A 72,089-nucleotide genomic window follows, 5' to 3' on the forward strand; every position below is an offset into this window, starting at 1 on the left:
TTTTTTGGAAAGTAAAATGTCTTTTATAGTCTGCTTTTGATATTTTCTCTTTTTCTTTCTTTTCTGTAGTTCTACCATGCTATATCCAGGTATGCATTTCTTGTACTTTTTCTGCTTGGGTTTTCAAAGTTTCTTAAATCTGTGCTTGATCTCTTTCAACACTTTGAGTAAATCCTAGGGTGTTATCTCTTCCATGATAATTTGATTCCATTAACATGTATTGTTCAGTTACTGTTTTGCCCCCTCACCCATGTGTTTTCTTTACATATATGAAGAAGGTCAACATATGCCTCAGTCTTTCTTTATCTTCTCTTTCTTTTAGCAGCTTTTCTGATTTTCCCTTATTCTTTTTTTGTCCTCATTATGCCCCCAAATTCTCTATTCTTTTATTCCGGATTCTGTCACCCAGCCTATCTTTAGCCCAGTCTAACTAGCTATTAGGCTAATCAATTAAGTGTGTAATTTCAGTTATTTTATTATTATTTAGCTATAGGATTTTTACTTGATTTTCGTCTTAGCCAGGGTTCCCTAGTGATTGGATTCCATTGAATTTTGTGCTCTACAAAAAGATATGGCAAAGCCCCAACCCCCAGTGCCTCAGAATGTGACCTTATTTGAAAATTGGGTCTTTACAGGGGTATTCCGTCAATATGAAGTTATTAAGATGGACCATAATTCCATATGACTGGGGTCCTTCCTTATAGAAAGGGGAAATGTGGACATAGATGGACAGACATACAGGGAAGACGACAGGAAAACATGCAGGTGAGAACGCCGCGTGAAGATGGAGGCAGAGATGGGAGGGATGCGGCCAGAGGCTGAGGAATGTTGGGGGCCGCCAGAAGCTGAAGAATGTTGGGAGCCACCAGAAGCTGGAAGAGGCAGGAAGAATTCTCCTTAGAGGCTGCAGAGGGAGCACAGCCTGGCTGATTGCTTGATTTTGCACTTCGGCTTCCAGAACCGTGGGACAATGAATTCCTGCTGTGTGAAGCCCTCCAGCTGTGGTGCATCCTCATGGCCTCCCTAGGTAACAGATCCCCCTGGAAGGCAGAGTGCCAGGCAAGGACAACGCTCCTGTTTTATTAGAGAGTGAAATCCAGGGGGCGCAGTGAGGAAGAAGGGAAGGGACACAGATATGGCAGAGACAGGGCTGCAGACAAGTGCGACTGATGACCGCTTCTCAGAGACATACCTTCTAAGAGTCTGCAAAACGGCCGGGTGTGGTGGCTTAGGCCTGTAATCCCAGCACTTTGAGAGGCCAAGGCGGGCGGATCACCTGAGGTCAGGAGTTCGAGACCAGCTTGACCAATATGGTGAAACCCCATCTCTACTGAAGAAAATACAAAAGTCAGCTGGACGTAGTGGCGGGTGCCTGTAATCCCAGCTACTCAGGAGGCTGAGGCAGAAGAATCCCTCGAACCCGGGAGTTCGAGGTTGCATTGACCCGAGATCGCGCCATTGCACTCCAGCCTGGGCGAGAGGGAGACCCTGTCGGAAAAAAAAAAAAAAAGGCCGTAAAATGACAGACTCTCAGCACATTCTGTTCAGGAGGAGGAATGGGGAATAATTTATTTACCAGCCAGTGCCAAATCCCATTTATCAGGGGTTCACCCCGTGGAGCATGAATACCTCACGTTACTGGGTGGCACAGGCGTGGGTGCTGAGTGAGTCCTGGGGCGTTTCTTGCCTTGTTGGCAACAGGGAAGGACCGAGGTAGGAGACAAGGGGCATTCACCACAGGCTTGGGGTGAAATGTGCTGCCCACTCCCTGTGGAGTCAGGCATTGCCCACACAGAACGGGTGACCACCGGGGTGGTGGAAGCCAAACAGATGGCTGCTATGGACCGAATGTTTGTGTTCCTCCGACATTCACGTGTTGAAGCCCTAACCCTCAATGGGAGAAAATTAGGCTGAGATGAGGTCATGAGAGTGGAGCCGCCATAATAGGAAGGATTAGACCCCTTCTAAGACCAGAGCCCTGGCTCTCCACCATGTGCGGACACAGCAAGAAGCTGGCCATCTGCAAACCCCCAAGAAGGCCCTCACCAGGAAATAAATCTGCCGACACTTTTGACTTTGGGCTTGTCAGCCTCCAGAACTGTGCAAAATAAATCTGTTATATAAGCCACCCAGCCTGTGGAATTTTGCTATGGAGCCCTGAGGCGGCCAACACACAGCCAACGGCTCCAGAACAAGGAGACCGAGAGAGTCTGCCCAGGTCTTAAGAGGCACTGGATGTAACTTTCGTTTTTCTTTCTTCTTCTTCTTCTTTTTTTCTTTTTAACAGTTTTCAGATCTCTGCCAAAATTCTCAAATTTTGTCTTTTTCCTCCATAAACAAAGAATGCATATTTATTTTGAGATCTGTGTATCATAATTTCGTTATCTGGGTGACTGTGGACCATTCTGTTTTGTTTGCCCAAACAGTCCGTCTTGTCTCCTTGTGTGCCGATTGTGTGATAGGGCATCCATTGGCGTATTGTAGAAATACATCAAGATGTAGGAGGCCTCCCTCCAGGTGTGAGATAAATTGGCTCTGTCAGGCACCAGGGGGCACCAGAACTCTATGGTTGCCTTAATCCAGTTTTAGGAAGTGTGATGATTCAAAGGCGCACTTTACTTCCCCAACTCAGCAAGGCTGGAATGCCTCTAGGTTGCCCTTACACCAAGGCCACGAGTCCCCACCCCAAGCAAGAGAGGTCCCAGAGCCTACCTTTGGTGGGTCCTGCACTCCTACCCCTTTCCCTTATGCTTGTAGCTGATTTTCAACAGAAATAAAGGAAGTCAGCAGCATTAGAACCACGTTTTTAGAGTGCTGCAAGAAAAATAGCTGCTAAACTGGGATTTTCTATGAAAAGAAAATATCCTTCAAAACTAAAGATAAAGATATCTTCAGATAGATGTTTGGCATGAGAAGAACTACGCTAAAGAGAATACTTCCAGAACCAATACAATTGGGTTTTGCAAAAAAGAAAATACTAAAAGGTATCTTCAGGTCAAAGGATGAACCCAGGCGAAAGGTTAGAGATGCAGGAAGGCATGAAGTGCAATTAAAAGAGTCAATAGATTGGGAAATCTAAATGAATATTCAACCGGGTGTGGTGGCTCACTCCTGTAATCCCAGCAATTTGGGAGGCTGAGGCAGGAGAATTACCTGAGGTCAGGAGTTCGAGATCAGCCTGACCAACATGGTGAAATCCAATCTCTACCAAAAATACAAAACTAGCGAGGCTTGGTGGCACATGACTGTAATCCCAGCTACTTGGGAGGCTGAGGCAGGAGAATCACTTGAACCCAGGTGGTGGAGGTTGCAGTGAGCCGAGATCGCACCATTGCATTCCAGTCTGGGTAACAAGAGTGAGACTCTGTCTCAAAAATAAATAAAAAAAAATGAATATTCATAGCATAGGACAATGACATCTTGTTGGGTTAAAAATATGAATAGAATGAAAATGTGTGGCAACTTGGCCTATAATTTGTGAGAGAATAGATGGAGTAAAAATGTTGTAAGATTTTTGCATTCTCATAAAAGTACCATTTATTATTAGACTTAGTAAGTCCAGAAGCATGTTATAATTAATCTCTAAGGCAACTATTAAAAGAATAATACAAGATTGCATAACTTTCAAGCTCACAGGATAAAAAAATGGAAAAATAATGCCAGGTGCATTGGCTCACACCTATAACTCCAGCACCTTGGGAGGCCAAGACAGGAGGACTGCTTGACGCCAGGAGTTCCAGGAGACCAGCTTGGGCAACATAGTAAGATCCTGTCTCTACAAAAAATTAAAAAAAAAATTAGCTTGGTGTAGTGGTTCATGCCTGTAGTTCTAGCTACTTAGGAGGCTGAATAGGAGGATCGCTGGAGTCCAGGAGTTCGAGGATACAGTGACCCATCTTCATGCCACTGCATTCCTGCTTGGGTAACAGAGTGAAATCCCATCTCAAAACAGACAAGCAAAAATGGAATAAAAATAATTCATTCAAAGTAGATAGCCAAAGAGAAAAAGGAATATAGATCAAGTGAAAGATTGTAAAGAATTATTAAGCCCAAATAGGTCAGTAATTACTAATATATTTTAAACCAAATATATCAGTAATCACATTAAATAAGAATAGCCAGGGACTACTAATGAACATCAAAAAACAGGGATCAGATATATCCTACCACCTGAATCATTCAAAGAATGGACAAAATATATGACATGATGAGAGAATCAGGCACCAAAGGATAGTGATTCTTGAGACATGAGAAATAAACGGGGCAAACCCTATTATTACCCCAGCTTGCTGCCTTGAGAGTTTCTTAGATGGAGCTTGGTGGACTCTCTGAGTTGAGGAGATGGAGCTGAGAGTCCGAGGAAGGCGAGGTGCTTCCTAGTGTTAGCAGGACAGGGGACCTGAGAGGAGAGAGCTGCGCAGAGACAGAACTCCAGAGATCTGGGCAGGGTCTCCTTTGAGTATTTAGCTGGGTGTTGATCAGTGCATGCATGTGAGAAGACTACCAGAGGCTGGGGAAAGAACCACCCAAAGGATTAGAGATAATAGTACTTAGTGCTCACATTGGGCTGGGAATAGTGCCATTTCCAAATAGCTATACTGGACAGTCTTAAATATTCATTGGGCATTGATAGAGCACGCAGGAAGATTTTGCCTCAGGAGTGGGAAGTAATTAGTCCCAGACTGTGTGATGCTCTAGTCTATCTAACAAGTCCTAAAAGGAAGACCCAAAAGGATCACAATATTTCTGAGGACCTCAACAGCATCCTGAAACAAAGTTGAAGGCTCTTTATGGGGTTGAGAAAATATCCAGCACCTAACCAGATAAAATTCACAATGTTAGTTATCTAAGCAAAAATTAACAGGCATGCAAAAGAGCAGAAAAATACAATCTACAATGAGGAGAGAAATTAATTAAATGTAAGCCAGAACTGACTATGAATTCAGCAGCATATTAAACAGATTATAAACCATGACCAAGTGGGATTTATTCCTAGAATGCAAAGGTGCTTTAACGTATGAAAATTGATCAATATAATACACAACATTAACAGAATGAAGGGAAAAACCCAACATGGTCATCTCAATTGGTCCAGAAAAAGCACCAGACAAAATTCAACACACTTTCATGATAAAAACATAAAAAACTAGGGATAGAAGGAAATTACCTCAACATAATAAAATCCGTATGTAAAAAACTCACAGTGAATGTCATACTCAATAGTGAAAGACTAAAAGCTTTTTATCTAAGATCTGGAATAAAGTGAAGATGCTCCTTTTGTCATTTCTGTTCAACATAGTTACTGGAAATCCTAGCCAGAGAAATTAAGCAAGAAAAACAAATAAGGCAATTTAAATTAGAAAAGAAGTAAAACGATCTGCTTCTATATGATATGGTCTTATATGTAAAAAATCATAAAGATTTCACCAAAAAACCTTTTAGAACTAATAAATCCAGCAAAGAATGGGATACAAAGTCAATGACCAAAAATCAGTTGCATTTCTATACACTAACATTGAATAATCCAAAAAGAAAATTAAGAAAATAATTCCATTTGTAATAGTATTGAAAAAAAAATACTTAAGAATTAACCAAAGAAGTGAAAGACTTGTACAATGAAAACTACAAAATATTGCTGAAAGAAATTAAAGACATAAATAAATAAAAGTACATCCTGTGTTCATGACTGGAAGAATTAATATTGTTAAGATGTCAATACTACTCAAAATAATCTACAGATTAAATGCAATCTTGATTAAAATCCCAATTATGTTTTTGCAGAAGTAGGAAAAACCCATCCTAAAATTTGTATGGAATCTCAACGGACCCCAACAGCTAAAACAATACTGAAAACAAAAAGAACAAAGCTGGAGCACTCCTGATTTCACTTCCTGTTTTCAAAACTTATTAAAAAGCTACAGTAATCAAAACAGTTTAGTCTGGCATAAAGACAAACATATAGACCAATGAAATAGAATACAGAGTCTAGAAACAGACCCTTGCATATATGGTCAAATTAGATTCAGCAAGGGTGTCAGATCACTCAGTAGAGAAAAGGCTATCTTTTCAACAAATGGTGCTGGGAAAACTGGATAGTCACATACAGTAGAATAAAGTTGGACTTTGTATTAGTCTGTTTTGCATTGCTATAAAGGAATATCTGAGGCTGGGTAATTTATAAAAAAAGAGGTTTGACTTATGGCTCTGCAGGTCATACAGAAGCATGGCACCAGCTTCTGCTTCTGGTGAGACCTAAGAAGTTTTTACTCATGGCAGAAGGCAAACAGGAGCTAGTGTGTCAAATGACAAGAGAGGGAGCAAGAGAGAGAAGAGGAAGTGCCAGGCTCTTTTTAACAATCAGATCTCATGGTAACTAATAGAGCAAGGGCTCACTCATTACCATGAGGAGGGCACAAAAACATTCCTGAGGGATCTGCCCTCATGACTCAAACATCTCCCGCTAGGTCTCACCTCCAACATCGAGGATCACATTTTAGTATGAGATTTAGAGGGGACAAATATCCAAACTATGTCAGATCCTTATCTAAACCTATTATACAAAAATTAACTCAAAATGGATTACCTATTTGTGAGGCCTGCAATTACAAGACTCTTAAAAGAGACAGGGCAAAATCTTCATGACATTGAATTTAGCAGTGATTTATTGGACATGACACAAAAAGCACAGGCAACAAAAGAAAACATAGACTTATTAGACTTTATAATAATTGAAAGATTGTGTGCATCAACAATCAACAGCTATTTTGCAAATCATGTATTTGATAAGATATTAATGTTCAGAACATATACAGAACTCCTCAAACTGAAGACAAACAAAACCAAACAACCTGCTTCAAAAAAAGGGCAAAGGACTCGAATAGATATTACTTTAAAGAAGATATACAGATGGCCAGTAAGCACACGAAAAGATGCTCAACATAACTAATCATTGGGGAAATGCAAATCAAAATTACGATGAAATACTATCTCACACCCATTACATGGCTATTTAAAAAAACACAAAATGACAAGTGTTGGCAAGAATGTGGAGAAATTAGAGCCCTTGTACCATCTCAGTGGGTATGTAAAATGGTACAGCCACTGTGGAAAACAGCATGGCAATTTGTCAAAACACTAAAAATAGAATTACCATTTGATCCAGCAATTCCACTTCTGGGTATATATCTAAAATAACTGAAAGTAGATTCACAAAGAAATGTTTATATAACCTTGTTAATAGCAGCAATATTCACAATAGCTGAAATGTGGAAGCAAGCCAAGTGCCCACTGATGGATGAATGAAGAAATAAATTGTCTAAGGTTGTCCCTTGGTATACTTGGGGGATTGGTTCCAGGACCTCCTGTGGATAACAAAATCCACAGATGTTCAAGTCCCTGATGTAAAATAGTGCAGTATTTGCATATAACTCATACACATCTTCCCATGTACTTTAAATCATCTCTAGATTACTTATAATACCTAACATAATGTAAATGTTATATAAATAGTTATACTCTATTGTTTAGGGAATAATGACAAGGAAAAAGTCTGTGCATGTTAAGTACATATGCAATTTTTTTCAAATATTTTTATCTGTGGTTGGTTGAATTCATGCATGCAGAACCCATGGATATGGATGAACAACTGTATACATATAATGGATTATTATTTGGCTTTAAAAAGGAAGGGAATTCTGATATATGCTACAAAATGGATGAACTTTGAGAACATTATGTTCAGCAAAATAAGCCCATCACACAAAGACAAATACTATATGATTCCACTTATATGAAGTACTTAGAGTAGTCAAAATCACAGAGACAGAAAATAGGATGGTGGTTGCCAGGGGCTAGAGGAAGGTGGAAATGGGGAGTTACCATTTAATGGATATAGAGTTTTAGTTGTACACAATGAAAAGAGTTCTGGAGATGGATGGTTGCACAACATTGAAAATGTATTTAATACCACTGAACTGTATACTCGAAAATTGTTGAGATGGTGAATTTTGTATCTGTATTTTACCACAAGGAAAAAATGGGAAAAACAGTTAATACTGAGAAGCACTTTTAGCAGAAGCTGGAGGCAAGCTCTGACAGAGAATCTGATAGGGTATTTTCTTTTTCTAGCAGGAACAAAGATAGCAACCTTTCATTTTATGGAACATTGTGCACCAATAAAACATTTCACTTACAAGAAACCCAAATAAAAGAAAAGAGCATCAGTGAGCTGTAGGACAAATTCAAAGTGGTCTAATATATGAGTAATATGGATAATTGGAGTTCTCAACAGAAAAAATATTTGAAGCAATAACAGCTAAATGCTTTTCTAAATTTGATAAAAACTGTAAACTCACCTAAGAAACTTAACGAAGTCCGAGCACAAGAAACCTAAGGAAAACTATTCCAAAGTACATCATAATCAAATTACTCAAAATCGATGATAAGAGAAACATCTTAAAAGCAGCCAGAAGAGAGCCAGTCCTGGTAGTGCGCATCTGTAATCCCAGCTACTTGGGAGGTTGAGGTGGGAGGATTGCTGGAGCCCAGGAGTTCAAGACCAGCCTCAGCAACATAGTGAAACTCCATTCCCCCAAAAATAAGAAGAAGAAAAAAAAAAAAAAAAAAAAAAGCAGCCAGAGTTGGGGCTGGGAAATTTTGTACACAGGAAAAAAGAGAAAAATAATAGCACATTTCTTATTGGAAACAGTGAGGAAAAAGCAGAGACAGTGGAGCAACATCTTTGAAGTACTAAAATAAAAAACCTGCAACCTAGAATTCTATCTTAGTGAAAATATCTTTTAAAATGAGGGTAAAATAGGCCGGGCTCAGTGGCTCACATCTGTAATCCCAGCACTTTGGGAGGCCAAGGCAGGCGGATCACGAGGTCAGGAGATGGAGACCATCCTCGCTAACACGGTGAAACCCCGTCTCTACGAAAAATACAAAAAAGTAGCTGGGCGTGTTAGCGTGCGCCTGTAGTCCCAGCTACTCGGGAGGCTGAGGCAGGAGAATGGCGTGAACCTGGGAGGCGGAGCTTGCGGTGAGCCGAGATCGCACCACTGCACTCCAGCCTGGGCGACAGAGCGAGACTCCTTTAAAAAAAAAGAAAAAAGAGGGTAAAATAAAAAGTTTTTTTAGAAATACAAAAGCTGAAGGAGTTCATGACCAACAGACCTGCACTACAGGAAATGTTAAAGAAAATGTCAAATAGAAGGAAAATAGTACCATGTAAAAATATGGATATACATCAAGGAATGAAGAGTATCTTAAATGGTAACTACATGGTAAATATGTAAGATTTTAAAAATTGTTTACATATCTTAAAAACAAAAAGAATGATAACCTATTGTTGGTTTTATACATTTATAAAAGAAAAATGTATGACAACAATAGCACAAAGGTCATAAGGAGAAAATAGAAGCATACTAGTGCAAGTTTCTTATACTATACATGAAATGGTATAATAGCTATCATTAAAGGTAGATTGTGATAAATTAAAGATGTATACTGTAATTCTGAAAGCAATCAGAAAAATAATAGAACAATGAGACCTACCAAGCCAAAAAAGGAGATTAAAACGACATAATAAAAAATATTCAAGTAATCCAAAAGAAGGCTGAAAAGAGGGTAAAGATAACAGAGAACAGATGGAACTAATGGAAAACAAATAGCAGGATAAGCTTAAGTCTAATCAGAACTGTAAATACATTAAATGTAAATGATCTAAACTTTCAATTAAAAGTTAGAGACTGGATAAAAAAGTGAGCCAAGCATCTTCTGTCTATACAAAATGCACTTTATTTTATTTTTAATTAATTATTTTAAAATTTTAACTAATTAAATAAAAACAGGTTCTCACTATGTTGTCCAGGCTGGCCTTGAACTCCTGGACTCAAACAGTCCTCCCACTTCAGTCTCCTGAGTACTGGGACTACAAGTGTGCACTACCACACCTGGCTCAAAATGTACTTTAGATACAGAAATAGATTAAAAGTAAGAGAATGAAAAGCAATATGCCATGCTAACACTATTCAAAATAAGCCTGGAATAACTAGATTAATATTAAAAAAAGATTTAAGGCAGATTTTTACCATGGATAAGGACACTAATTTCTTTCTCTCTCTCGCTCTCTTTCTTTTTTTTTTTTTTTTGAGACAGGGTCTCGCTCTGTCACCCAGGCTGGAGTGCAGTGGTGTGATCTTGGCTCACTGCAACCTCCACTTCCCGGGTCAAGTGATCCTCCATGGTTTCTCCATGTTGTCCAGGCTGATCTCAAACTCCTGAGCTCAAAGTGCTCCACCCACTCTCGCCTCCCAAAGTGCTAGGATTACAGGTGTGGGCCACCACAACTGACCAGGAAACTAATTTCATAATGATAAAGATTTCAATTCACCATGAGAAAAAAAAAAAAAAAACCAATTCTAAATGTTAATGCACTAAACAAAAGAGCTCTAAAATGCATGAAGAAAATCTGATAGAACCACAAGGAGAAATAAACACAATGAAAACCAGATATTTCAATACCTCTTTTTCAATAATTTTTCAGAGCAATTAGTATGAATATGAAAACTTGAACAATGCTGTTGATAACTTGAACCAATTGACATTTATAGGACACTCTACTCAACAACAGGAGGACACACTTTTTTAAAATTCAGAAGGTTCACCATATTTGACTATATTGTGAGCTATAAAATGAATCTCAACATATTTAAAATGATTCAAGTCATACCAATACAGGCATACCTCAGAGGTATTGTGGGTTTGGTTCCAGATCACCACAATAAAGCAGATATTGCAATAAAGTGAGTCACATGACTTTTTTGGTTTCCCTGAACAAATAAAAGTATGTTTACACTATTCTGGAGCTTTCAAGTATGCAATAGTGAGAGGTGACAATGTGCTAGCAGCCCTCACTCTCAGCGCGTCCTTGGCCTCCGGCCTTAGCGTCCACTCTGGCGGTGTTTGTGGAGCCCTTCAGCCCACCAGGGCACTGTGGGAGCCCCTCTCTGGGCTGGCTGAGGCCGGAGCCTCCTCCCTCTGCTTGCGGGGAGGTGTGGAGGGAGAGGCGCAGGCGGGAACCCGTGCTGCGCTCACGGGCTGGTGTGAGTTCTGGCAGGTGCGGGCGCGGGCTCTGTGGGCCCCACACACGGAGTGGCCCAGGGCAGTGAGGGTCTTAGCACCTGGGCCAGCAGCTGTGGGGGTTGCACTGGTCCCCCAGCAGTGCTGGCGCTCCCGTGCTGCACTCAAATTCTCGCTGGGCCTTAGCTGCCTCACCGTGGGGCAGGGCTCTGGACCTGCAGCCTGCCATGTCTGAGCTCCTCCTCCCCCTGCAGTGGGCTCCCATGGGACCTGAGCCTCTGTGACTGGCGCCACCCCCTGCTCCGTGGCGCCTGGTCCCATGGGCAGCCCAAGGGCTGAGGAGTGCAGGTGTGGCTTGGGACTGGCTGGGCAGCTCTGCCTGCAGCCCCAGTGCAGGATCCACTGTGTGAAGCCAGCTGGGCTCCTGAACCGGATGGGGACTTGAGGAACTTTTATATCTTGCCGGAGGATTGTATGTGCACTAATCAGCACTCTGTATCTAGTTAACCTAGTGGAGACTTGGAGGACTAGCACTGTGTGACTCTGTGTCTAACTCAAGGATTGTAAATGCACCAATCAGCACTCTGTGTCTAGCTCAGGGTTTGTAAATACACCAATCAGCACTCTGTGTCTAGCTCAGGGTTTGTGAGTACACCAATTGGTACTGTGTAGCTAACCTAGTGGTGACTTGGAAGACTAGCACTCTGTGACTCTGTGTCTAGCTCAGGGTTTGTAAATACACCAATTGGTACTCTGTATCTAGCTAACTCTGTGTCTAGCTAACTAGCACTCTGTGACTGTGTCTAGCTCAAGGATTGTAAACGCACCAATCAGCATTCTGTCCAAATGGACCAATCAGCTCTCTGTAAAACAGACCAATCAGCTCTCTGCAAAATGGACCAATCAGCAGGATGTGGGTGGGGCCAGATAAGGGAATAAAAGCAGGCTGCCCCAGCCAGCAGAGGCAACCTTCAACGCTGTGGCGGGTTTGTTCTTTTGCTCTATGCAATAAATGTTGCTGCTGCTCACTGTTTGTATCCACACTGCCGTTATGAGCTGAAACGCTCACCGTGAAGGTCTGCAGCTTCACTGCTGAAGCCAGCTGGATCACGAACCCACTGGGAAGAATGAACAACTATAGAGGTGCTGCGCTTAAGAGCTGTAACACTCACCACGAAGGTTTGCAGCTTCATTCCTGAGCGCGAGACCACCAACCCACCAGAAGGAAGAAGCTCTAGACACATCTGAATGTCTGAAGGAACCAAGTCCAGACACACTATGTTTAAGAACTGTAACCCAGAAGCTGCAAGGGTCCGTGACTTCACTCTTGAAGTCAGACCAAGAACCCACCAATTTGGGATACAATAGCATGATATGTAGAAAGCAATGTACATATATTGATTACAAATACTTTATTCCTAAAAATGTTAACTATCATCTGAGCCTTCAGCAAGTCATAATCTTTTTGCTGGTAGAGGATCTTACCTTGATGTTTACGGCTGCTGACTGATCAGAGTGGTGGTTGCTGAAGGTTGCAGTGGTTGTGACAATTACTTTTTTTTTTGTGAGATAGGGTCTCATTCTGTTACCCAGGCTAGCGTGCAGTGGCACAATCATAGTTAACTACAACCTCAAACTCCTGGGCTCAAGGGATTCTCCCACTTTAGCCTCCTGAGTAACTAGGACTACAGGCATGTGCCACTGTGACTGACTGATTTCTTTAATATTTTGTAGAGTCGGGGTCTCTTTATTGTCCAGGCTGGTCTGGAACTCCTGGTCTCAAGTGATCCTCCCCATTTGGCCTCCCAGAGTGTTAGGATTACAGGCATGAGCCATTGTGCCTTTCCCAATTTCTTTTTTTTTTCTTTTGAGACGGAGTCTTGCTCTGTTGCCCAGGCTGGAGTGCAGTGGCTGGATCTCAGCTCACTGCAAGCTCCGCCTCCCAGGTTTACGCCATTCTCCTGCCTCAGCCTCCTGAGTAGCTGGGACTACAGGCGCCCGCCACCTCGCCCGACTAGTTTTTTGTATTTTTTAGTAGAGACGGGGTTTCATCAGGTTAGCCAGGATGGTCTCGATCTCCTGACCTCGTGATCCGCCCGTCTCGGCCTCCCAAAGTGCTGGGATTATAGGCTTGAGCCACCGCGCCCGGCCCCCAATTTCTTAATGTGAGAGAAGAATGAAGTTTGTCACATTGATGGACTTTTCCTTTCATGAAAGATTTCTCTGTAGTGTGTGGTGCTATTTGGCAGCATTTTACCCACAGTAGAACTTTCAAAATTGGAGTCAGTCCTCTCAAAGCCTGCCACTGTTTTATCAACTAGGTTTGTGGAATATTCTAAATCCTCTGTCGTCATTTCAACAGTGTTCACACCAGCTTTACCAGGAGTTATTCCATTTCAAGAAACCACTTTATTCAGCCATAAGAACCAACTCCTCATCTGTTCAAGTTTTCTCATGAGATTGTAGCAATCCAGTCACATCTTTAGGCTCCACTTATAATTCTGGTTCTCTTGCTATTTCTACTTTATCTGTAGTTCTTTCCTCTCCTGATGTCTTGAGCCCCTCAAAGTTATCCATGAGGGTTGGGACCAATGTCTTCCAAACTCTTGTTTTATTTTGAGACAAGGTCTCGCTTTGTCACCCAGGAATATGAAGGGCAGTGGTGTGATCTCGGCTCACTGCAGCCTCAAGTTCCTGGGCTCAAGTAATCCTACCACCTCAGCCCCCCAAGTAGCTGGGACTACAGGTGCACGAGTAGCTGGGACCACAGGTGCACAGCACCACAGCCAGCTAATTTTTGTATTTTTAGTAGAGACACCGTTTTACTATGTTGTTGAGACTGGTCTCAAACTCCTGGACTCAAGCCATCCATCCTCAGCCTCCCAAAATGCTGGGATTACAAGCATGAGCCACTCTGCCCCGCCCAAACTCCTGTTAATGCTGCTATTTTGATCTCTTCCCATGAATCACAAATGTTCTTAATGACATCTAGAACTGTGAATTCTTTCCAGAAGGTTTTCAATTTACGTTGCCAGGATTGATCAGGGGAATCACTACCTATGGCAGCTATAGCGTTATCGAAATGTGTTTCTTAAATAACAGGACTTGAAAGTCAGAATTACTCTTTGACTCATGGGCTGCAGAATGGATGTTGTCTTAGCAGGCATAAAAACATTAATCTTCTTGTACATCTCCAACAGAGCTGTTGGTTGACTACAGGCACTGTCGTGAACAGTAGTATTTTGAGAGGAATTTGAGCATGGGTCTCAAGAGTGGCTTTAAAATATTCAGTAAGTCATGCTGTAAACGTGCTGTCATCCAGGTTTTGTCGTTCCATCTAGAGAACACAGGCAGAGTAGATTTAGCATAATTCCCTAGGATTTGCAGAATGGTAAATGAACACTGGATTCAACTCAAAGTCACCAGCTGCATTAGCCCCTGCCAAGAGTGTCAACATGTCCTTTGATGTTTTCAGGCTAGCATTGACTTCTCTTCTGTAGCTATGAAACTTCTAGATGGCATCTTCTGCCAATATAAGGCCGTTTCATTTGCATTGAAAATCTGTTGTTTAATCTAGCCGCCTTCATTAATGATCTTAGCTAGGTCTTCTGAATAACTTGTTGCAGCTTCTACATCAGGACTTGCTGCCTCACTTTGCACTTTTATGTTATGGAGATGGCTTCTTTCCTTTTACTTCATGAACCAACCTCTGCTAGTTTCCAACTTGTCTTCTGCAGCTTCCTCACCTCTCTCAGTGTTCATAAAACTGAAGAGAGGTAGGGCCTTGCTCTGTATTAGGCTTTGGCTTAAGGGAATGTTGTGGCTGGTTTTATTTACTCACACCACTAAAACTTCCTTCATATCAGCAATAAGGCTGTTTCACTCTCTTATCCTTTGTGTGTTAACTGGAGCAGCACTTTCAATTTCTTTCATGAGCTTTTCCTTTGCCTTCACAACTTGGCTGTTTTTGATGCAAGAGCCTAAGTTTCAGCCTATCTCCGTTTTTGATATATCTTCCTCACTAAGCTTAATTATTTCTAGCTTTTGATTTAAAATGAGAGATGTGTGATTCTTTCTGTCCCTTGAACACTAAAAGGCTTATTACTTAATAACACAGTAGGTTTATTAACTGACTGAATTTCAGAATTGTTGTGTCTCAGGGAATAGAAAGACACAAGGAGAGGGGGAGAGATGGGAGTATGACTAGTCCGTGGAGCAGTCAGAACACGCAACAGTTATCGATTAAGTTCGCTGTTTCACACGGATGCAGTCTGTGGTGCCCCCAACACAATTAAAATAGTAACATAAAAGATTGCTGGTTACAGGTCAACATAATAGATATGATAATAATGAAAATTTCTGAAATATTGTGAGGATTACTGAAATATGACACAGAGACTTGAAGCAAGCACATGCGGTTGGAAAAATTATGCTGATAGAGTTGCTTGATGCAGGGTTGCCACAAAACAACACAAGATCTGTGAATCTTAATGAAGCAAAGTGCAATGAAATGCGAAATGCCTGTGTGCTCTTTCACCACAGTGGAATTAAACTAGAAATCCGTAACGGAAGAATCCTTGGAAAACCCTCTTGTAATTGGAAATTAAACAACATACTTGTAAATAATTCATAGATCAAATAAGGTATCAAAACAGACATTAGAAAGTATTGGAAACTGAATGCAAATAAAAACACAACATATTAGATTTGTGGGATGCTGTAAAAGCACCACAGCGGGATGGGGAATTGTAGCAATAAACATAAATTACAAATGATAATTCTCAAATCAATAACCTCTTCTTCCACTTTAAACTAGGAAAATAAGACATTAAACACAAAGATTATAGTATACTGTAAGAGGTATATCATGGCTATCAGATTAATGGTAGCCATAAGGCCCACTTAAGCATCTCACGGGGCTAATGCATGTCATTTAGCAATGTGATGCAGCCTGACCTGGGAATTTCCAACCCAGAGATTTCCAGGAGACAATGCCACCACAGCAAAGATGTAACTTTCATAAACTTAAAACAAAGCTTACCTTTAGAAGAATAGCTTAAGTTCCCTTTATGAAAGAAACACTTGGAAACAGATGCAGATTAGATGCAGGTATAAGAAAGGGGGAACAATCTTCCAAACCCTGAGAATGGTCTTTAGATGAAAACCCTCCTGGTCAGTCGTTCTTCTGACCCCTGACTGTATCTGGTTCATGCCACTAGCCTGCTCCCACAATCAGTCTTAGAAAAGAAGAGTGGTCCAGAAAAAACTGCTTGTGCATCAGACAGCAACTAAGACTCATCTTTGGTGCAAATCAAGCAGAAAGGGAGAAGTCACCCCTGTGGAAGCAAGCCAACTAGGACCACCCCAAATGCCCAAACATGACAGACATGTATACGTATGATGATGAGGACATTATTTATAATAGCCCCAAACTGAGACCTAAGACAAAAACCCAACAAAAAATGAATCAAAATTGATCTCGATACTGGAGGTAGCAGATATCAATTTTAAGGTAACCATGATTAATATGCTCAAGAAAACAGAAAAAAGATTGAGAAAACCCTTGAAAAGTTGGTGAATTTCAAGAGAGAATTGAAATCCATAAAAAGAATCAAACAAGCATTCTATAACTAAAAAATACAGTATCTGAAATATAAGAACTCTCCAAAAGGATTTAACAAAGAATTAGACAAAGCCAATGACAGAGTTAATGAAATAGATAACAGACCAATAGAATGTATTCAAACTGAAACATACAGAGGAAAATATAGAAGGAACATTAGAAGCACGTGAGAAAGAATGAAAGGTTTGACATTTAGTTGAAGTCCTAGATGAGGGTGGGGAAGAAGTGATATTTGAGGTGATACTGCTCAATAATTTTTTCAAAATTGATGAAAAACATAATTCACAAATTAAAGAAACCTGGTGAATCTTACAGATGCTGGAGATATTTATTAGTTCTGACAGATTTTCAATAAATTCCTTAGATTTTCTGCATATGAGATCATGTCATCTGCAAATAGAGATTGTTTTACTTCTTCCTTTCTAATCTGGATGCCTTTTATTTATTTTTCTTACTTAGTTTCCCTGGCTGCAATGTCCTGTGCTATGTTAAACAGAAGTGACAAGAGTGAATATTCTTGTCTCATTTCTGATCTTAGGGAAAAGCATCCAGTCTTTCACCATTCAGTGTGATATTAGCCAATAGTATGAGTTGGGTTTTTCATAGATGCTTTCATAGATGCTTGTCAGATTGAGGACCCCTCAAAGAGCATCTATGAAACATTCTCATCTATTCCTAGTTTGTTGAGTGTGTGTGTGTGTGTGTGTGTATTTTATCATGAAAGCATGCTGGATTTTTGTCAAATGCTTTTCCTGCATCTATTGAGATAATATTGTAGTCTTTGTATTATTAAAAATTCTATTCATATGATGTTTTATATCAATTAATTTCTTAATTAATTAAACCAACTTTGCATTCCTGTGGTAAATCCCACTTGCTTATGGTGGGATCTTTTTTTAGGTGATGAATTTTGTTCGTTAGTATCTTGTTGAGGGATTTTGCATCTCTAGTCACAAGATATAGGGGTCTGTAGTTGTTTATCTTGTGATGTCTTTGTCTGGTTATCAGGGTAATATTAATCTTATAGAATCAATTAGGTAGTTTTCTCTCCTCTTCTATTTATCTAAAGAGTTTGTGAAGAATTTGCGCTAATTCTTCTTTAAATGTTTGGTGGAATTCACCAGTGAAGTCATCTGAGTCTTGGCTTTTCCTTGTTGGTGACTTTTTTCCATGACTAATTAAATCTCCTAACTTGTTATAGGTCTAGTCAGATTTTCTATTTCTTCTGTAGTCTATTTTGTTAGTTTGAGTCTTTTTTAGAAAAATTTCCATTTTATCCAATGTGTCTAATTTATTGGCATATAGTTTTTCGTGGTATTCCTTTACAATTCTTTTACTTCTACAAGGCTATTAGTAACATACTCTCATTCATTTCTGATTTTAGTAATTAGAAATTTATCCCTTCTTTGGCCAGTTGAGTAAGAATTTGCCAATTTTATTAATATTTTCAAAGAACTAACTTTTGGTTTTGTTGATATTTTTTCTATTGATTTTCTATCTCCATTTCATTAGTTTCTTCTTTAATATTTATTGTCTTTCTCCTGTTTGCTCTAGGCTTAGTTTGTGTTTGTTTTTCCAGTGTCTTAAGGTGGCAGGTTATTTGACTTCTTTCTTCTTTTTATAAATAGATTTAGAGCTATACATTTTCCTCTAAGTATCCCATGAGTTTGGGTATGTTGTGTCTTCACTTTCATTTCAAAGTATTTTATAATTTCCCCTGCTATTTCTTCTTTGACCTATTTTAGAATTTTTAATGTTTTTCTGTTGAATCGATTCTTTAATCATCATGGAATACCTTTGTTTGTAGTAATACTTCTGGCTTTAATGTTAACTTTGTGCTGTGATATTGTAATCATTCCAGTTTTCTTTTGGTTAGTAACAGCATGGTTTTTCTTCTCCCATCCTTTCACTTTCAACCTTTCTGTGTCTTTCAGTCCTTATATATAAAGTGTGGACATGGTAAACAGCATGCAGTTGGGTCTTGATTTTTATCCAGACAATGCTTATTTCATTACATTTAATAAAAATTAACTGATGTAGTTGGGTTTAAATCTACCATTCTACTACACCTTCTGTGTGTTCCATCTGTTTTTTGTTCCTTATTTGACTTTTCCTGTCTTATTTAGAAGTAATCAGATATTAGTTCATTAGATCTATCAGATCTTTAGGTAGACATTTTTATATCATTTTTAGTGGATTCCAAAGACAAGAGATTTCAGTGTGCATTCTTGACTTACTATAGTTTACCTTAAGTTAGTATTTATATCACTTCCCAAAAAGTGCAAGAATCTTACAAAAATTTAACTTTATTTATCCCCTTTCACTTTTTTTTAAAAAGAGATGGAGTCTCACTACATTGTCCAGGCTGGAGTGCAGAGGCTAGTCACAGACATGATCATAGCACACTATAGCCTGGAACTCCTAGGCTTTTGCTATCCTCCTGCCTCAGCCTCCCAAGTAGCTGGGAATACAGGTGAGTGCCACTGTGCCTGGCTTCTCTTCTGCTCTTTATGTTAATTTTCATATATTTTTGCTTCCTTTTTATGACCACATAACACATTATTATTTTTGTCCCAAATAGTTAACATACATTATTTATAAATAATGTAAATACATATTTACCCACTTATTTACTCTTTCCCATACTCTTCATTCTTTTTCATGATTCTGTGTTTCCATCTGGGGCTATTAATTTGCTTAAGTATTGCTTGTATTGCTGGTTTGTTGGTGGTGATTTAGATTTTATTTTTTCTTAAAATGTCTTTATTTTACCTCATATTTTAAAAACCATTTATTTGGCCAGGCGCAGTGGTTCAAGCCTGTAATCTCAGCACTTTGGGAGGCCGAGACGGGCGGATCACGAGGTCAGGAGATTGAGACCATCCTGGCTAACACAGTGAAACCCCGTCTCTACTTAAAAAAATACAAAAAAAAAAAAAAAAAAAAAAAACTAGCCGGGCGAGGTGGCGGGTGCCTGTAGTCCCAGCTACTTCGGAGGCTGAGGCAGGAGATGGCGTGAACCCAGAGGCGGAGCTTGCAGTGAGCTGAGATCCGGCCACTGCACTCCAGCCTGGGTGACAGAGCAAGACTCCGTCTCAAAACAAACAAACAAACAAACAAACAAACAAAAAAAAAACCCGTTTATTTTGAAATCATTATAGATTAACAGTAAGTTGCAAAGATAGCACAGATAAATCCATGCACTCTTTATTCAATTTCTTCAATAGTTACACTTTAATTGTAGTGCAAAATCAAAACCAAGATACTGACATTTGGTACAAAATGTGTGTAAAGCTGTATACCATTTTATGGCATGTGTAGATTCATGTAACCACGACTGCAATCAAGTTACAGACCTATTTCATACCACAAAGATCTGTTGGAGTCAACATTTTACTAGCTTGAGTGAAATGTAAGACCTTCTTCCCTCCCGGCTCACACAGTGAAACCCCATCTCTACTAAAAATACAAAAAACTAGCCGGGCGAGGTGGCGGGCGCCTGTAGTCCCAGCTACTCGGGAGGCTGAGGCAGGAGAATGGCGTGAACCTGGCGGGGTGGAGCTTGCAGTGAGCAGAGATCTCGCCACTGCACTCCAGCCTGGGCGACAGAGCGAGACTCCGTCTCAAAAAAAAACAAAAAACAAAAAACAAAACCTTCTTCCCTTTATATTCTTTACCTCCCCTGTTTATAATAAAGTTGTCTTAATGTTCCTCTCCATTCATTGATGTCTGCATCATGCACTGTTATACTTCTTGGTTTGACTATCAGATGTAAATTAGAAAACTCAAAAGAGAAGGAAACTCTTTTGTATACCCATTTTTTGCTCCTTATATTGTTCCGTTTTTCTCCCCTTGATGTTCCAAGGTTACTTCTTTTATCACTTTCTATCTGTTTCAAGAACTTCCTTTGGCCAGCCCACTAGGGTTGAGCTTCTGGCATCAAATTCTCTTAGTTTTCTTTCATGTTACAATGTTTTATTTCTCTTTCATTCCTAAAGGACAATTTTGCTCCATGTAGAATTAAAGGTTGGCAGTTCTTTTCTCTTGAAAAATGTCACGTAACTTCCTTATAGCCTCCATGGTTTCTGATGAAAAATCCGCTGTCATTTGAATGGTTTTCCCCTGTAGGTTATGTGTCATTTCTCAGTGTGTGAAGAGTTTTTTCTTTGTCGTTAGTTTTCTGAAGTTTGATTATGATGCATTTTGGTGTGGATTTCTCTGCATTTATCCTGTATGGAGTTCAATCACCTTCTTGAATTTGTAGATTTATGTTTCTTGCCAAATTTGAGAAAGTTTCCATCATTATTTCTTCCAGTAGTTTTTAGCCCCATTGTCTTTCTTTTTTCCTTCTGGAACTCTGACGCTTAGACCATTAGACCATCTGTTATCATCACATAGTTCCTTAAAGTTCTATTCATATTTTTCATTCCATTTTCTCTCTGTTAAGATTTATTGATTTCTATTCTATCTTCAAGTTCACTGATATTTTTTCCTCTGTCCTCTCTATTATGCTGTTGAGCCCATTCAGTGCGTTCTTACATTTTGGCTTATTATACTTTTTAATCCTTGAATTTCCATTTGGTTCTTCTTTATATTTTCTATTTCTTTGTTGAGACTTTATTGGTTTTCTTCTGTTTCAAGCATGTTTGTAATTGCACATTATGATGAACCACTTTAAATTCTTGTTGGAGAATCCCAACATCAATATCATTTCAGTGTTAGTGATGGTCTTTCTCATTCCAATATCTCTGATGAACATAGATGCAAAATTCCTCAGTGAAATACTAGCAAACCAAATTTGACAACATATCTAAAAGATTATACACCACGACCAAGTGGGATCTGTCACGGGATGCAAAATTTTTTTAACATGTGCAAAACAATCAATGTGATATACCACATTAACAGAATGCAAGATAAAGGCTGGGTGTGGCATCTCACACCTGTAATCCCAGCACTTTGGAACACTGAAGTGGAAGGATTGCTTGAGCCTGGAAGTTTGAGACCAGCCTGGGTAACACAGTGAGACCCCATTTCTACAAAAAATTAAAAAACATATAGCCACACATGGTGACATGTGCCTGTAGTCCCAGCTACTCCGGAGGCTGAGACAGGAGGATTGCTTGAGCTCAGGAGTTTGAGACCAGCCTGGGTAACACAGTGAGACTCCACAATTTTTTAAAAAATAGCCAGACATGGTGGCATGTGCCTGTAATCCCAGCTACTTTGGAGGCTAAGGCAGGAGTATTGCTTGAGCTCAGGAGGTTGAGGCTGCAGTAAGCCGTGATTGCACCACTGCACTCCAACACTGCAACCTGGGTGAAAGAGAGCCTCTCAAAAAAAAAAAACAAACAAACAAACAAAAAACTTACATGATATATATGTTAGTTAGCTTGATTTTTATCATTTCACAATGTATACATGTAACAAAATATCACATTGTACTCCATTAATATACACAATCATTATGTCAATTAAAAGAAAACTAAAAAACAGTGTGTGTATATATATTCTTTTCATGTATGTGTGTGTATATATATCTATATATATCTATACATAGAGATAAAGAAAAACAGAGTCAGAGGCATCATACTTCCTGATTTTAAATTATATTACAAAGCAATAGTATCAAGACAGTATGATACTAGAATAAAAAACACACATATAGACCAATGGAACAGAATAGAGAGCCCAGAAATAAACCTAAGCGTGTACAATAAACTAATTCTTGACAAGGCCATGAAGAAGATAGTATTAGGAACTGATTAGGAACTGGATCAGTTCTGGGTTGTTGGTCTAGTTAGTTTCAGTCATCTCTGGTTATGAATATCTTGAGGTTGCAGTCTGTTCTGTTGTATGAGACACTCTGTCCATTAGTTTTTTTACTTTTTTGTTTTTCCATAAGTTATTGAGGTACAGTTTTTATTTGGTTACATGAATAATTTCTTTAGTGGTGATCTGTGAGATTTTGGTGCCCTCATCACCTGAGCAGTAAATATTGTATCACATTTGTAGTCTTTTATCCCTCGTCCTCCTCCCACTCTTCCCCACAGGTCCGCAAAGTCCATTGTATCATTCCTATGCCTTTGCATCCTCATCGCTCAGCTCCCACATATCAGTGGGAACATATATTTGGTTTTCCATTCCTGAGTTACTTCACTTAGAATAATCTCCAATCTCATTAGATTTTTTATTTATGTGATTCAATCTGGATTTTCTCTTTCTTTTCTTTTGCTCCTACTACCATCTATTAATTTTTTTCTTCTAACATTTTTCATTTTTAGAATTCCCATTAGAATATTTTAAAAGTATAAACTCCAAGTCCTTAGTGAATTTATCTGTTTTCTTGAACATAGTAATTATAGTTATTTTAAAATTTCTTCACTGATAGATCAATTATCTAAATCACCTGTGGGTCGGTTTCTATTGTTTGTTTTTATCTCTTGGTTTTCAGTCATTTTTTTACCCCCACAGAACCCCGCCCACTTTTTAGCATGCTTCAAAATTTTTGTTTGGATGTCAGGCCTTATAAGTATAAATATGAAGAGACTATGGACATGTTATTTTCCTCCTGAGGGAGTTAACTTTTTCTTCTGGCATGCAGAGTAACAGGCCACCTTGATCTTGTTGAGCATTGGTTTTAAGTTATGTTAGGTTTGGCCTATTTCAATTTCCCCTTACTCCTAAGGTATGGTCTGTGACCGGTTTTGTGTGATTGGTTTATTTCACTTAGTACAATGCCCTCAAGTTTCATCCATGCATATGTCAGAATTTATTTTCTTTAAAAAGTCAAACAATATTCCAGTAATGTATAAAATGCATTTTGCTCATTCATTCATTCATTCATCAATGACCACTTGGGTTGCTACCATGTTTTAACTATTGTGAATAATGGTACTATTTGTATGGCTGTAAAAATATCTCTTTGAGAACCTACTTCCAATTATTTTGGGTATAAATCCAGAAGTGGAATTGCTGGATCAAACAGTAATTCTATTTTTAATGTTTTCAGGAACTGCTGTATTATTTTCCACAGTGGCTATATCATTTTGCATTCCCACCAACAGTGTACAAATGCTCTAATCACTTAACCACTCCATATCCTTGCCAACACTTGTTATTTTCTGTTTTTTTTTTAATAGCCATCCTAATGGGTGTGAAGTGGTATCTCATTGTAGCTTTGATTTGCATTTCTCTAATGATTAGTGATGTTGAACATCTTTCCCTGTGCTTATTGGCCATTTGTAGACTTCTTAGAGAAATGTCTATTCAAATCCTTGCCTGATTTTGAATCAGGTTGTTTGTTTTTTGGTGTTTGAGTTTAAAGAGTTTTGTATATTTTCTCTGTAATGTAGATTTTCATTTAACTCTGTTGATTATGTCTTTTGATGCACAAAATTTTTCCATTTTCTTTAAGTCAGTTTTTTCTATTTTTTTCTTTTGTTGCCTGTGCTTTTGGTATCACATCCAAAAAAATTACTGCCAAATCCAATGTTATGAAGATTTTACCCTATGTTTTTTCTAGGAGTTTTATAGTTTTAGGTCTTATGTTTAGGCCTTTAGTCCATTTTGAGTTAATTTTTGTATGTGATTTTAGGTAAGGGTTCAATTTCATTCTTTTGCATGTGTGTATCTAGTTCTCCTAGCATCACTTGTTGGAAAGACTGCCTTTACCCCATTGAGTGGTCTTGGCATCCTTGTAGAAAATAGTTTGACCATATATGCAGGACTTTTGGACTCTTTGTTCTATTCCATTGGTCTACATTTCTGTCTTTATGTCAATACCACTCTGTTTTGATTACTATAGCTTTGTATCAAATTTTGAAATCAAGAAGTGTTAGTCCTCCATCTTTGTTGTTCTTTTTTTTCCTTTCAGGATTGCTTTGGCTATTAGGGATCCCTTGAGCTTCCACATAAATTGTAGGATGGCTTTTTCTATTTCTGCAAAAACATTAATGGGATTTTGATCAGGATTGCCTTGAATCTGTAGATTATTTTGAATAGTACTGACATCCTAACAACATTAAGCCTTCCAATCCATGAACATGGGATGTTTCTGCACTTATTTATGTCTTATTTAATTTCTTTCATCAATATTTTATAGTTTTCATTGTACATATCTTGTATCTCTTTGGTTAAGTTAATTCTTAAGCATTTTACTCTTTTTGATGCTATAATAAATGAAATTATTTTCTTAATTTCCTTTTTGGATTTTTCAATGACAGTGTATAGAAATGCACTAATTTTTGCTTGTTGACCTTGTATCCTGTTACTTTGCTGAATTTATTAGTTCTATAACAGATATTTTTCTTGGTGGAATCTTTAGAGTTTTTTACACACAATATCATCTGTGAACAGGGATAATTTTGCCTCTTCATTTCCAGTTTGGATTCCTTTTTTTCTTGCCCAGTTGTTCTACTTAGAACTTTCAGTACTATGTTGAGTAGAAGTGGTAACAGTGGTATCCTTACCTTACTCCTGATCTTAGAGGAAAAGTTTTCAGTCCTTCATTATTGAATTTGATGTTGACTGTGGATTTTTCATATATGGATTTTATTACATTAAGGCAGTTTCCTTCAATTTCTGACTTGTTGAGTGTTTTTAACATGAAGATGTGTTCAATTTTATACAATGCTTTTTCTATATCAGTTGGGATGACCATGTTTTTTTCCCCCTTTTATTCTGTTAGTGTGGTGTATTATATTGATTGATTTTCATATGTTGAAACGTCCTTGCATTGCAGAAATAAATCCAACTTGGTCATGCTGTATAATTCTTTTAATATGTTGCTGAATTCAGTTTGTTAGTATTTTGTTGAGGAATTTTTGTATAATTTTCTAAGGAATCTTGGTCTGTCGTTTTCTTGCGGTATCTTTGTCTGGCTTTGATATCAGCATATGCTGGCCTCATGGAATAAGTTTGGGTGTGTTCTCTCCTCTTCAATGTTTTAGAAAAGTTTGAGAAGAATTGGTATTTGTTCATCTTTAGATGTTTTTTAGAATTCACAAAAGAAGTCATCATGTCCGGAGCTTTTCTTTGTTAGAAGATTTTAAATTACTGCTAAAATCTCCTTTCTGGTTATAGGTTTATTCAGATTTTCCATTTTCTCACATTTTAGTTTCTCACATTTAGTCAGGTTTTGGGTTTCCAGACATTTGTCTATTCATCTAGGTTATCTAACTTGTTGATGTACAATTATCCATAGTGCTCTCTTACAATCCTATTTATTTCTGTAGAATTCGTAGTAATATTCCCAGTAATTTAGAAATTATTTCTGACTTCAATAATTTGAGTACTCTTGCTCTCCCTTGAGGGTTTTTTTTTTTTTTTTGGTCCATCTAGCTAAAGGATTGTCAATTTTGTTGATCTTTTTGAGGAGCTAAATTTTAGTTTTGTTCCTTTTCTTTATTATTTTTCTTTAAGATTTTTAAAATCTTTATTATTTTCCTCATTCTGCTAGTTTTGGGGTTAGTCTGTTTTCATTTTCCTAGTTCCTTAGGTTGTACAGTTTAGGTGGTTGATATGAGATATTTCTTAATTTTTAATGGAAGATTTATAGGTATCAATTTCTCTGTTAGGACTGATTTTGCTGTGTCACATACATTTTGGTGTGTGTTGTTTCTGTTTTCATTCATCTCTAAGTATTTTCTAACTTCTCTTGTTATTTTCCTTTGATCCATTGGCTGTTTAAGAGTGTGTTATTTAATTTCCACAAATTTGTGAAATTTCCAGTTTTCCTTCTGTGGCTGATCACTAACTTCATTCTGTTGTGGTCAGAGAAGATACGTTGTATTATATGTATCTTTTAAAATTAATTGAGGCAAATGTGTAGTCTAACATATGTTTTATCCTGGAACATATCTCGTGAACACTTGAGAAGAATGTGTATACTGTTATTGGGTACAGTGTTCTGTCCATGTTTATTAGATTTAATTGGTTTATTGTGTCATTCAAGTCCTATATTTCCTTACTTATCTTCTGTCTGGTTGTTCTATCCATTATTAAAAATGGGATACTGAATTGTCCAACTATTATTATAGATCTATTTCTTTCTTCAGTTTTGTCAGTTTTTGCTTTCTATATTTGATGCTTTATATACTAGTTGTGAAAATGTTTATAACTGTTTAGGTCATCTTTCTGTATTGAATCGTTTACTAATATATAAGTCCTTTTCTGTCTCTTACGAGCTTTTTTGATTTAAAATCTATTTTATCTGACATTAGTATAGCTACTACTGTTCTCTTTTAGCTATTATTTTCATGGAATATCTCTTTACATTCTTCACTTTCAGCCTATTTCTGTCTTTGGATGAAAAGTGAACCTTTTGTAGACAGCATATAGTTGGATCATTCTTTTTAAATCCATTCTGCCAATCACTTTTGATTGGAGAGTTTAATCCATTTACATTTAAAGTAATTTCCAATAAGAAAGAACTTACTTCTGTCGTTTTGTTATTTGCTACTGGTTTTCTGTAAGCCTCATAGCTCTTTTGTCCGTCATTACCTGATTTACTTTTTCTTCTTGTAACGACACACTTAAATTTCTTTCTCATTTCCATTTTTTTGTATATTATTTAGCTATTTTATATGTGGTTACTGTGGTGATTATGTTTAACAGTCTAGTTATAAAACTCTAATTTGAATTGTACAGAGAGTTTTATACTTACTTCCTCATGGTTCCCACCACTTCAGAATTTTATCCCCTAAGTCTCTGATGGTTAGGCAACTCTAAACTCCAACTTCTGTTTCCTAAACCCACAAAGACTTTTACTTTCTTCTTGGACTTTGTTTTTCTGAACTGGGAAGTAGAAAATGCCCTTATGGAAAATGTGAGGATATTTGTGAAATGTATGCTATGTACTTACCTTCTCTCAGTGTTCATAACTCTTCAAGTTCTGTTGGCTTTGGCTGGTTTCTAATGCCTTCATATAATTGTCTTACATGCTTTAACTATCTTTTGCAGTTGTTGTCAGTAAGAGGATTAGCTCTACAAGTCATTCTATCATGGCTAGAGTCAGAATCCCATTCCCCTTCAGAATTTCTTTTTAAAATTTAATGCATTATGGTACATCGAGGATAAAATTTTTACCAATTTGTCAGACGATAGCCTCTTCAAGCGTTCTTGAAAACTTGACGTGTCTCCATCAGTTTTGAATGCTTCCTTACTTTCTGGCACAAATAATTTTTACTTCCCTTGCCCCAGGCCTATTAATTAGCTTCTAGGACAGTTTAGTGGAGACAGATAAAAAGTAAATATTCAAAAATTATTTCATACCAATACTTCTAATGTCATTCCAACATCCTGAAGTTCTTCCCCTCCTCCCATTTTATTTTTGAATCCTCCTTCTCTCCAAAAGAACCCTACTTTTCAATAACATCCATATACTTACTTTTTGCTCAATCTTACAATGAACAGAAAATAGTTTAGGGATTGCAGCCCCAAATCCACTGCCAACAACAAACTTTTCAATAAAGTTCAGGACTTCTTTAAGTTCTTCTTCTTCTACACAAACAGACCAATGTGTTCAAAAAGTGTTTGCATTTATTATCATTTTCTCCTATACAGTTATGATATCAAACTGATATACAGTTATCTCCACTTGTTTCTGTTCATGTGATTTCAGTGTTTTCCTCCAATCTTATTTAATTTTATTTTATAAATGTATAATATATTAACATGATTTAAAAGTCAAAATAGTTAAAAAAGATGTATTCAGAGAAGTCTCATTTTCTTTCCTTTCCCTTACTATGAGTGGGGGTGAGCATTTACAAATTTGTATTTAAGGTGTCTACTCTTATAGTTAACCAATTTTGTTGGTTTCTGTTTTATTCTATTTCTTTTTACATATATTCACAATTTTCTCTATTTCTTTTGTGGAACTAAATGGTTTCAACTTCTTATCTTTACTGGGATCAATTTTGGTAAATTGTACTTTCCTAGAAAAGCTGCTTTCTGTTTCTGTGGATTTGTCTAATCTGCATATATCATATAAAAGAAACCAGGCAACATGTGACCTTGTGTGTCTGGCTACTTTCACTTAACGTTTTTGAGATACATCCAAATTTTAGCAGGTATCAGTACTTTGTTCCTTTTTATGGCTGAGTGATGTTCCCTTGTATGGATAGACCACATTTTGTTTATCCATCATCCATTGAAGGACATTTGGGTTGTTTCTATCTTTTGGGCATCATGAATAATTCATGTACAAGTTTCTGTGTGGACATATGCTTTCATTTCTTTGGGGTATATTCCTAGGAGCAGAATTGTTGGGTCATATGGTAATTTTTTTTTGTTTAACTTTTTGAGGAACGGCCAGACTGTTTTCCCAAATTGGCTATATCATTTTACCTTCCTGCTACTTTAATCTCTGTTATTTCCCTATTGCATATTCTTTTGGTTTACTTCGTTAACTTTCTAATTTTTTTGAATTGGAAAGTTAGTTCACTTATCTTTGTTACTGATACGAGTATTTGAGGTTGTGAATTTTTCTTTGACGACCATCTTACAGTATCCCCAAAATGCCGATATGTAGCCTTGCCATTATATATTTTTTAAAAAAGCTCTGCAGTTTCCATTTGTATTTTAACTTTCAGCTGACAGTTATTTGAGAGAGATTTTAAATTTTCAGGCAAAAAATTTGCTTTTTGAATTAGTTTTTAACGTCTAGTTTTAATGTATTATAACCAACAAGGATTATTTGTATCATTTCTATTTATGAAGAGTATTGTGATCTGTGCGTGTGTGTTTATTTTGGTGAATGTTCCATGCGTATCTGAGAATAAGGTGTATCTTTGTTGTGATGTGAATTTTACGCATAACCAGAAGATCTTCCTTATTGATTATACTGTTCAGTTATTCCATAACCTTGCTTTTTCGGTTGTTCATTTGACTAGGAGCAGTGTGTAAGTCTCCTATTAGTAGTATATTTTTGTCTATTTCTTCTTATATCTCCTGTAGCTTTTGCTTTCTAAAGTGGCTGCTGTGCTGCTTGCCACATAGGTATTCTTAACTGTTACATTTCCACTGGCCTAATAATGTAACATCTTTTTCACACTTGATGCTTTCTGGCCTGAATTCTACCTTGTTTGAAAATGATGGCTGTAAATAAGCAGAGTCAAATCCCTGCTTGTTTGTGACCATTTTCCTAAGTCACTGTGTTTAGAGTGTTGGCTTGCTATGTAAGCCAATTTGAAAATCTTTTTCTTTTAATAAGTGAGTTAAGCCTATTCATGTTACTGCTATGACTGATATGCTGGTCTCCACTCTATGTTATTGTATATAATATTTATTGTTTCTTTCTCCATGTCATCTGTTTTCCTTGTTCTACTTTTTTAAAGTGCAACTTCCTTTATGCTTTCCTTGTTCTTATTTTTTTAAAGCATAACTTTATTTCTGTGTGTGTGTTTTTTTAAACAGCTTTGAGATTTACTTCACATACCATACAACTCACCCATTTAAAGTGTACAAGTCAGTGGTTTTTGGTTTATTACATTAGTATTTAAACATATGGTAAAACACAGATAATATAAAATTTATCATTTTAACCATTTTTAAGTGTATAATTCAGTGGTGTTAAGTACATTTATGTTGTTGTGCAACTATCACCATTATTTCCAAAATAGTTTATTACCACAAACAGAAACTCTGCACCCATTAAGCAATAACTCCCCATCTCCCCTTTCCCCGTAGCTCATAGTAACCTCTATTCTATTTTCTGTCTCTATGAATTTGCCTATTCTAAGTACCTTATATAAGTGAAATCAGACATTTGTCCTTTTACGCCTGACTTATTTCACTAAGCATAGTATTTTCATGGTTTACCTACATTGTAGTGTGTTTTTGTTTTTACATTTCTTTTGCAATTTAGGCACGTTTGTGTTTTTGATTGAGTGACTGTCTTTATTCTAATATCCTTTATAATGTTTAATTAGCTTGAGCAATATAGGATTAGCATTTTTGTAGGGAAAAGATGGTCAGATATTGTCAGTTTCACACAGTGCAAACTAATACTGTTTGGTTTGTCAGCGTGAAGTGACATCCTTTGTCTGCCACCTATTATTTATGTGACAATCAATGAGTTTGTTCTGTTTCCCCTTGATCTCTCTTTTTTTCCTCTCATTTTAAGTTCATTATTTCTATTTTGTCAGAACATATAATAGTTATCTGTTATTATTCTACTCTGGTCTCTGTTTTTCTGTTAGTCTGAGACCTACAATTACACATATTTAATGCTCACCACCAGCCTTCTGGTCGCTTTCTTGGGAAGGGCTTGTGAGTACAGTATTTCCTGGGTTCTTGCACATTTGAAACGGCTTTTCATAGCCTGAATGCTGGAAGGACAGCTTGGCCTGACAGTCCTTGCAATTTCCAATTAAGTTCATTCAGGTGCTCAAAAATGTCAAGTTAAGTGCATCATTTTTTGAAGCTGAGTGAGAAGCTAAGTGAGAATCATTTACACTTTTCCACCCCCATTTCTTCTCTTAGCTCTTAAGCTCTCGACAAGTCTCATTCTTTGGACAGCCACTTTGGCATGGAACAGCCGAGCCCAGTATTCTGATGACACTTTTTTTTTTCACATAACATTGAAACAGACGGTTCTGTCACAGCTTGGATTTTATTAGAGTCACTCATTTGATCATGTAATTTAACGTGGATGTCAGATCTGCACGCAAACTTTCTATACCAGAGGCTGTGAATAATGCCAAGCATTACTGGAATCTCAGGGTTTTCTAGAACAAACTCTTGGTGGAGAGCTGTTATGCGTCCCATCATTACAGCCACATCTGTATGCAACACAGCAGGGCCTCCACCACCAGCTATGTGTCTCGAAGTATTAATTGTCCAGTTTGAATGATTCATTCCCAGTCATTTGCTTTGGGACTAGTCAGAAGAACAGTGTCCTCCCCAGCCTTTTTCTTTTGGGATTCGTATTAGTGCTATTAACTGAGCCCAATTAGTAATGTATTAATATATAGATTCATCAATCTGCAATGAAAACTGTTTTTGACTTAATAAGACTTTGGATTGGTGTCATGTGTGTCATCTGACATGTTGTCAATTCGTTTACTAATAATATTATTTGAAAATGTCACCTTTTCCATTTCCTTTGCTTCATTAGTCCCAAACACAGTGTTGACAATTTCCAATCAGGCTGTTAGAATGAGTGATTCTGCAATTATGTGAGTCATTTCGGCTTTAGGTCGTAATCGCTCGACCTTGTAACCAGCTCCTTGGGCTCCATCGGATGCTGGGGCAATCGATCTCAGCCAAGAACTTTGTTTCTTAATTCGTGTTTGTGGATGCTTAGAAAAGGTCACAGCTTTTTTTCTGGGCAAAAAGCACATTGCGTGGTGAGGTGGTGCCCGCCACTTGGCTCCCTTGCCTCTCTGGATAATTCCCCCATCCAAATAAGACTTTAAGGCGGAAAAGGGATAATTGTCAGGAGCACACGAACCCCAATGTGTGATAATTCTCATTATGCTGCCTAACTAACGACTTAGACTTTTGGGGGGAATTATTGGTCGCCTTGTGACTATGATAGCTTTCCAGTCTTAATTAAAATATTGTCAATTACAGAGAACATAAAAATATCTGTAAAAGTACATCCATTTGGATATGAAATGCTTAAGGAGACCAGAGGCCTTTATAGCCTCTGAAGACTGATTTTAAAGAGTTTTTAAAAAGGCTGTCTGCATTATTAGAAGTTTAAAAATAAACAAAAATAAAAAAATTGAAGCAGGGACTAAATAAAATAGGATGTATTAAAGTGTTGATTTTCATTTAATTCAGGAATTAAATTTCTGAAAACGGCATGCAATGTGACTATTATCCACACACATGTATAATAATGAACCTTTTTAGAAGATAGATTTCCTGGTGCTGTAAATGCCAATAGTCCCTCATTAATGTATTGATTTGTTTAAAGTATGTTAAATACCTATCTTAAGAAAACCTGGCTGAGTGCGATGTTAATCCCAGCACTTTGGGAGGCCCAGGCGGGTGGATCACGAGGTCAAGATATTGAGACCATCCTGGCCAACATGGTGAAACCCTGTCTCTACTAGAAATACAAAAATTAGCTGGGCGTGGTGGCACGCACCTGTGGTCCCAGCTACTCAGGAGGCTGAGGTAGGAGAATCGCTTGAACCCGGGAGGCAGAGGTTGCAGTGAGCCGAGATCATGCGACTGCACTCCAGCCTGGGTGACAGAGCGAGATTCTGTCTCAAACAAAAACAAAAACAAAAAACCTAGCATTATTTTTAAATTTCTAAAACAAATTGATTTAAATTTCTGAAATAATAATTCATTATGAAATTTTGTTAAGAATCAGACTGGTAGTCAGGCAAGGTGGCTCACGCCTGTAATCCCAGCACTTTGGGAGGCCCAGGCGGGCAAATCACTTGAGGTCAGGAATTCAAGACCAGCCTGGCCAACATGGTGAAACTCTTTATCTACTAAAAATAGCAAAAATTAGCCAAGCACAGTGATGCACGCCAGTAGACCCAGCTACTCGGGAGACTGAGGCAGGAGAATCCCTTGAACCCAGGAGGAGGAAGTTGCAGTGAGCCAAGATCGTGCCACTACATTCCAGCCTGGGCAACAGAGCGAGACTCCCTCTCAAAAAAAAAAAAAAAAAAAAAAAAAAGAGAATCAGACTGACTAATTGTAAATATCAAGTAGCAAAGTCAATTATGCTTTATTTGGAAACACCTAACGCTAAGAGTCATCACCACTAAGATAAAGAAACAGAATATAGACCTCTAAGGAGGGAATTAAAATAAGAGTTAATCAAAAAGAAAACTAAATATCTTTGCAGAATAAAGACAGAAGAAGAAGAACTTCACTTTGCAGAATTAAGAAAGAAGAAAGAAAGAAGAACTTCACTAATAAAGCTGGCAGCTAGATGAAATCTGACTGTGGGTTGATTGATGGGAAGGTCAGGGTCGTGCCCCTGGGTGTAGCGTCTAGGGCACTCTCTGGATGGGGGCTACCCATACAATCTTAGGTGCCAGAATAAGAGGGACTGAATTTAGGATTCGTTACTTCCAAAGAGAAAGAGTCACTGAGAGAGATGTCGGGGCCAGCTACAGTGGGGTGCTGGTCACCGTCTTGGTTCCATTTGGCATTTGAAGCCAACGCTGAGGTAGAGAGGTAAGAAAACAGAGCAGAGAGATGGAAGGCACCAGGGTCTTTGAGGACCACACCCAGCTGCTGAAACCACACCCTGAACCCCATTCCACTTCTAGACTTCCTGTTATATGAAATGATACCTGTTTTTACGGTTTTAGCTTGAGTCAGGTTTTACGTTTCTTGTGGCCAAAGGCATTTAAGCTGAGGTGATCCTTGATAAATGTTTTTTCAATGGATAGATGGAAAGTTGAATGAGGAGGTTATTAAGGGATTAAAGTAAAGGCTATGTATGCAGGCGGGGCTGGAACCCCCTCCCCACAAATGGTGCCTGGTGTGGGCTAGGGTGGGTGAAAGAGCGTACCGGGCTGGCCCTCACTGCCAGGTGTGATAGAAAGCGCCTCTGTCTTCACAGCAAAGGCTGGTGAGCGAACCAAAGAGTTTTGCAAAGTTTTATTCTGATTCAGGAAGGAGTGACAGTGAGGGGGCGACGGGCATGAGTGATCACTCTCAGCTCAGACAAGTTTCATCTTCTGAACGTTCAATCAGAGCATGAGTGATTGGTGGGTATTAAAGGCGCACCTTTAAAGGTCAGTGCAGCAGACAGAAGTCCTCGTGGCCCAGACATGTGCCTTGAGTGACCACAGCGGAATTCATTAACTTGTCATGGCTGTCCCAGAGCCTGTCAGCTGGCCTTCCACGGACATATGCCATCCTCAACCACATCCATGCTGGCCGGGCCAGAGGAGGAAGCCATACAGGGCCAGAGTATGGGCAACTGGGGAAAGCAAGGCCCAGCGCCCCATCCAGTTCCCTTCACGTTATTCTCACAGTAGCCAGCAATTATTGAGCACTTACTGTGTGCCAGCACCCTGGCAAGTCCTGGATACTTAATGCTCACAACCTCCTTTGGAGACGTACCTGGTGAGTCCCATTCAAAGAAAAGGAGGCTTGGGCATGGCCCTGGACATCCCAGGGACAGAGCTGGGGTGGAGCCCAGGCTCCCAACTGTACCCAACACTACTCACCACCAGCTGGGCGTGGGACACACCCCCACATAACACAGCTGTAAACACGTTCCCAGTAAAGGGGGACACACATTTTTGGGGTGTGGGTGGTTTAAGCAAGTCCCAGGGATTGCCCGCTTACTCCTTCTAGGGGCCAGGGAAGATTGGCTGGAGGAGGCTGCCTGGGAGCCCCGGAGGCAAGCAGAGAACACCCCAGGACCGCCCCACACCGGGGGAGCAGCAGGCTCGGCCCCTACAAACATCCCCTGGCACCTTGCAAAGCTAGAGCCCGCCCGGTGCCCTCCCCAGAGCGCCCCGGTCTTCGGTTGGTATTCAGCACATCTTCAGAAACAGTGATAGAAAAACGATGGTTTCTGACTCCAACAGAGATGCCAGCTCGCGGAGGAAAATCTGGAAGGTGTTGAAGCATAGACGCTGGAACATAAACTGACTCATGATCTCACTGGTAGAAGGGCTGGGAACACCGTGGGCTCTCTTCTCCCCGCGCTCCTCTCTCCGGGTCTCTGTTTCCCTCATTCCACGATGTTTAGTGAGCACCTGCGGAGGGGGCTGCCCGGGTTGCAGGGCTCGGGGCAGGCGAAGGGGCGAGCGTGGGCGAGGCAGAGCTGGTGAACGTGGGTTGGGAAGGGCGCCCCTGGCGGGCGGCCCGGGCACAGAGGCTTTTGAGCCGGCCTCTCGGGCAAGGCAGGAGGACTGCCTGGGGGAGGCGGCCACGCACCCACCCTAGAGGAAAGCGGCCACCAACGCGGAGGGGTCCGGCCCCCACTGATCCTCTGAGGCCGAGCCGCCTCGTGTGCCAGCGAGGCCACCAGCACACATGGCTTGGGCTCCCAGCCCCGCGCACCTCCACGTCGGGGGCGCAACACCTGTGCTCAAGCCCTGGGCTCTGAGAACGTCTGGCCTTCAGATAGGCCTCGCGCTTCCAGCGCTGGGAAGTCCTGCATCCCCTAACAGGGGTCTCTCCCGGATGCAGCAGGGGTGAATCCCTGGGGTCTCGCGGATCTCGAGACTGCTCTGCGCCCAGGACCTCCCCTTGGGCACCCTCCTGCCCCGCCCAGGCAACTCAAAACCAGCATGTCCCCAGACACACTTCCCGAAACACACTCTGCAGTGCCCCAGACCTGCTCCTCCCTGAGTCCTTGGTATCCGGGAACCATCGGGGCAGTACATCAGGCTAGAAGCCGGGGGCCACCCCACCATCCCGCCACAAGTCCCTCCGAGGCCTGGACCGCTGTGTCCAGGTTTTGCAAACTCCACCTCCTGAAGGGGCGGGGGTCTGTCCACTTCGCCCCGTCTGCCCTGGCAGCACTTCCTCTGTGGTTCGCACCCCCACAGCAGCCTCCTGGGAAGGCACCTCCCTGGGGCCCCTCTCAGTCCACAGTGTGGACATGGTGAGTTCTTAAACCATGAACTTCTGATTTCGCAGCTCTGCTTGAAGACTTCAGCGTCAGGCTTCCTATTGCTCTTACGATAATGATCAAAATTCTCAACAAAGTTTCCCTGATAAATGCTCTCAACGTGCCCCACAGCATCCCTAACTGTAATGAATAAATCATTGGTCCTCACGGCAGCGGATTAATCGTCTGTGAGTGTGGGTTTAATCTTTCTCTTCTGGAGTTTAGCTGTCACTGCCATATCCCCAGCACGGAGCACAATGACATGTTTATATGTAGAAAATTGAGCGAAAAATAAAAACAACTAACATTTGGGTACTTATTATCTTCCAGGCAACAAGCTATGCATTTTGCATATATTAGCAAATCCATGAGGCAGGTGCTGTCTTCATCGTACAGGTGAGAAGCCTGAAGCTCAGAGAGGTGAAGTAACGTCTCCAAGGCCATGCTCTGAAATCAACAAAAGGTGCATCAGTTTATTGTGGGAAACATCAGAACATGCAGAGAAATTAACAAAGAGAAGTCTCTCAGAAATGACCATTGTTAACGTTTTGGTGTATTTCTTCCTAGACATTTTCCTGTGTCTCTGCATAGTAACATACTGTCCAGAGTGCTTGTAATATGCTAGACAGTTTGATGAGACCGAGTTTCATGGTAGTAGCCATGGCAATATTTGTATTCATATTTTAGGGTACGGCTAAACTGAAATTTGCTTTTGCTCAACTTAGCCCCTATTGTGAACATTAGGCACTTTGCACTTCCCCTGCTGAAAACGTGGTAGTCATAAACATGCTAGTAGCTCAATCGTCCTACCTATCTTTACTGTGTTCTTCATTCCTAGCAGTGGGGCCTGGGTCAAAAGTTTTGCAGGGTTTTAAGGCTTTGGATCAGTGGTTTGGGATTGTCCTCTGGGAAGGGCTGAGAGGCACACATGCCTGCCGGTGGTGATAGGCATTACTTCCTAGTGCAGAGTCAGGTCTGCACCTGGCACCCCCTGCCCATCCAGGTTGGGTCCCTGGCATTCAGTTATGTAGAACAGACCAGAAAAATTAAAAAAGAATCCTCTTCTGCATCTTCCCTGAAGGACCACTGGCCTGCTGTCTCTCCCCGACTCCCCCGCTGGAGTTCACACCTGCTGAATCGCGACCCCCTTGCGGCCAAGCCCTGGTGCGCTGCCCTGCAAAATCAAAGGTGGTGTCTAGGCACAGAAGCTGGGATGACTTTGTCCCCTTTGTCCTAATCTAGAATCTATGTCCCCTTTGTTCTAATCTAGAATCCAGCCAGGATTATGTGTGTCAGAAGCCAGGGGTGACTGTGTTTTTTCTCCTTCCTCTTTCTTCAGATCAGGAAGATTCCTGCAGCTGCTGAGTCAGTACTTTTAAGAAAGCACTGGATTCCCTCTCACAATGGGACTTGGATTTTTTTAAGGAAAAGGTTTCCTAAGTTTTCAAATAACCTGGAGCAGTTGAACAAACTTAAGGTGGAGCGTGGTCCCTGCTGGCTGGGTTCGAGGGGCTGGGTCTCTCCGAGTGGATGCTGGTGAGGTGTGGAGGTGAGTGAAGGTTTAGCCGGGACTGGAGGAGAAGGGGACAGCCTGGGGAATAAAAAAGAACTCTCTGTGAGACACTGTACTTCAATGCTAGATAATGCCAGGCTGAGGTATTTGCTAGCTTTAAAAACTACACCGTGCATGTTGTAGGCAAAGGCCGGCAGCCTCTCCCAGGGAAAGCGCTTCGTTTGAGTCCGTAGAGACCTCCTATTCCAAGGCCCCTTTTCGTGATTTTTGAGGGGTGTGCAGGAAAAGAGGACAGAGGTCGTAGTTCGGGGATCGCTGGTGACCACGCACCAACTTTTTTGTGGTTTCCATCTCAGGAAGACAAAAAGGTGCCTGAGGACCTGTGTGGAAGGCCTGTCACACAGCACATCCCGAGAAATCTCTCCAGGAAGCTACCAGGCGGGCATCAGCGTCTTCATTGTGCAAATGAGAAACTGAGGCCACAGAGGGGAAGGGACATGCCCAGGATCACTGAGGCAAAATGGGAGAAGAGCAGGGATCTTGGGCATGATCTTGACTCACTGCAACCTCCACCTCCCAGGTTCAACTGATTCTCCTGCTTCAGCCTCCCAAGGAGCTGGGATTACAGGCGCCCGCCACCAGTCCTGGCTACTTTTTGTATTTTTATTAGAGACGGGGTTTCACCATGTTGGCCAGGCTGGGCTTCAACTCCTGATCTCAGGTGATCTGCCTTCCTCTCTCCCTTAGGGACCTCACCTTAGTGGGCCACACACTGGGAAATCGCCTCGCTTTTCTTAGAGCTCAGTGTTTTCCTGAGTCTGAGCCACCGTCTGGGTAGCCGTCCCCTGGCGAGGGCCATTCAGGGTTCCAGCAGTCACATGCCATGGTAAACAAATTTCATAAACATCCCACGATAAATGTGGGAGGGAATCCCAGTAGGCACAATGACTACAGGTGGAATTGCTGGGAAAAAGTATGTTTTAAATGTTGGTAACTGGTCCTTCATTGGTCGTGGTCATTCATTCTTCCGCCAGCCGGGGCTGGTGTTCCTGTATCCTCTGCTCACCAACAGAACATCTTATGTTTATTTGTTGGCAACATGGCAGGTGAAACATGTACGCTGCCATTAAAAAAAATTATTCTTGTCTGGACACTGTGGCTCACACCTGTAATCCCAGAGCTTTGGGAAGCTGAGGTGGGTGGATTGCTTGAGGTCTGGAGTTCGAGGCTAGCTTGGGCAACACAGCGAGACCCTGTCTCTACAAAAAACAGAAAAATTAATGGGGCATAGTAGTGCATGCCTGTAGTCCCAGCTACTGGGGAGGCTGAGGTGGGAGGATCGCTTGAGCCTGTCTCAGAACAAACAAACAAACAAACAAAAATAAGAAAACAATACATAGTTTTAAAACATAGTTTTCAACACATTTGGGAAAATATAGGCAGTAGAAATAACATTTGTGCTGTTAATGCCTCAGACAGGGCTGGGCCCATAGTAGGTGCTCAATAAATATGTATTAAGTAAGTGAATAAGGAAGAAAGCCCCATGGCTCTGCCAACAAGAAACACTTCTGTCAACATTTCACTGTGTTTGTTTTCCCTGAGTAATTTTTCCTCTACATAATTTAGTTTTGTTTTCCATTCATTATGCTCACCCGTGCAGACACAGTTTTTAATCTTGTTTTTTTTTTCACTTCACATCGTTGACATGTATGTCTCTTCTAAGCTGCATTTAAACATCTCTGTAATACCCTCACAGGTGTGTGAACCATAGATCATTTGAATCATCTATTGTGCTTTTAGGCTGTTTTCAATTTTTCTTTTTATAAATGATGCAGCGGATATCTTTATGCAGAGACTGTTTCCATACTTCCCCTTATGCAGAAGGAAAAGTAGGCAGAAGAAAGATTAACTTGGTCAAAGCTTTTAAAATCTGATTTAATACTTCTTAAGAATGATGCACCTTATGAAACAACTTTATATCTGTTGAAAAACCTAGTTCTTTTTTTAATATTGTTTTAAAAAATGACTTGTTCTGAACAATATCCTGTGCCTTTCAGAAGACAGCGACGGATATGAAAGGAGATTTGTTCTCTCCAAGCTCTTAGGAGGCGATCTGGCTCAGGAAACAGACACATCAGATCCGAGCATGTATCTGATGGTTGCTATGGGAACAAGTCATTTAACAGGAACTCGGCTAAAGCATTGATCAATAAGGGAGGGGGCAGGAGGGAAACAAATTAGTTGGTGTCTGAGTAGCCCTGAGAGAGAGCAATAATGCATTCCCTTCCCGTGGCAGGGGTCCGGGCAGGAGGCAGACACGAAGTCTTGTCCTTCCACGCTGGGATGCATGGCATAGGAGGGCAGAGGGGACAGAGAACAGAATCATATTGGGGTGAGAAAACTGCTCCCCAAACCAGATATGGGGCAAGGGAGGCCTTAGACAAGGCTGGGAGCAGGGCTCCCAGGGATGGGGGCACGGCCGGTCCTGCTTCTCTATGCTCCTGCGATGTGCTCGCCGGGCCTGCTGGGATACCCTGTGGCACCCCATCGTTCAAGTGGGGAGTCCCAGTCTAGAGAGGAGCCGTGACTCCTTCCAGGTACACGGCCAACCCCACTTGTCTTCCGGGGGTTCCCAGCCTGGCAGGGGAGAAAGGCAAAGGCCCTCATGCGGTCATTCATTGATTCATCCACAAATACTTCCTGAGCCTGTCTGAGGGGCCACGCTTAGGCCTGGGCAGACAGCAGAGACCCAAGGAAAGGACAGAGCTTGGGCTCTGGGGCCAAATCGTGGCTCGGCCACTTGGCAGGCTCTTCACCTGTAACCTGTTGAGAAAGTGACGTAAAGTCAGAGCCAGGAGTGGGCATCGTGGAGTGCTCAGCTGCCATTGCTAGAACTCATCATCGCAAGGAAGGGCAGAGACAGAAGCAAGGGTTCCTAAGTGGAAGGTACTCATAAAGCCTTGACTGAATACGTATGGCTGACACAGGGGTGTCAGCCTGGGCCGTCTCATGGGTGCTGTTGGTTGTGAGGGGAGGAGACCCTCTTTTCTGAGTCCCTCCCCAAATGAGTGCAAGTTGGGATACACATACGAGAAGGATTCTAATAACATGCATGCCAAAATGCTGCTGTCCCAGCCTTTGGTTCCAGTAGTTTGACTTCTGGAAGTCTTTCCCAAGGAAATAACCTTGAACCCACAGTGTCTGCTGCAGCATTCTTCATAAGAGGAATTGCAAACAACCGCCAAGCCCCAAATCATGTGCTAGTTAAGAAAATAATGATTCCTTTTCTTGCTTTAACTCAGGTGATCCCTAGAAACACAGCCAGTGGCCCAGAAGCTGCACTGTTTTGTGCACTGCAGGAGTGGGCATAGACGGGGCTGCCCGTCCTCCTCCTGGAAGGAGGGAGAACCCAGTCTGGCCTCCAGTGGTCAAGAGCTGACTCTAGACTCAGCAAGACCCAGTTCTCTCTCCTGCTCCTACTTCCTTGCTGCTGACCTGGGTGTCACTGAAGCCTCTCTGTGCCTCAGTCTGCTCATGTGTAAGATGGGCACACGGCACACTGCCTACTTGATTGGGCTCAACCATGGGCAGTAAGTAGTTCGGTGTCTGGCCAGAGCCCTCAGGAAACAAAAACCCCATTAATTCAAATGCACGGGCCTGGAACAGGCTCTGGGGGGCCAGCCCGGGAGTCCCGCTCCATGAAGGCCACAATGGGGCTGGGCGGGCTGGGTTGGCATCCCAGGCCCCCCGGATCCTGGCTGTGCACCCCGGCCAGGCCACGCATCTCTGAGCCTCACTTTCCCGAGTGTGAGATGAGGCTAGAAGCTGCTTTCTCTTGCGTGTGTGGGGACTGGCGGTGACAACACGGCCAGGAGCCCAGGCCCAGCCTACGCGAGCAGGCTCGCCCCAGGCCACACGGCCCACTCCTGACAGCTCTGTGCAGCGAGTGCATGCGCGAGTGGGTGGCTGTCTGCCAGGAGAGGGGCGCGGGGGCCCAAGAGGGCTTCACTGCTTCTAGAAAGATCACAAGCAAAAACCACCTCCGCGGCGGGACGCTCCTCCCAGGCCGCTGCGGTCCCGCTCGTGGCCTGCAGGGGGCAGGATGTCCCCGCGAGTCGCCCGTGTCTTCGCGTGTCCTCGAGTCACCCCGCACCGCTCGCAGCCTCCGCGCCTAGTTAAAGGGCCACGAGCTCATTTCTGCAAAGAAGGAGCCCAGCGGCCCCTCCCCAGGAAACTCTTTCCATCAACTCGGGGCCTAATAATTTACATTTAATTTGTTAGCGATTTAATGTTTAATTTTAAAAACGAGATTATTCATTCATATTAATAAACAATAACATTTATTATTCTCCTAATGAGTGTCCAAAATACAAACGCAATTACATGTTTTATATATTTTCTCGTAATTTGAGACAGCAGAGCGTTAATTACAGAGACTCACGGGTGGACCCCATTCTGATCCAGGGTCCTGATCCTGCCTTTGTTTCCGTCTCTGAACCAGCCGCCCTCCGGGGCTTCTGCAATTCCCTCAATTAGAGGAGAGGAGGTCGTGCCTGACTAAGCTCAGGCTCCCACAAAACCCCTGTGCCCCAGGCCCAGGAGCTGCAAGGCCTCAGCTCCCCGTGCCCACACTCGGAGACCCAGGCCCCCTCTCACTCCCCGTCTCCTCTGTGCAGGGTTCTTCAGGAAGAATCGGAAGGAGGCCCCCCCACCCACAACCAGCCTCACATTCCTTCCTCCCGCAGGGATCCATTGAGCTGGGGGTGTGACTATCCTCACTTCACAGATGGGGGAACTGAGTCTTGGAGAGAGAAGCTCTGGTGTCCTCAGCTGGCGAGGTGCAGAGCCGGGAGCCACGTCCCACGCAGTCGGCTGGCCGCAAGCTTGGCTCCTGCCTCAACCCCAGCGCAGGTTGCAGCAGGCCCGCGTAGGAGGGCGGCCTGGGTCTGGACAGATCCACAGCCGGCCAACGCCCCTGGCCTGGCTCTCTATGGCTTTGCTTCTTCCCTTGACTTGCAAAGTTGTTCTTGCTCTTTGTAGAAAATGTGGAAGGTGAGGCCGGGAGCGGTGGCTCACGCCTGTAATCCTAGCACTTTGGGAGGCCGAGGCGGGCAGATTTCCTGAGCTCAGGAGCTCGAGACCAGCCTGGGTAACATGGTGAAAACCCGTCTCTACTAAAATACCATATTAATAAATAGTAACATTTATTATTCTCCTAATGAGTGCCCAAAATACAAACGCAATTACATGTTTTATATATTTTCAAAAAAATATATACAAAAAAAATACAAAATACAAAATACAAAAAAAAAAAAAAAAAAAGAGAGAAACTTACTAGGTGTGGTGGCGGGCGCCTGTAGTCCCAGCTACTTGGGAAGTTTGGGGAGGATGAGGCAGGAGAATCACTTGAACCCGGGAAGCAGAGATTGCAGTGAGCCAAGATCGTACCACTGCACTCCAGCCTGGCGACAGAGCGAGACTCTGTCTCAAAATAAAATAAAATAAAATAAAATAAATAAATAAAAAAAGTGGAAGGTGAAAAAACCACGGAGAGACAGCAAAGCTGGCAATGACATGGCTCCAAAAATCCCACTTCTCAGATAAGATGCAGGCAGTAAGGGCCTGGAGTTTTATGTATCCTGATGTTTGAAAGGGCTTGAACAGGGCACTTCCTCCCTCCATAGCTCTTCTGACCTTAGGAATCCCTCCCTTCTGGAGAGGAAGGGTGGGGGTTTTCCTGTTTGGTCCCCAGGGAAGGAAGTTCAGAGACAGAGGCCCACTCAGGACTACCCCTCTGGTCTGCACCCCTGAAATGTAATTTGGATAATATGGAAAATTACTAGAAAGAAAAAACGATATAATCCCCCCACGGAGAGATAACCAGGCATTCTGGTACATACCTATTGAGGACTTTTTCCAAGCACATACTCAGAAGGAGGCTTCCTCCCAATAGGCATGAGATCTTACTCCACATGCAGTTTGTCTTATCTTGATTTTTTCCAGTAATCTTTTATTTCAAGAGTTTCCCATGCCATGTAGTCATTCTTCAAAAACCCGCTTCCAACAGCTGCATAATATTCCACTGTGGAGAAGTGCCCTGCAGTGTAGAGAAATGTGTAATTTATGCTGAAGTCTGTTATTATTTGGACATCTTCCCTTCTCTAACACTGCGATGACCACACTCGTAGGTGAGTCTCTCTGGAAATCCTCGACTACCTCCTTAGGGTCCATTCTTAGAAGTGGAATTACTGGGTTAGAGGGCATGAGTGCCTTGAGGACGTCTGTCTCCCTCCACCTGCATGCCTGCCAGGGCAAACCCATGCATGCTCCCAGGGCAGGCCTGGCAGCGTGTGTCTCCCTGCTGCACCCTTGGCACCTTTGGCAGGGCTGACATTATCCTCTAAACCAGGTCTTTGCAGCACTTACCCTTTTCAAGGTGCTGCTGTGCCTCTCCTTTCACGGTTCATACCGGAAATTGTGAAATACAGGCGGGCTGGTCGTCTTCTCGCAACTTCATGATGGATAGACTGAGGCCCATGGAGGCCAAGTGCACTTGACTCAGAAGAGTTTAGAGTCTTTTTTGGATCCCATTTGGATCTCACACCATTGAAGCCTCCTTGTGTTTCAGATTATGGGGAAAGGCTCAATGACATGTCCCAAGGAGAGTGCTGTCTCTGAAGTCTACCCAGCCACAACCCATCCACAAACTGCTCCACAGACCTATTCATTCTGGAACTCATCCACTTACCATCCACCTATCCATTAATCTCAGAACTCATCCACCTATCCATCCACCCATCCATTCACACCGGAACTCATCCATCCATCCATCTATCCATCCATCCATCCATCCATCCATTCACACTGGAACTCATCCATCCATCCATCTATCCATCCATCTATCCATCCATCCATCCATCCATTCATCCATCCATCCATCCACCCACTTAACCATCCATCTACCTATATATCTGTCAATCCATGCATCCATGATCCATGCATCCATGCATCCATCCATGCATCCATCCATCCATCCATCCATCCATCCATCCATTCACACCGGAACTCATCCATCCATCCATCTATCCATCCATCCATCCATCCATCCACCTAATCATCCATCCATCCACCTACCTACTCATCCACTAAAATATATTGATTGAGAACCAGCTCTGACTCAGGCCCAGGTTCAGGAAATTTTGCATGAACAGCTCTGGCTTTTACAGGGAAGGTAGACCTTAAAGAGCAAGCATAGTTGCAGTGACTCATCTGCAAGGTGAAGGTTAGGTATTATGGGAGCACAGGACAGGGAGCTCAGACCTTCCTGAGAAGGGGGACACCAGGCCCCACTGGCACTCTTTGTGTGACCTTGGTGAGTCCCTGCATGTCTCCCACCCTGCTCCCTATGCTGAGCCACAGAGGAAAAGCCATAACTCACATATTGGCTGGGAAGCAGAGTTGGCCAGGGAGGAAATGGGAGGCCCAGCCCCTGTGCTGACATCTGTGTGGCAGTTATTCTCAGGAGTCTTGAGAGAATTAGAACAAACACAGAGGTCAGTGCCAGGCACCACTGTCAGGGGGCCATGAACTCTTCATATTGCTTATTATTATTTGTAGTAGTAGTACTAACACCTTCTGAGATTCTTTCATGGGTCAGGCATCATGCTGAGAACTTTCAGATATTGGTTCATTTAATCCTTCCTTAGCCCTGTCAGGTAGGCAGAAATTGTTACTCTCACTTTACAGATGAGAGCATTGAGGCACAGAGTAGTTGTATAACTTGCTCAGTGTCACACAGCCAGTAGGTGTGTGCAGCCTGTGCCTTGTGGCTTTGATGTGTGCCCTGCCATTCTTGTTCTTGCCACTGCAGGCACCTACAGTGGGGCATTTAGGGAGCCTGACTTGCCCAGGGACCCACTGAAGAATCCAGGCCCCATCCCTGGAGTAGCATGCGTGGGAGTCTCCCTGCCCTGCTCCAGCCTCTGCAGTGTGAGGTCAGGCCTCCCCTTCCTCCATAGGACCCCATAAGGGAAGGAGGGGAAGCACGTGTGACCCTGCACATGTCTCCCACCCTCTCTGAGCCTTCGTTCCTGAGGAGCCTCGGGGGAAACCATGGATGTGAAAGAATGTTCCAGAATGCCGCGCAGGAGAAGGCAGCGCAGGAGTGAGGCTGGAATGGTCACTCACTCGGTGGGTGCACATGCTCTGCCCTGCCCACAGCAGGCCCCTTCTCAGCACTGGGGCTCCAGTTGTGAACAAGAAGGTCAGGATCCTGACCTCAGGGCGCTGACAGTCTAGGGAGGGAGGCAGACAGTGAGCGGTGCAATGGTGACCGAATGCAGGGTCAAAGTGCAGTGCTGCGGAGAAAATCTGGGTGAGGGCACGGAGACAAACAAACGGGAAGGGGGAGTCCCACAAAGAGCCCGGCTGGAAAGGAGGTATTTAAATGGAATGAATACGGGGGCATGCCATGTGCTTGGGGATGGGAGGAGTAAGAGAGAGAAGAGAGAACATTCCAGGAGCAGCAAGTGCACAGGCCCTGAGGCAGGAGTTGCCTGGCGAGTTTGAGGAGTGCTCAGGCCAGCGGAGGGGAAAGTGGGCAGCGGGAGATGAGGCCAGGGTGGGGGTGGGGCCAGGCCAGGTGTGGCAGTGGGTGAGGACTGAGAGGGAGCTGACCTTCCTGGTGGGTTTGGAGCAGAGCAGGGTGGTGATTTGGTGCAGGATTTCAGGGTGCTTCTGGCTGCGTGAGAACCAGGATGTGGGGTGAGGGCTGGGGCTGCCTGCCAAGAGGCCCCTAGTGTGATCCAGAGGAGAGCAGGGTGGTGGCCCAGACCAGGGCTGTGGCTGTGGAGGGGACCGGCTGGATTTGGGATAAACCTGGATAGGAGGAGACAGCAGAGCTGCGTGGTGGGCCAGCTGCTGGGGTGACAGATAGGAGCTAAGATGACTCCGGAGTTTGGGTCTGAGCCCCAGAGGGAGGGAGGTGCCTCAGCCCTTGAGGGAGGGAGATGCTGAGATGGGGAGGATGGTCGTGGAGCAGGCTGGGGAGATGAGGAGCTCGAGGGGGCAGGTTAGGAGCTAACCGCCCATTCACTGTTTATGGGTGGGGTGGCTGCCCGGCAGGTGGCCATGTGAATCTGGAGCTGGGAGACGACACTGACCTAGAGACTGAAATCAGAAGCTTTTCCCAGAGCTGAGAATGCAGGAAGCTCCTCACCCCACTATCGTTGCTCTGAGAGCCAGGAGTGACCCCTGGGCTCCAGACAAGAGCCTCTCAGGCCTGCACTGTCCCTGCCTTTCCCCTCACACCTTCTCCCCTGCCTCCTGAACTATTTCCCTCTTAGATCCAGAACCATCTTCCTAAAGCACACAACTGACCAGCTTCCTCCATGCCTAGCACCATCCATGGCTCCCTGTGGCCCTGGTAGGTGGACTAGACCCAGGGCTCTGCTCTCCCCTAGCTCCTGCTCTCACCTCTCCTAGTCTCCCACCCAGGCTCTGGCCATACCAAAGTGTCCAGCCCCCAAAACACCCAGCTGCTTCCTGCCTCCACACTGTTCCCCTTGTCCTGGAACCTCCCCCACACCCCCCACCTGGCCGTGAGTATATCACCTGTGGGACTAAACCTCAGTTTCCCCATCTGTAAAATGGGAATAATCCTTTCTGTACCTGCCTCATGGGGTGCTGTGAGGTATAAACGAGTGCCTGCCAGTAGTGCCCAAGAAATGGTAATTTACAAGGAAACAGAGCGTGGTGCCACTTCCTCCTAGAAGCCTTCCCTGGCTGCCTCAAGCCCTCCCTAAAGGCCCAGCGTTCTTCACACTTCCTGTCATTGTCTGGTTGATTTTCGCCCCAGCAGCAACCTGAGGGCTGTGGCGGGGCCCTCTCCTCCCTGGGCTGCCCCGGCTCTGGCATGTAGCAGGTGGGAGAAAGAGTAATACCAACGACTGAGTGAGTGCCGGGGGCTCAGACATGCCTCAGGTGACGGTGGGATGGGGCTTGGGGCCAGGCTTTGAGAGGGCAAGACGTCTAGTGCTCTTCCTTCCTGCTGGGAGCGACAAGGAGCTTCCTGGAGGAGGCCGTGGCAGAACCAGGCCTGGAGGAAGCAGGTCGAGCAGCAGACGGGGAAGGGCATTCTAGGGGAGGGGCCCTGCAGGAGGGAGCCTGTCCAGTCAATGCAGAGAACTGGGGGCTCCCCCTAGTTGGCTCTGGGAGACCGCGGGCGCCCCCTGGTTGACTCTGGGAGACCGTGGGTCTCCTCCTGGTTGGCTCTGGGAGACCGCGGGCGCCCCCTGGTTGGCTCTGGGAGACCGTGGGTCTCCTCCTGGTTGGCTCTGGGAGACTGTGGGTCTCCTCCTGGTTGGCTTTGGGGTTGTTGCTCCAAAGATTGTGGCTTCTCTCTCTCTCTTTTTTTTTTTTTTTTTTTTTTTTTTTTTTGAGCCAGGATCTCCTTCTGTTGCCCAGGCTGGACTACAGTGGCACGATCTCAGTTTACTGCAGACTCTGCCCTCTGGGCTTAAGCAGTCCTCCTACCTCAGCCTCCTAAGTATCTGATACCACAGGCATGTGCCATCATGTCTGGCTAATTTTTGTATTTTTGGTAGAGATGGGGTTCTGCCATGTTGCCCAGGCTAGTCTCGAACTCCTGAGCTCAAGTGATTGGCCCTCCTCAGCCTCCTAAAGTGTTGGATTACAGGCGTGAGCCGCTGCGACCGTCTGTGGCTTCTTTTTATTGACATGACCACAAATGCGAGTTGTACCCAGAGGATGTGGGAAAATGGAAACTAATTTGTTTTCTGGTCATGTTAAATTTACCGTTGGGAAGTAGCAGAAAGGTAAACATCTCTTCTCCCTGTGTTCTCTCTTGGGACTGACAGAGCCCTGCCTTCCCACACTGCAGGGCCAGTGGGTGACTGTGAAGAGTCATTTTATTCATGCAGCCAACGTCCGACCCCGGCTCACTCAGCCTGAGACTGACTGAGGACTGCATGCCACCCGGCTGCAACTAAAGGCAGACAAGACATGGATGGAGGGGCCCCTTGGCACTGGGGACAGTGGCTTCTGAGCACCCTGGAGGACAGCTGCCTTGTGGCGTGCAGCGGTGGAGTGTGGCTACCAGCGGCGGGGCTACCCGGTTAGTGCGGTCGCCATCATGCCTCTTGGGTGCCATGGACTGGAAGCGGCACCGTGGCCAGAGCGGAGGGAGGTCAGCACCGGGAACCAGCGCACAGGCTCACGCTGTGGCTCAGGTCCAAGTGTCGGGGCTGGACCCGAGACTTGAGCTCGTCTTGTGCTTGACATGGATGAGTGTCACCCCACGTGCATGGTTCTGACGGCCCAGCCTCACGTGACCTCACAAAAGCAGCGCGGATCCTCCAGCCGAGTGGCCGGCCTGCCAGGCCTCCCTCCCAGACCTAGTTCACTCCCAGGGTACCTCTGCACACCTGGTTCACCCCACAGGGGGGTGATGGTTGGGTAGAGTGAGACCGTGCCCCAAATGGGGAGCAGGGGGAACTAGAGTCTCCACAGTGCAGGCCAGGGCTGGTCCCAGACACCACAGGGGTCTCAGATCATTTGAGGAGGGCGCTTCAAAGCTGGAGCTCCCTTCCCAAGAGGTGAGGCTGGGGCAGGGCCCCTGCTGGTAGGAGCCTGAGGGGCCTCGGAGAGGGTAAGTGATTTGCCAGACATGAGGCCTGCAAGTGGGGCTCTGGTTTTCAGGCCCAGGGCTGTCAGAGACAGTGGGGAAAAGTTCCCAAGCCCCAGCTGGGAGTCTCAGCAGCACAGACAGATGACGGGACAGTTATTTGTGGAGGGTGTACGAGATGACACTGGGAACATTTCCAGCCGTCTCCCAAGGCACCCCAGTCCTGACTGGTGATTTTCACTCTTTGCTTCTGGGCTCTCTGTCTCAGAGCCCAGCTGGGGACTTGTCTGAGAAACTCATTCCCACTCAAGTGTTAACAGCTTGACGGGGGCCTTCAGCCTTTGCCTGAGGAAATGGAACAGGATGGAAACCCAGTGTCTGACTCGGGGCCTGGCCCAGGCTGGTCCCTACCCCCACTCCCACCTGGGACCCCCAACCCCAGGTCTCCCATCCACATCCTGCCTGAGGGCCCAGAGCATCCTGGCATCTCCTGCCTGTAGGCCCTGGGTCCTTCCTTTGAGGTGTTTTGGGGCCTGGGACCTGCACAGAAATGGAGACAGCACAGCCACAGTGACCCACGACTCGGGGCAGGTGACCCATGCCAAGGGCAGCTCATCCCAGGCCCGACTCTGAGCCTCCACGGTCCCTGGCTCTGGGGTCTTTTGGATGCCAGCTCTGCATCTGGGTCTGATGCTGGCTCAGAGGGTAGCAGGGGTGTCTAAGCCAGGCGGCTGTAACGTCTGGAGGAAGCGTGCTGTGGCCAGAGGAGACTGGGGAAGGAGCCCGGGAGGAGGGCTGAGGCGGGACAGCCGGTGGGGAGCCCTGGACCTGAAGCATTTGGGTGTGGCCTGTGACCTGTGCCTGCCCCTGGCTCTCACCTCCCCTGGAAGCTGTGTCTTTGCCTCTGAACCCAGGCCTGCCACCCCCATTTTCAGCTTCTCGAAGGTATGTCCTAGCCCCCAAAGAGACTCAGCGTCCGCCTCTGATTCTTGAGGATCCAAGTTGAGCGGAAGCCTCCAAGGATGCTTGAGCACACCTGGGAACAGGTGTGTGTGTGGAGTGGGGGGTATGGGGGGAGTGGGATGAGGGGTTGGGGTGTAGGACTGCTGGGCTACGTGGTCAAATTAACAGCTCTCCCTGGCTGGGCCTGTCCAGTGTGCCAACCCCACCCATGCTTGACCCCAGTGGTCCCAGCCACTGACTGTCTAGCCCGTCCTGCTGTTGAGAACAAGCCCACATCTACTGGCCAAGGGGCTCTGTGTCCTCCTCCAGCCCTGGACAGGCCTCAGGAAAGGCCCGTCTGCCCTCTCTACCCACCGGCAAGTGTGCCACTCGGCATCTCTGGGCAGGTGGCCCCATTGCTGCTGTGCGCAGGATGAAGCACAGGTAGCAGCTCGTCGCCCTGGGCTCTGTCCTCTTCTTCCCACGAGTCCCCTGATTTGCCTCCCGAGTGAGGGAACCTGGCACTCTGGGGCTCCCTCCTTCCCATGGTGGCCCAGGAGTCCTGGCCTCATTGGTTTATTCCACCCCAGAGTTTTCTGCCTGGACCAAGCTCCAGCACCCTGGCACACTCAGCCTCTGGTTTCACCCTTCTTGACTGCAGGGAGACACAGTTTTACTGCATCCTCTTCAATTTTCACACCTTTTGTCTTGTTTTTCTCTCCTGATTGCAATGCCAGGACCTCCAGTATAATGTTGAATAGAAGTGATGAGAATGTCTATCTTAGGAGGACAGTGTCAATATTTCAGCATTTAGTATGATGCTCACATAGCGTTTTCACAGATGTCCTTTGTTAGATAAGGAAGATTCTCTTTATTCTTAGTTTTCTGAGAGTGTTATCAGGGTTGGGTGTTGAATTGATTGTATTTTTTTTTACTTTCTCCTTTCTTCTTTTTATATGGTAAATTATATTGATTTTCAAATCTTAAAACACTTTATACTCCTGAGATAAATCCTTTTGTTCTTTTAAATATACTGTTGGATTCTATTTGCTAATAATTTATTAAGATTTTTTTGTGTCTATGTTTTCATGAGAGATATTGGACTGTAATTGTCTGCAAAATTATCAGTTTTGAAATGTATTTGTTAGGCCTTGGTATTAAGATTAACTTGAGAAGTGTTCTCTTTATCCTCGATTTTTTTCAGAGTCTGTGTTCCTCTTTCAGTGTTTGATACAGTTCACCAATGAAGACATCTGAGTCTGGAGTTTTATTTATGTGAAGGGTTTGATAACAAATTCAGTTTTTAAAGTAATTATAGGGCTATTAAAATGTTCTGTTTCATCTTATGTTAGTTTTGGTAAGGTGTATTTTTCAGGGAGTTGTCAATTTCCTAGCACTTGTTGAATTTGTTCATATAAAGCTGTCTGCAGGATTTGTAGTGATCATCTCTTGTTAAATCTGGGTATTGATGATTTGTGTTCTTTCTCTCTTTCATGATCAATCTAGCTATGGGTTTATCAATTTTGTTTATCTTCTCAAAGAACCAACTTTCGGCTTTGTTAATTTTCTCTGTTGTTTTCTATATACACATAGAAAGTTATAACTTCCCCCTAAGCACTGTTTTAGCTGCATACCATTGATTTTGATATGCTGTATTTTCATGATTATGCAGTTCTTGTGGTTTCTTTGATCCATTGATTGTTGAGAAGTATGTTGTTTAAAAACATTTGGGGGTTTCTTAGATATTGTATTATTATTGGATTTAATTCCATTGTTATCGGATGTACTCTGACTGATTTCAGTACTTATTAAACCTTGTTTTATAGCTCAGAATATAGCCTATTTTTGGAAATGCCCTTTAAAAGAATGTGGATTCTGTAGTTGAATATAGTATTCCATAAATATCAGTTGAAGTGGTTGATAGTGTAATTCAGATCAACTATTTCATTTATGTCTGAACTAACTTTTAATCTATTATTCTATTAATTACTAAAAGAGTAGAGTTAAAATCTTTAATGATGATCAAAGAGCTGTCTGTTTCCCCCTTTTAATTCTGTTAATTTTGGCTTCGTGTATTTTTAGGTTTTGTTATTATATAGATACACATTTATGTTTTCCTGATGAATTAACCATTTTATCTGTATAAGCTGGTCTTCATGATCACTAATAAAACCCTTTTTCTTGAAGTCTCTTTTATCTGATATTAAGATAATGACCCCAGCTTTTTTACAACTACTTTTTTTCTCTCTCTATTCACATCCATTCACTTTGAACTACATTTTATTTATTTATTTTGTAAACAAATAATTTATTTTATAAATAAATAATTCATTCATTTTGTAAATAAATAAATTATTTATTTTGTAAATAAATAAATACATAAATAAATAAAAGTGCTCAGTCCCCCAGGCTGGAGTGCAGTGGTGCAATCTTGGCTCACCGCAACCTCTGCCTCCCGGGTTCAAGAGATTCTCCTGTCTCAGCCTCCTGAGTAGATGGGATTACAGGCGCCTGCTGCCATGCCTGGCTAATTTTTGTATTTTTAGTAGAGACAGGGTTATACCATGTTGTCTAGGCTGGACTTGGACTCCTGACCTCAGGTGATCTGCCTGTCTCAGCCTCCCAAGGTGCTGTGATTACAGGTGTGAACCACTGCCCACTGCACCTGGCCTGTCTTCGTATTTAAAGGACATCACCTGTACAGGTTTATAGCTGGTTCTTGCTTTTGTATCCATTTTAACAATCTCTGTATTTTTATTGTGGTGTTTAGTTCATTTATATCTTTCATTTTATTACGTGTTTTCTTTTTGTTTTTGATTCCTCTGATTCTCTTTTCTGTCTTCTTTTGAATAATTCGAGTAGTTTTTAGGGTTTTGTTTTCTCTATTGCATTTTTAGCTATACCTTCTTGTATTTTAAAAAATTCTGGTAGCTGTTCTAGGGATTAAAAATACATTCTTAACTTTTGACAGTCTACTTAAATGAATATTTTACCACTTCATGTAAAATGCAGAAATCTTGCAACCATATATACATATACATATATATACACACATATCTATCCATTATGTTATATGTAATATATCCGCATACATTATAAACTCCATAGGAAAATGGGGTTTGCTTTTTAAGAAATAGAATGAAAGTTTTAAATATTTACTAGGTATTTATCATTTATCATTTCCAGGCTCTTTATTCTTCCTGAAGATCTACGTTTCTGTCTGATATCATTTCTTTCCAGCCTGAAAAGCTCCCTTTAGGATTTCTTGCAGTAGAGGTATGAATTCTCTTGTTTTTCTTTGATCCAAAAATGTTCCTATTTCACCTTCATTCTTGAAGACCATTTTCTTTGGATATAGAGTTCTGAGTTGAAAGTCTTTTCCTTTTGATATTTTGAAGATCTACTGTCTTCTTGTCTCCATAGTTTCTGATGAGAAGTCAGTGGTGATTTCAATTGTTCTACTGTATGTAATTGTAGTTTCCTCTGACTGCTTTTACGATTTTCTGTTTAGTTTTCTGAAATTTGGCTGTTATGTTTTTATTTGGGCATAAGTATGTATTTTTATTTTACTTTTTCATTCTCCTTGGAGTCTGTTGAACTTCTTGAATCCTTAACATTTTTGTCTTTATCACATTTGGGAAATTTTGGGCATTGTTTCTTTAAATATCTCCCCTCCCTCCCTCCCTCCTTTCCTCCTTTCTTCCCTTCCTCCTCCCTTCCTCCCTTCCTCCTTTCCTCTCTCCCTCCCTCCCTCCCTCCCTTCTTTCCTTCCTTCCTTCCTTCCTTCCTTCCTTCCTTCCTTCCTTCCTTCCTTCCTTCCTTCCTTCCTTCCTTCCTCTTTCCTTCCTTTTTCTTTTCCTTTTCTTCCCTTCCTGAGACAGGGTCTTGCTGTGTCACTCAGGCTGAAGTGCAGTGACATGATCACAGTTCACTGCAGCCTTGAACTCCTGGGCGTAAGGGATCCTTCCACCTCAGCTTCCTGAGTACTGGGACTATTAGCACGTGTCACCATGTGTGCATCATATTTTTATTTTTATTTTTTGTAGAGACAGGGTCTTGCTGTTGCCCGGGCTGGTCTCAAACTCCTGTCCTCATGCAGTCCTTTCACTCTGAACCCCCAAAGTGCTGGGATTATGGGCATGAGTCATCACACCTGGCTCTCATTTTCTTTTCTTGCTCTTTTTGTGGCTCCAATTACATTTATGTTTGGCCTTTTGATATTTCTGCACAGGTCCCTGAAGCTCTGTTCATTTCTTTTTGATCCCATTTCTCTCTGTTCTTCAGACTGGATAATTTCTGCTGACATCTTTTGAAGTTCACTGACTCTTCTCCCATTCTGTTGCACATAGTGAACCAATATTGATATATTATTATTAACTAAGTTCTAGACTTTATCCAGATTTTGTTAGTTTTGAGCCAGTGGCTTCTCCTCTTCCAGGATCCTATCTCACTTACTTCTCATGTTTCTTCAGGCTTCTCTTGGCTATGACAGTTTCTTACTCTGTCCTTGTTTTTGATGGACCTTGGGACTTTTGAGGAGTACTGGTCAGGTGTTTTGTAGAGTGCCCTTGTTTGGGATTTGTCTGATGTTTTCCCAATGATTAGGCTAGGTTTATGGGTTTTGGGTGGAAAAATCACAGAGGTTTTTCCAGATGAGAATGTCATTCTCATCACACCATATCAAGAGCACAGGTTATCAACATGACTTCACTGACCCTGATCACACAGCTGAGATGTTTATCAGTTTTCTCCATTGTAAAGTTACTGTTTTCCCCTCTTCCATACTACACTGTTTAGAAGGATGTCACTGTGCACAGCCCAAACTTATGGAAAGGGATTTATGCTCCTCCTCCTTGAGGGTGAAATATTTATATACCTTATTTGGAATTCCTCTGCAAGGGAGATTTTTTTCTTCTCCCCCCCTTATTTATTTAGTTAATCATTTACTTATATCAGCATGCACTCATAGATACTTATTTCATACTTTAGGCTATAATCCAAGAATAGTTGATTTGGTTGCTCAACTTGTTCCAGCTTTGGCCCCTGGGAGCAGCAGTTGGCATCTGTGTCCCTTTAACATCCCCCCATCAATGGAGGTATTTTGTGTTTTATTTTTGAGCACTTCCTCAATTTCTGGCACTACAAGGTACTCATTTTGTAGATTTCCTGCCCCAGCCATAGAATCAGCCATTTCTCCAAGGAGCCCTGGGTGGTTCTACTGCAGAATGGCATTGGAAACCGAGGTCTGGATGCCGGACGTGCTTGTTGCTATCAAGTGTGGTTGCTTCTAGACCCTCTCAGCTGACAGAGCAAGGAGATATATGTGTCTATAGGAACTTGTGCATATACACACATCTATAAATGCTTCTGTATGTAACCACCTGCATCTATACTGAGCTAAACATGAGTCAATAGTGATGTCTCCAACTCGTATCCCCGACCACATGGGCCATTCTAACCTCCTCTCCTTGCTTATCTGTGAATTCCCACTCCAACAGGGAGAAACCTGGATTCTACCATCCACCATCCTTTTACTTAATTGTTCAATTCCATCATACATGTCCAGTGGTATCAGAATTATTAACCGGTACCACCATCTATCAACTGCAAACAACCATGAGCTAGAGCACAGGGTTTATGCACTGTTCCTTTTGTCTCCATTAATTTCCAGAGTCACTTGGCTCACCATCTTTTCCCTCTTCCGCTTCACGGGGGTGGCTTCATGCATTTATAACACCGTTAGAGTCTGTTGCTATCAACTACATTCCCTCTTGGAATCCCCTGACTAAATGATTTTAAAAATTTGCATAGACGAGGGTTCATTCTTTGTGCCATCCCGTTCTATGGGTTTGAACAATGAATAACATCACGTGTCCACCACTACAGGATCATGCGGAATAGTTTCACCACCCTTATGCTTTACCCGTCTCCTTCTCTCTGAAACTACTGATCTTTGCATTGTCGCTACAGAGTTTTGCGTGTTCTAGAATGTTACATAATTAAATCCTGCAGTATGTAGCCTTTTCAGACTGGCTTATTTTACTTCACAATATGCATTTAAAGTTCCTCCACATTTTCAGTGACTTGATGGCCAATGTATTTTTATTACTGAATAATATTTCATTGTATGGATGTACCACAGTTTATCCATCTATTCATCTGCCGAAGGGTATCTCAGTTGTTTCCAGCGTTTGGCAATTACGAATAAAGCCACTGTAAACATTTGCATATAGGTTTTTGTGTGAACATAAGTTTTCAAATCAGTTGGGTAAATACTTATGAGTGTGATTGCTGGATCGTATGGTGAGACTATGTTTAGATTTGTAAGAAACTGCCACACTATATTCCAAAGTGACTGTACCACTTTGCATTCCCTTGAGCAATGAATGGAAGTTTCTGTTTCTCTGCATCCTCACCAGCACTGGTACTGTCAGGTTTTTAGATTTTAGCAATTCTAGTATGTGTGTAGTAGTATCTCATTGTTTCAATTTGCTATTCCCTTAATACAAAAGATTTTGACCATCTTTCTTTTTTTTTTTCTTTTTTCTTGAGGCGGAGTTTTGCTCTTGTTGCCCAGTCTGGAGCGCAGTGGCATGATCTCGGCTCACTGTAACCTCCTCCTCCCAGGTTCAAGCAGTTCTCCTGCCTCAGTCTCCTGAGTAGCTGGGATTACAGGAATGTGCCACCATGCCCACCTAATTTTTTGTATTTTTCAGTAGGGATGGGGTTTCACTATGTTGGCCCAGGCTGGTCTTGAACTCCTGACCTCAGGCGATTGACCACCTTTTTACATTTTGATCTGTCATATGCAGATCTTCTCTGATGGGACGTCTATGCAGAATTTTTGCTCATTTTTCAATTGGGTTGTTTCCTTACTGTTGAGTTTTAAGAGTTCTTTGTATATTTTGGATGCCAGTCGTTTATCAGATATGTGTTTTGTGAGCATTTTCTCCAAGTCTGTGGCTTGTGTTTTCATTCTCTTAACAGTATCATTTACACAGCAGTCATTTTCAATGTTACTGAAGTTCACCTTATCAATTTTTTTCATGGGTCATGCTTTTGATATTGTACCTAAAAACTCATCATCAAACCCGAGATCACCCAGATTTCAGCTGTTTTCTTCTGAAGTTTTATAGCTTTGCATTTTACATTTAGGGCTATAATCCATTTTGAATTAATTTTTGTGAAAGGCATAAGATCTGTTTCTAGATTCTTATTATTTTTGCATACGGATGTCCAGTTGTTCCACATCATTTATTGAAAGATCGTCCTTCTCCTTCGAGTTGCTTTTGCTCCTCTGGTAAAGAGCAGCTGTCTGTATTTGTGTGGGTCTATTTCTGTGTTTTCTATTCTAGTCTATTGATCTGTTTGTCTTTTCTTTCACCAATACTAGGCTGTCTTGATTACTGTAGCTTTATAATAAGTCCTGATGTCAGGTAGTGTCAGCTTTTCGACTTTCTTCTTCTTCCATATTGCTTTAGCTTCTGTGGGCGTTTTTCTTTTCACATAACTTTAGAAATCAGTTTGTCAATATCTACAAAATAGCTTGCTGGGATTTTGTTTGGGGTTGTATTGAATCTGTAGATAAAATTGGGAAGAACTGACATCTCAAAATATTGAGTCTTTCAATCCTTAGACACAATATCCCTTGATTAGATAGTGTTTGATTTTTAAAAATCAGAGTTTTATAGTTTTTCACATATAGATTCTGAACATTAAAAAAAAATTTTTTTTTAGACAGTGTATCACTCCGTTGCCCAGGCTGGAGTGCAGTGGCAGGATCACGGGTCACTGCAGCCTCGACCTCCCCCGGCTAAAGTAATCCTTTCACCCCATCCTCTTGAGTTGCTGGGACTACAGGCATGTACCACCATGCCTGGTTATTATTATTATTTTTTGTAGTTTTGGTAGAGATGGGGTTTCACCATGTTGCCCAGGTTGGCCTCGAACTCCTTGGCTCAGTGCACCTGCCTCGACCTTCCAAAGTGCTAGGTTTATAGGTGTGAGCTACTGCACCCGGCCAGATTCCAAACATATTTTGTCAGACTTATACCTAAATATTTCGTTGTTGGTGCTATTGTAATTCATATTGTTTTAAAATTTCACACTGCTGGCTTATAGGAAAGCAACTGACTTTTGTGTATTAGCATTGTAGCCCCTGACTTTGCTGTAATTTCTTATAGTTCCAGGAGGTTTTGTGTATGTACATGTGTGTGATTTTTTTGGGGTTTTCTTTATGGTTACTCACATCAACTGTGAACAAATACAGTTTTATTGCTTCCTTCAAAACCTGTATAATTTTTGTTTCCTTTTCTCCTTACAATAGCTAGGACTGCCAATATGATGTTGAATAATAACAGTGAGAGGGAATATCTTTGCCTCGTTCCTAGTCTTACAGAGAAAGCACTCAGTTTCTCACTAGTAAGCGTGATACTCACCATAGGTCTCTGTAGATGTTCTTTATCAAGTTGGAGAAATTCTTCTGTATTATTAGTTTGCTGAGAATTTTTTTTTACATGGATGAGTGTTGGATTTTTGCCAAATGTTTTTTCTGCATTTATTAATGTGCACATATGAGTTTTCCTCTTTATCTTGTTGTTGTGGTAGATTACATTAATTGATTTTCAAATGTTGAACCAGTCTTGAATACTTGAAAATAATCCCATTTGGTCATGGTATACAATTATTTTTATATATTAGTAGATTTGATTTGATAGTCTTTTTTTTTTTGAAATGGAATCTTGCTCTGGCACTCAGGCTGGAGTGCAGTGGTGTGATCTCAGCTCACTGCAACCTGTGTCTCCCGGGTTCACGCCATTCTCCTGCCTCAGTCTCCCAAGTAGCTGGGACTACAGGCACTCGCCACCACGCCCGGCTAATTTTTTTTTTTTTTTTTTTTTTGGTGTGTGTTTTTAGTAGAGACAGGGTTTCACCATGTCAGCCAGGATGGTCTCGATCTCCTGACCTTGTGATCTGCCTGACTCGGTCTCCCAAAGTGCTGGGATTACAAGCGTGAGCCACTGCTCCTGGCCTCGATTTGATAGTCTTTTATTGAAGATTTTTACTTCATGTTCATGAGAGGTACTGGTCTGCTGCATTCCTTTCTTGTTATGTATTTATCTGGTTTTGGTATTAGGGTAATATTGGCTTCATAGAATGAGTTAGGAAGTGTTTCTTCTGTTTCTATTTTCTAGAAGGGATTATAGAGAATTGGTATCATGTCTTCCTCTCTGGGACTGCTACTTTCTATTTTGGAAAGTGACTATTGATTCACTTTCTTTCACAGGCAGGCCTACTTAAATAGTCTTATTATCCTTGCGTGAAATTTTGGTATCTGGGTCTTTCAAGGAATTAGTCCATTTCATCTAAGTTATCAAATGTATCCACAGAGAGTTGTTCATAGACTCCTTTATTATCCTCTTGATGTCCATGGGATCAATAGTGATTAACTTCCTTTCATTTCTGATATTAATAATTTATATCTTCTCTCATCTTTTTCTTGGTTAGTTTTGCTAGAGGTTTATCGATTTTATTGATTCAAAGAACCTGCTTTTGGTTACACTGATTTTCTCTATTGTTTTTCTGTTTTTGATTCTATTGATTTTTGTCTCAATTTTTATTACTTCTTTTCTTTTGCTTGCTTTAGGCTTAAATTGTTCTTCTTTCTTGGGTTTCTTAAGATGGATGTTTAGATTACTGATTTTACATGTCTTTACCTTTAAAATTTTATTATTTTTATGTTTTTCATTGACGAAATTTACTTATTTATCACGTCCAATACATAGTTTTGAAATATGTCCATGCCGTGGAATGATTAAACTGAGAAATTAACATATGCATTATTTCACGTATTTATTTGTGGTGGGAACACTTACAATCTGCTGTTAGCAATTTTCAAGAATGATATATTGTTATTAAGTATAGTAACCATGTTGTACAATAGATCTCTGGAACATCTGCCTCCTGTCTAGTTGAAATTTTGCATCCTTTGACCAACGTCTCCCAACTCCCTGCCCAGTTCCTGGTAATCACCATTCTGGTAACTCTGAGTTCAATTTTTAAAGATTCTACATATAAGGGAGATTTTTCTGTGTCTGGCTTATCTCATCTAACATAATGCCTTCCAGGTTTATCTGTGTTGTCACAAATGACGAGATTTCCTTCTTTGTGATTTTTCCTTTCAAATATATGCATTTAAGGCCATAAGTGTATAAGCACTGCTTTCATTGCATCCACAAATTTTGAGTTATATTTTCAGTTAGTTCAAAATATTAAAAACTATCTAGAGACTTCTTTTTTGATCCATATGTTGTTATTTAGAAGTGTGTCGTTTTATCTCCATATACTTTGGGATTTTCCAGTTATCTCTACTATTGATTTTCTGTTTAATTCTGCTGTTGTCTGAAATAATTGTTTGCGTGATTTCAATTCTTTTAAGTTTGTTAAGGTGCATTTCATGATCCAGAGCATGGTCTATCTTGGCGTATGTTTCGTGTGAACTTGGGAAAAGTGTGTATTCTATCATCCTTGCATGGAGTTTTCCAGAAATGTCAATTAGATCAAGTTGATCGATAGTGCTGTTCAAGTCAACAATATCCTTACTGATTTTCTACATGCTTTGTCAGTTACCGAAAGAGGGGCGTTGAAGTCTCCAACTGTATTAGAGGATTTGCGTGTTTCTCTATGTAGTTCTGTCAGTTTTTGTCTCATGTATTTTGACACGCTGTTGTTAATTGCATACAGATCAGGGATTATTATATCTTCTTGAAGAATTTGACTCTTTTATCATTATTCAATGCTCCTCTTCATTCCTGTTAATTTTCTTTGCTCTGAAGCTGACGTGTCTGAAATTAACAACTCGACTCCAGCTTTCTTCGGACTCCAGCTTTCTTTCTGTTGCCACGATATGTCTTTTTCTATCCCTTTGCTTTTTGACTTTCATTGATATTTTGCTTTTAATTTACATGTGTCATTATATTTAAAGTGGGTTTCTTATAGATACCATTTAGTTGAGTCTTGTCTTCCTAATCCACTCTGCCAATATCTGTCTCTCAATTGGTATATTTAGAGCATTCATATTCAAGGTGATTATTGATAGGGTTGAATTAATATCTACCGTGTTTATAACTGCCTTCTATTTGTTACACTTGTTATTTCTTTTTCTTCCCTCTTTTTCTGCTTTCTATCATTTTAATTAGGCATTTAAAAATTATTCCATTTTCTCTCCTCTCTTAGGCATATCGGTTATACTTAAATTTTTTATTTTCTGGTTTCCCTAGAGTTTGCAATTTACATTTATAACTAATTTAAGTCCACCTTCAACTAGCAGTATATTACTTCACATGTAGTGCAACCACCTTATGAAAGAATATCTCCAGTTTCTTTCTCCTGCCTTTTTAAAAATTGCCATCATTAATTTCATTTAGCCATATGCTATGATCACCAAATACTTTATTACTACTTGTCTCAGTCCATTTTGTGCTGCTATAACATAATATCTGAGACTGCATAGTGTATAAAGAATAGAGATTTATTTCTTACAGTCCTGGAGGTGGAGAAGTGCAAGGTTGAGGAGAGGGCCTTCTTGCTGTGTCATCCCAGGTGAAAGGTGGAAGGGCAAGGCAGCGTGCACATGCACGAGACAGAATGAGAGAGCGAGAGCGAGAGAGAGAGAGAGAGACAGAGAGAGGACTAGGAGAAGGAGGAGAGGTGGAAAAGGTGGAGGAGGAGAGGAGGAGAAGGAGGAGAGGTGTAGGAGGTGGAGGAGGAGGAGGAGGAGAGGTGGCAAAGGAGAGGTGGAGGAGGTGGAGGAGGAGAGGAGGAGAAGGAGGAGAGGTGTAGGAGGTGGAGGAAGAGGAGAGGTAGAGGAGAGGTGTAGGTGGAGGAGGAGGAGGAGAGGTGGCGAAGGAGAGGTGGAGGAGGTGGAGGAGGAGAGGAGGAGAAGGAGGAGAGGTGTAGGAGGTGGAGGAAGAGGAGAGGTAGAGGAGAGGTGTAGGTGGAGGAGGAGGAGGAGAGGTGGCGAAGGAGAGGTGGAGGAGGTGGAGGAGGAGAGGAGGAGAAGGAGGAGAGGTGTAGGAGGTGGAGGAAGAGGAGAGGTAGAGGAGAGGTGTAGGTGGAGGAGGAGGAGGAGAGGTGGCGAAGGAGAGGTGGAGGAGGTGGAGGAGGAGAAGAGGAGAAGGAGGAGAGGTGTAGGAGGTGGAGGAAGAGGAGAGGTAGAGGAGAGGTGTAGGTGGAGGAGGAGGAGGAGAGGTGGCGAAGGAGAGGTGGAGGAGGTGGAGGAGGAGAGGTGGAGAAGGAGAGGTGGAGGAGATGGAGGAGGTGGAGGAAGAGGAAGAGAGGTGGAGGAGGAGGAGAGGTGGATGAGGAGGGGGAGATGTGGAGGAAGAGGAGGAGGAGAAGAGGTGGTGGAGGAGGAGGAGAGGTGGATGAGGAGGGGGAGAGGTGGAGAAAGAGGAGACGGAGGAGAGGTGGAGGAGGAGGAGAGATGGTGGAGGAGGAGGGGTGGAGGAAGAGGAGGAAGAGGAGAAGTGGAGGAGGAGGGGGAGAGGTGGAGGAAGAAGGGGAGGAGGAGAAGTGGAGGAGGGGAAGAGGTGGAAGAGGAGGAGAGGTGGAGGAGGAGGAGAGGTGGTGGAGGAGGAGGAGTAGAGGTGGAGGAGGAGAGGTGGAGGAAAAGGAGGAAGAGGAGAGGTAGAGGAGGAGGGGGAGAGGTGGAGGAGGAGGAAGAAGAAAGGGGAGGAAGAGGAGAAGTGATGAGGAGGAGGGGAGGTGGAGGAGGGGGAAGAGGAGAAGTGGAGGAGGAGGGGGAGAGGTGGAGGAAGAAGGGGAGGAGGAGAAGTGGAGGAGGGGAAGAGGTGGAAGAGGAGGAAGAGGAGGAGAGGTGGAGGAGGAGGAGAGGTGGTGGAGGAGGAGGAGTAGAGGTGGAGGAGGAGAGGTGGAGGAAGAGGAGGAAGAAGAGAGGTAGAGGAGGAGGGGGAGAGGTGGAGGAGGAGGAAGAAGAAAGGGGAGGAAGAGGAGAGGTGATGAGGAGGAGGGGAGGTGGAGGAGGGGGAAGAGGAGAGGTGGATGAGGAGGGGAGAGGTGGAGGAAGAAGGGGAGGAGGAGAGGAGAGGGGAGGGGGGAGGAGGGGGAGAAGTGGGAGGAGAAGGGGAGGAGGAGAGGTGGAGGAGGAGGGGGAGAGGTGGAGGAGGAGGGGGGGGGAGAGGTGGAGGAAGAAGGGGGAGGAGAGGAGGTGGAGGAGGAGGGGGAGGTGGAGGTGGAGGAGGAGGAGGAGAGGGGAGGAAGAGGAGAGGTGGCTGAGGAGGAGGGGAGGTGGAGGAGGGGGAAGAGGAGAGGTGGATTAGGAGGGGGAGAGGTGGAGGAAGACGGGGAGGAGGAGAGTTGGAGGAGGAGGAGGAGGAGAGGTGGAGGAGGAGAGGTGGAGGAGGAAGGAGAGGAAGGGAGGAAGGTCAGGAGGAAGGGGGCTGAATTCATCCTTCTATCAGAAACCCACTCTTGTGATGACGGCATTAATCCATTGATGAGGGCAGAGCCCTCAGGACCTAACTAATTCTTAAAGTCCCCACCAGTCCATCCTGTTGTCTTGGGGATTAAGTTTCCAACAGATGAACTTTGTGGGACTTTGAAACCACAGCAGCACTAGTATTACTTTTAACAAACATTTATCTGTTAAGATTAATTAAGAACAAGAAAACAAAATGTTTTATTTTATTTTAAAAAAACCCTTTTCTGATACTTTTCTTGTTTTTTTATTTATTTTTATTTATTTTTTTTAATTGTAGATTTGAGCTTCTGACTTACATATTTTTCCCCCTTCCTGAAAAACTTCTTTCGATACTTCTGGCGAGGTAGGTCTGCTGGTGATGAATACCTTTAACTTTTATTTGTCTGAGAAAGTTTTTATTTCTACTTCACTTTGGAAGATCATTTTGCTAGATATAGAATTACAGGTTGGTGGATTTTTTTCTTTCAATACTTTAAGCATTTCACTCCACTCTCCTGCTTCTTTTCTGAGAAGCCTGATGTAATTCCTGTCCTTTTAGGTAAGGTATCTTTTCCCTTTTGCTTCTTTTAGGATTTCATCTTTTTCTCCAGCTTGACAATTATATACCTAAGTGTAGATTGTTTTTGTTTTTTGTTTTGTTTTCGTTTTCAGTACTTATCTTGCTTTGTGTTCTCTGAGCTTCCTAGATCTATGGTTCACTTTGGAAAGTTCTCAGCCATTGTTCCTTCAAATATTTCTTGTGTTCCATTCTGTCTTCTCCTTGTTTATTGTAATTATGTGTATGTTGCACTTTTTTGTTTGATTTTTGAGATGAAGCTTCGCTCTGTCGCCCAGGCTGGAGAGCCGATCTCGGCTCACTGCGACCTCCGCCTCCCAGGTTCAAACGATTGTCTTGCCTCAGCCTCCTGAGTAGCTGGGACTACAGGCGCGTCACCACGCCTGGCTAGTTTTTGTATTTTTAATAGAGGAGGGATTTCACCATGTTGCCCAGGCTGGTCTCGAACTCCTGAACTCGTGATTTGCCCACCTTGGCCTCCCAAAGTACTTGAATTACAGGCTTGAACCACTCACCCAGCCTGTTGCACTTTTTGAAATCGTCCCACAGTCCTTGGATCGTTTGTTCTTTGTATTTTTCAATTTGGGAAGTTTCTATGGACATACTTTCAAGCTCATTAATTCTTTCCTTGGCCGTGTCCCGTCTGTGGATGAGCCCATCAAACATAGCCTTCATTTTTGTTTTGGCGTTTTTCACTCCTAGCATTTCCTTTTGATCCTTTCTTAGAGTTTCCATTTCTCTGCTTCCATTATCCGTCTATTATCACATATTGTCTACTTGTTCCACTAGTGCTTTAACATATTAATCAAAATTATTTTAAATTTCAAATAATTCCCAAATCTGTGTCACAGGCAGATTTAACAGGTGGGCGACAGATGGGAGAATCTACTTACAATCTGTGAAAGTGACCGGGGATCAATGTCTAGAATACAAAAAGCAACAAGAAAAACCTTAGAACCCTTCTGAAAAAGCAATCAACAATAGCTACCATTTATAGAGCAATCCCTACCTTTTAAGCGCTTACACAGATGTGACAAGAAAGTGCAGTAAGACCTGTGAGAATCTTGAGGGTGGTGCCCTGCCCAGCTTTGGGTGAGTGGTAGTGGAGACTGAGAAACATTATCTGGATGGCTTCTGAAAAATAAACTCCAGTTAGTGGGGAATGGGGTGCAGTACAGTCATTTTAGGCTGTGGGAACAGCCTGGGGAAATAAATGTGTGCAGAGAATAATGTACAAGTCAAGTTTCCCAGAAGATCCATGAGAGACAGCAGCAGGTGCTACAACCAGAAAGCCAGGATACCATGCAATAGGGAGCCATGGATGGTTTTTGAGCAGGTGCAAGGTGAAATGAAAGTGCTAGTTATGAATACGACTTAGACAGGATGGAGGATGGACTGAGGAGAAGGTCTGGGCTCTGGGAGACGTGGTCAGGTGAGATTGTCTTCAGGCCAGAGTGAGGGTTGTGGTGGGATAGAACCAGGAAGACCTTGTGACTTGAGCTGAGGGCCAAAGGAGAGTTAGGGGCACTGCCGGGGCCCTGGCTCAGGGTATGGGTGGATGCAGCTGCTGGTCACCAGTGGGTGGAGGGCAGACTGCAAAGATGAAGAGAACAGGCCCGGAGACGTGGTGAGGAGGCTCCAATGAGGAGAGTGGGGACCACTGTCCCCCAGGCAGGCACCAAAGAGGGGACTGATCTGAGGGCCGCCTGCACTTAGTGGGTGATTGGAGGCCGAGGAGGCAGGACGTAGAGGAGCAGGTGTGGCTGGAAGTCTCGGGACCCTGCACCCCTAGCACTGTGGCCACTTCAGCTCCATCAAATGAGGCTCTGGCCTCTCTGTAGTGTCCAGGCCTGAGGGCAACCCAGCTGTTTCTTCCTTCCTAGGCCTGGAGGATGAAGCCAGCCCAGCTTGGTCCTGCCTGGGCCAGAGAGCGGGGCACTAGGAGCAGCAAGATTTGGGTGGAGGGAAGTGGGGGTGGGGGTGTTGCAAGACCAGCCCTCCTGAGGGAGATGACAGCAGGGACTCCACCAGGGTCTTCTCCCTGCCCCTCATCCTCATGCTGAGGGAAGGGTCTGGGCCCAGCTCCAGCTACACTCTGGGTCCCCCACATCTTCCCAGGGTAGCAGAGTCCTGGGGGTACCCCCACCCCATCTTGTGTGAAATGGGTATGTGTGGGTCCCATTCACGCCTCTGCCTCTATCCTCCCCGCCCGGCCCCTCCCTTCTCCAAACCTCAGCACCCCATCCCCCACCCAGTGCCTCCCTCCATGCATTTTCTTTGCTCCAAGGAAGAGAAAGGCCCACTCTCATGATTGTATGTTGACTTCCGATGTGAAGCCATTCTCTGCCTCTTCTACCCGCCTTCCTGCCTCTCCTGCTCTGACCACGTCCTTGTCCTCCCGGGGGCACAGTGAACGTGTTCCCGACTCTGGGCCTTTGTTCCTGCTGTGCCCCTTGCCAGGAGCACCCCTTCCCACTCTCGAATAGTTTGTGGGGACTCACTTGGGTTAGAGGCTACACCATTGTCACCCATCCTGCTGTGGTCTTCCTTCCAGCTTTATTCTTCCTGGCATGTTTGCCTGTTGGCCTGTGGGATGGGCATTGCTGGTGTATGCTTGAAGCTTCAGACCCTGCGGTCATTCAGCTTGTTGACTAAATCAAATTAAAATTTTGATGCTGGTGGGAGGGACTCTTGAATTTTGGGACATGTATCCTGCAGTGGATTCCAGGAGTAAAATCGTAAGGTTATATTGGCCTCATACCTTCTCCACCGAATAGATTTTTTGATTGAGGAAATGGTTTTATGTTTTCTTTAAAAATTATTATTACTATTATTTTTCTTAAAGAAACAAGGTCTCTCTCTGTCATCCAGGCTGTGGTGTGGTGGCACAATCACAGCTCACTGCAGTCTTGAACTCCTGGGCTCAAGGGACGTTCCTGCCTCAGCCTCCTGGGTAGCTAGGACTATAGGCGTAGCCACTGTGCCCAGGAAATTTTTTCTTTTTTTTTTTGTAGAGATGAGGTCTGCCAATTTTGTCAGGCTGGGCTCAAACTCCTGGCCTCAAGCGACCCTTCCTCCTCAGCCTCCCAAAGTGCTGGGACTACGGGTATGAGCCACCACACCGGGCCAGTTTAATGTTTTCTGATTAAGAGCCCTCATACTTTCTCTCCATTTCAGACGTCCAGTTCCATTCTGCCTGCTGGAAAACGACTGCCTGTGGAAAGGGCAGAGGAAGGCCCACTTCCCCTCCCAGGCCCTGGAGTGCCCCACAACTGCCTTGAACTGTGGGCTTCCAGTTACAGCCTCATCTGGGAAAGAAAGGGGTGAGGAAAGCAGCTGAGAGGGAAGTTTAGGATTCTTGGTCAGGGAGTGGGCGGTGCTGGCAGATCAGGGCCAGGGCTGGGACCCTCCTAGGGGAATGTTTCTGGATCTGGGCTGGAGCTGCAGGAAGGCGGAGTGGACACTGGGTCCTTGCCCCGTCCCTCACCTCTGTGTCCAGGTTGCACGTTGCCCCTTGGCCAGGTGTCCCATTTGGGCCACCGGCAAGGGAACCAGGCACAGTCATCCCTGCCCTCTAGCTCTGAGATCCAAGTCCCTGGGGCTGGCCTAAGGAAGCTAAAAATCTCAAGGTCCTCCGATGTGAGACCCAGCTGGTCATTCTACCCGACCTCAGAGTGTAACTAAGGCCTTCCCACTGCCTGGACTCTTCTTCTCCAGACCCCTCTTCATCTCTTCCTCCTCCAGGGCAAAGGGGTCACACCTCCAGGGGCCATGCGTGGCCTTTCGGCTCCTTCTTCACCAATAGATGGTTCTTCCTTGGCTAAGTTGAGATCTGCTCTGTGACTCCTCTACTTCCACCCTGGCCCTGGTGTCGTCCACAGGGGCCACAGAGAATGAGTCGGATCTGCTTAGCCTTGCAGGTGAAACACCTCCAGCTCCTTCTGCCTCCCTTACTGGCTTCTACTGGAAACTCTCCCAGCAGCGTGGTCTCTGAGGTCATGTTTAAAGTCATTTACAGTGAAGATCACGGCTGCACTCGAGTCACCTTGGGTCTAGGACATCCCTGCAGACTCAGTGCCTCTCAGATCCCCGGCATCCTCATCTGTAAAATGCGGACAAGAGCCCCTCCATCTCCTTCTCTACCTCCCTCCCTCACTCTTGGGTTGATCTTCTGCCTCTTCTAAGGAGACTAGAGGCAGGAGCCTGGACAGCAGCTGCGCCTGGCTCTGTGAGGGAGGGGAGGGAGCAGTGTGGGCAGGGATGCCAGGCCTCGGGTCAGCAGTGAGGGCTTCTCGGCAGACGTGGGCCTCCGAGGAAGGGTCAGGCCTTCTGGTGGCCCCAGCTCGGAGCCTGAGGCCCTCCATGTGGCCCCTCCCCAGGGCCCCCCTACAGTGTCCTCTCCTCAAGACTGTGACTTGAGCTGAGGGCCAAAGGAGAAGTTAGGGGCACTGCCGGGGCCTGGCACAGGACTGCGGGCCTGCCTTGCTCAGTGTTCTCCTCGTACTGTATCCCGGCCTCCCTGGCTGACTGGCACCCGCTCCGTGCTGCATCCCCTGCACTGGGAGTGCCAGGAGGGCAGGGCCTCCCTGACCTTCTCCGGGCCCTGCTGCCAGCCCAGCCCAGGCTGAGGAGTCCTGCAGGGCATGTGCTCCTGGGCTCTGAGAATCTGTGATAGTGCCTGTGACATGCTGGTCAACCTCACACAACAGGCTAGGCCACACACAAACCCTGTCCTGTGCGACCTGGGGGCGCAGATGCAGGCATACCCACATGAGGGGCTGGCAAGCGCCAGTCCTGTGCCAGGTGAGTCCCGGATCCAGCACCAAGCATGGGATGGGCACGTGGGACAGGCTCCTGTGCCAGCCCTGCTGAGGCCTCGCAGACTGCATCCCCATCCCCAGACTGCCGGGCTGCCAGGGGCCAGAGCTGGGACTCGAACCCAGACCACCTGCCTCCTGAGTCCATTCACTATATGCCACCTAATTCAGGAGTGAAGCCCCTGCCCTGAGGGATGACTCACTTTCCAGCAGCGGGGGAGGGGTCCTGGGCCTCATTACATGGGCCAGAAGGCTCAGAGAGCTGAGGGGACTGGTCAGGAGTGCACAGCCAGGGAGCGCCCAGCAGGGCTGAACCAGGAGCCTGGGCAGCCTGGCGAGGGGGGCTTCTGTACTTGCTCTCCTTTGTTCACTCAGCAGTGGTCTGACCCCAGGACCAGCCGTGTGGAAGTCCCAGGCTGCCCCTAGGCTCAGGCGCCTCTGCCCTTGCTCCTGCACAGCCCTGGACACCTTCCTTCAGCTCTCTGAGCCTCTGTTTCTCTGCCTGTCACAGGGCTGGGATCCCCTACACAGCATCACGGTGCAGATCGAAAGCTCTGGAGGGAGCCCAGGAAGGTACCTGCAGAGGTCCCATCCCATCCCCTCTGCCTCACCTGGCAGCTCTGAGCATCCCCAGCCTCTTGAAGGAAGACGCGCTCCAGGCAGGGCACCATGCGTGCTGGGACTTACAGGGGCAGCCTGGCAGGACAGTGCACCAGGACAGAGGGCCCGGCAGCTTTCCTGCTCAGCTCCAAGCTCTCCTGGGAGCCTCTAACCCCAGAGGACCCCACTTGCTGTGCTTCAGGCTTTGCTCAAACTTGCAGCTGCCCCATGGTGTCCCACTCCAGTAATGGGCCTGCAGACCCTCCGAGCCCTCCTAGCCAGATGCTCTGCTCTGGCACTCCTGTTCACATGTGAGAGCCCTGGGAGCCAGGGGTGGAGGGACATGGCACAGAGGCCCGGAGATGGGAGGGCTTGGGCTGCAAGCCTCAGGGAGCCAGGCCCATGCCAACCCTGCTTGGATAGAGGAAGGTGGCAGAGGCAGCCAGCTGTGCAGGAAAGGGGGCATCACAGGGGTCCTGGAAAGCCCCCCCCAAAGCTGCACTGCTTCCTTGAAGTGAAGAGTTGGGGAGTGCACACAGATGCCACCACGGGGGTGGGCAGGGCCTTCACCATGATGGGGAGGTGGCTGCCTTTGCTCGGCGGCAGTGGGGACCTCTCTGCACACACATCTTCTTGCATCACACAGGTCACATGTGAGTCACATCAGAGAGCCACAGGTCTCCAGGTGGGAAGCCAGGGCTTACTTGGACGCCCCCTCCAGTTTGTCTGGGCTGTGATAATTTCCCAACTATGCTGTGGTGAGTGACGCTGCTGTCCCCATCTGGGGCTAATCATCTTTCTCCTCTTAGTGGGCGGTTTCCTGGGGCAGAGTCCCCAAAGCAGGGCAAACAGAGGTTTGGGCTAAGCCTCCTGGACGCCCTGCCTGCCCCACAGTCAGGTGACTGCCAAGGAGCTGACAGGACTATCTTCATTTCCCAGCTTGGAATGTCATGCACAGCTTTTCTCTTTCTCTGTCCCAACCTAGAAATGTTCACACACCTGGTCTGCAGCCAACTGCTGGGATGCCGTTCTCCAGGTGCCAGGAAGGTAGCCGGGGGACATTCAGGGGAAGGAGGGTTTTACTTGACTTGCTCGTGCTCGCTAAGAGCCTGACACTGTGTAGGGATGTAACAAAGCAGCAGACAAGTGTCTGGGGCCCCAGGGACCCGGAGCTCCTCTCTACCCTCTGCACTCTCTGGCTGGGGGGTCACAACCAAGTGACAGCCACTTGCTTTCCCTAAGCATGACTGTATCCCATGGACATTGCGAATCTTATAACAGACCACGTATGTATTTTTGCTTTGGCCGCTAGGGAGCTCAGTGCCAAAATGGGAGCCGCTGCAGGAATTGTATTCTCATCACTTTTCCACCCTTGTTCCTTTATCTACATCTTTATTCTTCTTACTCTATTTCTGCCTTCAGTGCTTGAGAACACAGTAGAAGAGCCTCATCTGCTTATTGACAAGACGGGAAAAATTTCGTCCTCATCTCAGGTTCTTCTGAGGATTAAAGGAAGGGAGGGCCCTGTGCAGAAGACGCTGGTGGGTGGGTGCTGCACCGATGTTGGCAGAAGCGAGTCTGGATTTGGCAAAGCTGCACCCAGGGTGTGCATTCCCAGCTGGAGCCATCCCCACTGCGGGCATCCGCGCGGTGCTTCGGAACGGGACCAGGGATTCGGCCCAGAAATCCTCCTGCTCTCGGTAGCTGAGTAAGTCTTGACTTCCTCTACGCTCTGGAGAGTGAGCTCTGTGAGGGCCTGCCTGGCCCCACACACAGCGTGGGGATGAAGAGACATTTCCTCCGCTGCTTCCCTACTCCCACCCAGACCCCTCCCTCACCGGGTGTGCTGATGAATGGAGCACCCCCATCCAGGCCTCCAAATGACCTTCTTCCCCAGCCTCTCAGCAGATGCTTTCAGCCTCCCCTAGGATGTCCGCAGACTTGCTCTTTCTTGGTTGAGGGGACCCCAGAAATGGGGGCAACCCAGCTTTCTGGAAAGGCTCAGGATGTCCTGGTGTTTGTGAATTCTCCCTGTCATTGGTGCCTTGTTTGATGGCGCTGGAGAGGGGGAAGGTCGATGTTTCCTCTCCCCTGTTTCTGAAAGATCTCAAGGTATCCACAAACACGGAAAACCTCAAACCTGTGGTTTCATGGAGGAGCAAAGAGGGCTGTGTTCTGGCTTCCTGTCCTTAAGGGTGGAGGACGTGGGCATCTGTGACTCCACATGTCTGAACTCTTGCCTCTGACTTTCAATTCACT

The sequence above is a fragment of the Macaca thibetana genome, chromosome 7 (assembly GCF_024542745.1).
Source record: "Macaca thibetana thibetana isolate TM-01 chromosome 7, ASM2454274v1, whole genome shotgun sequence".
NCBI classification, from domain to species: Eukaryota; Metazoa; Chordata; class Mammalia; order Primates; family Cercopithecidae; genus Macaca; species Macaca thibetana.